The following is a 72,089-nucleotide window of genomic DNA, read 5'->3' as shown; positions in this document are numbered from 1 at the left end:
CCAACCTTTGTGTTAAACTCTGTCTTTTCTTTCACCTACCTTAGGTCAGGCACCGGTGTGCACTTTTAAGACCTTTATGGACTGTCGACCCACGACTTTTAGCGGCACTGAAGGAGCAGTAGGTCTCCTACACTGGTTTGAGAAACTGGAGTCTGTGTTCGAAATGTGCGAATGCCCTGAAGCGCGCAGGGTGAAGTATGCTACTGGTACTCTCGAGGGTTTGGCCCTCACGTGGTGGAATGCTCAGGTGCAGATGTTAGGGTTGGTTGCTGCCAACGCCACCCCATGGGAAACTTTCAAGGAAATGATCAGGGAGGAATACTGCAGTCGTGACGACATTCACAAACTGGAAGATGAGTTCTACAATCTTAAGATGTCGGGGTCAGAAATTGAGGCATACACTAAGAGATCGCATGAGCTTGCTTTGTTGTGTCCTACTATGGTGGATCCTCCCTACAAGCGAATTGAACTCTATCTCAAGGGCTTGGTGCCAGAGATCCAAAGTCATGTGACTTCAGCGAGGTTGACTACTATCCAGCAGGTTGTACAGTTGGCTCACCGTCTCACTGACCAAGCGGTGGAGCAGAACAAGTTACCGAAGCGTATAGGTGCTGCAACTACTTCTGGTACTTCTAGTGGGGATAAACGGAAATGGGATGGAACTTCAAGCAGGGGTTCAACTTCAGTGCAAACTCAGTCTCAGCAGAGAAAGACAGATGATCACAAGAGCCCCGGTCAGCAGTCATCTAGTGGTCAAAGTCATGGTGGATACAAGGGGAATCACCCCAAGTGCAATCGTTGTAGCCTACACCACAGTGGGCCATGCACCAGGGGCAACTGTCATCGATGCAACAAGCCTGGTCATGTTGCAAAGGATTGCAGAAGCGCATACCCCGTCAATCAGAATCGTCAGCAACCTCAGCAGAACCAGCGACAGCAGCAGGGTAACAACAAAGGGTGCTTTCAGTGTGGAGCTGAAGGTCATTTCAAGAAAGATTGTCCCCAACTGAACCAGAACAACAACAACAACCAGGGGAATGGTAACAATGGAAACAACAACAATGGTGCTAGGGGGCGTGTGTTCGTGATTGGTCAAGGTGAAGCAAGGAATGATCCCAACGTGGTGACGGGTAAGTTCCTTCTCGACGACTTTTATGTTACAGTCTTATTTGATTCGGGTGCCGATACTAGTTATGTGTCACTAGAAGTTAGTAAGATGCTTAAGCGTATTCCTACACCCCTGAGCGACAAGCACACTGTAGAGCTAGCTAATGGTAAGAGTTTGGAAGCCTCTCACGTAGTCAAGGGTTGCCAGCTTATTCTCGCTAACCAGACCTTCTCTATCGATCTTATTCCTATTGTCTTGGGTAGTTTCGACGTTGTCATTGGGATGGATTGGTTATCCCAACACCGAGCAGAGATTCTTTGCAACGAGAAGATCGTTCGTATTCCTGGTTTAGGTAGTGAACCTCTCATGATTCGTGGCGACAAGAGAAGTGCTGTTGAGAACATCATCTCTCTTCTTAAGGCTCAGAAATGCTTACGAAAGGGCCACACTGCGATTTTGGCTTTAGTTACTGATACCACAGAAAAGGAGAAGAAGTTAGAAGATTTTCCCGTTGTACGCGACTATCCTGAGGTATTCCCTGAGGAATTACCTGGTCTTCCGCCCCATCGCCAAGTCGAGTTTCAGATTGATTTAGCTCCTGGAGCCGCGCCTGTAGCCCGTGCACCTTATCGTTTAGCGCCATCAGAGTTGGAAGAACTCTCCACGCAACTACAAGAACTCTTGGATAAGGGTTTTATTCGTCCTAGCTCATCGCCTTGGGGAGCTCCAGTACTTTTTGTGAAAAAGAAGGATGGTACCTTCAGAATGTGTATCGACTATCGCGAACTCAACAAGGTGACTGTGAAGAATCGTTATCCTCTACCGCGTATTGACGACTTGTTCGACCAGTTGCAGGGGTCGAGCTACTATTCGAAGATCGATTTGAGATCGGGATATCACCAGCTGAGAGTTCGGGAAGAGGATGTCTCTAAGACGGCTTTTAGGACTCGATATGGGCACTATGAGTTTCTGGTCATGCCGTTTGGGCTGACGAACGCACCGGCAGTTTTTATGGATTTGATGAATCGAGTGTGCAAACCGTACCTGGACAAGTTTGTTATAGTCTTCATCGACGACATCCTGATCTATTCTAAGAGTAAAGAAGAGCACGAACAACATCTACGACTTATTTTGGAACTCCTCCGGAAGGAACAGCTTTACGCAAAGTTCTCGAAATGCGACTTCTGGCTTCGAGAGGTCCATTTCCTAGGGCATGTGGTGAACAAGGATGGGATTCACGTTGATCCATCCAAAGTGGAATCTATTAAGAACTGGCCTGCGCCTCGCACACCAAAGGAAATTCGCCAATTTTTGGGATTGGCAGGATATTACAGGAGATTCATTAAGGATTTTTCTAAGATCGCGCAGCCTCTCACCTTACTAACGCAGAAAGGCGTTGTTTATCATTGGGGAAATGCACAAGAGTTAGCTTTTCAGCATCTAAAGGATAGACTTTGCAGTGCACCTATCCTTTCACTGCCAGAAGGCACAGACGATTTTGTGGTTTACTGTGATGCATCAATTCAAGGTCTTGGTTGTGTATTGATGCAACGAGATAAAGTCATAGCTTACGCCTCACGACAACTTAAAGTTCACGAGAAGAACTACACGACACATGATTTAGAGCTGGGAGCGGTTGTTTTCGCACTTAAGTTATGGCGGCATTACCTTTACGGAACCAAGTGCGCCATCTACACCGACCACAGAAGTTTAGAACACATATTCAAACAGAAGGAACTGAATATGCGGCAGCGACGATGGGTCGAGCTGCTGAATGATTACGAGTGCTCTATCAGGTATCACCCGGGCAAGGCCAATGTAGTGGCGGACGCCCTGAGTCGAAAGGACACTACGCCTAAGCGTGTAAGAGCTTTACAACTCACGATACATTCTAGTCTACCTTCGCAAATACGAGCTGCTCAGATAGAAGCACTGAAACCAGAAAACGTTAGAGCAGAAGCTCTACGCGGGTCAAGGCAACGCTTAGAACAGAAGGAAGACGGTGCTTATTATGTAACAGGACGCATTTGGGTCCCGCACTATGGCGATTTACGGGAACTTGTGATGGATGAAGCGCACAAATCTCGCTACTCGGTACACCCTGGTTCGGACAAGATGTACCACGATATTAAAACTACGTATTGGTGGCCTAGCATGAAGGCCCACATAGCAACTTACGTCAGCAAGTGTTTGACTTGTGCGCGAGTCAAGACAGAATATCAGAAACCTTCAGGCCTACTTCAGCAACCAGAGATACCACAATGGAAATGGGAGCAAATTTCCATGGATTTCGTTACTGGCCTACCTAGATCCCAGCGCGGAAACGATACTATCTGGGTGATCGTGGATCGACTCACGAAATCCGCACATTTCTTGGCAATCAAGGAGACGGATAAGTTCTCCACTCTGGCGGAAATATACCTCAAGGAAGTTGTTTCGAGGCACGGGGTGCCCACTTCTATTATCTCTGATCGAGATGCACGTTTTACTTCGGAACTGTGGCAGGCAATGCACAAGTCTTTTGGCTCACGTCTAGATATGAGCACAGCGTATCACCCACAGACGGACGGGCAGTCCGAGCGAACTATTCAGACCCTAGAAGACATGCTTCGCGCTTGTGTAATCGACTTTGGCAACAGCTGGGAAAAGCATCTGCCACTCGTGGAATTCTCGTATAATAACAGCTACCACACCAGCATTAAAGCTGCTCCGTTTGAGGCATTGTACGGACGTAAATGCCGGTCACCCCTCTGTTGGGCAGAGGTGGGGGATAGTCAGATCACTGGTCCAGAACATGTGGTAGACACTACTGAGCGGATTGCTCAAATACGACAACGCATGGCGGCCGCTCGTGACCGTCAGAAGGCATACGCCGATAAGGGCAGGAAACCACTTGAGCTCCAGGTTGGGGAGCGGGTATTACTCAAAGTTTCACCCTGGAAGGGTGTGGTTCGTTTTGGTAAACGAGGGAAACTCAACCCACGGTACGTTGGACCTTTTGAGATTCTTGAGAAAATAGGCAAGGTGGCCTACCGACTGAAATTACCAACAGAACTCGGTGTAGTTCACAACGTTTTCCATGTGTCGAATTTGAAGAAGTGTCTGTCAGATGAGACGCACGTAGTTCCTCTGAAGGAACTCACGATCGATGAACAGTTGAAATTCGTCGAAGAACCTGTCGAGATCACGGACCGGGATGTTAAGGTCCTCAAGAACACTAGAATACCTCTTGTTCGAGTTCGTTGGAACTCACGTCGCGGCCCAGAGTTTACCTGGGAGCGCGAAGATCGGATGAAACAAAAGTATCCCCAACTGTTTGAGAACAGTACAAACGCTACTGAGGCTGAAGCTACGGAATTTCGGGACGAAATTCCAGATCAACGGGGGGTGGATGTGACACCCCAGGATAACCGGGAAAACCTTGCAACCTAACTAGCTTCCTCAGTGAGTGCCGTCAAATTTCGGGACGAAATTTCTTTCAACTTGGGGATGATGTGACAACCCGAAACCTAGAACCTTCGTTGTGTCTTGATGCGATATACTTGTACGTTATGTGATTAGTTGAATGATTAAACTTAATGATAACGTGAACTTTTATGTGCTTTGTTTTGTGTGCATTGTATGTATATATGTATGTGTGTTATTGTGAACCGAGAACCCGACACGAAACAACAAGGACCCGACTCGAGACCATGTGGTCTCGAGTGAACCATAACCATTAGGCCGGTTTGGGCCTTTGGCCGGTTGGGCCATTGGGCCGAAAACCCTTAGCCGAAACCCATAGGGTGCACACACTTGGAACTTTGACTATAAATACACTACCTTAGTTAGTGTTACCATTTTGTTGAACATTACAACACACACTCTCCTACTTCTCTCTCTCACCTAAACTCTAGAACACAAACACACTCCATCATTCTTGGATCTTTGGACTTGGATCGGCTCACACACACCCGGTTGGAAGCTTTTCACACACCCTCGAAACCCATAACCGGTTAGTGTTCTTAATGCTTTGTTGAATGTTAGTGTGTTCATGTTATGTTTGTAAGATGAGATTATGTGACAATATGTTAAGATGAGTTATACATAATGTTTTGAAAAGAAATCGGTTCATGAATGTTTCTTGTTATTAGTTGAACTATACATAAATATTTGATGATGAAAATGGGTTCATTGTATGTTAAAAAGGGTGAATGATGATATTGGTTGCACTTGGATTAGATCCGAAAAGTTTGGGTGTTTATACTAAGAAAATCGGCTAATGAATATGTTTGTCAAGTAGGATGCATGCTAGTAAAATTGTATCTTGATAGTTGTTCATGATTTTGGGTGAATAAGTGGTTAATATGTTATGAACTTGTTGAATATGTGTTTGAATATGTGAAGAACACTTTGAATGATAGTTAAGAATGTGAAAACCCTTGTGATTTTGATCCATCTTTGACTAGTAACCTGATTAGGAAAACTGTTAGTGGAATGCTATTGGTAGTTTCCTGATTTGGGCCTGATTATAATGTACCATTAATCTGACCATATCTGCATCAACACGTGAACTTGACAACGACAGCTTACCGACTCGCAATCACCTAGTTGCGACTCGCAACCACAGCGTGATGACTCGAGACCACGCGGTTGCGACTCGCAACCATAACAGGACAAGCCGAGACCGCAGGTTACGAGTCCGGTTGCGACTCGAGACCTTAGCATGATGAACCGAGACTACGGTTGCGACACCGGTTGCGACTCGCAACCATCCATGATCAACACACAGCATGACTCGAGACCATGCTTGCGAGTCCGGTTGCGACTCGAGACCACACTTTTTGGGCCTTAGTTAATGGGCCAGACTGATGGGCTTCTGTGTTAACTGCTTTTACGTGTTTGGGCCTAAGTAGTTGGGCTGAACTTGTGAACCGTATGTGCTACGGTTGACTGTTAACTGTTACTGCTAAACGTGCTTGCCAAACGTGTTGAACATTTGTGCACTACTTGGTTCGAATCTGATTATACGTGATATCCGTGTTAGGACGTTATTGACTACTTCCGACTTGATTGACTTTCTGTGTTTGACTGCCGAGCAAACCAAGGTGAGTTCACACCCTTTACAAAGCATGGGATTCCCTGGGTTGGGAATGGGGTTAAGGAACGTGGTTCCTCGTCTACCTTGGGTAGGACGTCAGTGGTTCAGGAATGTGATTCCTCGTCCGGATGGACGGATAAACGTACTAGACTAAAACTCTATCACGAAGTCCCTCCTTTTTGTATCGACTAATCGCCGGGCCAATGGCGAGCGGGTCATTAGTTAGATAGCGCTATTTAGGTCTGACAAGCCTCACACCGTGCCGCAGAGGACGGGCGTGAACTAATGGATCTGGGGCACGTCAATGATGATAGACATTGATGTTTTCAGGGCACATAAACATGACTACAGTCAGCAATCGATACGGTAACGAGTCTAGTATACACATGGGGTAGCCCCCACGGCTGGAGAGCCAGATGATGTACATGGGGTAGCCCCCACGGCCGGAGTGCCGGAGTAACTGGGAATGAACTGGTCACGTTTTTAAAACTATGGGGTAACCCCCACGGCAGGATGCCAGATAAAGTAAACTGTTTTCGAAAACAACTAAAACGAACGCCCACCCGTGAACTCACTCAACTAGTTGTTGACTCGTTACTACATGCTTTGCAGGACCATAGGTACTGAGCTGGAGCTTGCATGGAGGAGGATCGTTGTGGGACAGGGATTGCTACATGTTATGTTAAAACTTGAAAACTTTTGGAACTTATGTTATAACTTTGAACTTATGCTTCCGCTTGCAACTTAAACTTAATTGTTTTTGAATACCAATCGTGATGGTTAAACTTTTATAACTACTTATATGCTTGTTCAGTATGATTGGTGGCTGGATCCTGGTCAGTCACGCCTCCATGCGGTAGTACTCCGCAGGTGGGATTTTGGGGGTGTGACATCCTTAAGTTCCTTACTTTTGGTATTAGCAACTACCAAAACCATATATACTATTCCTTGTTTTCTTGAATAACTGGCCAACTTTATTACTGAAATAAATTTCAGTGGCTTTTGTGGCTTATCACCGGTAATCATTACTAATTCTCCTGTGGGTGTATGAATTTCTATGGAATTTTTATCACAGAGAATTCGAGCATGGTTGGCTACTAACCAATCCATTCCTAACACCACATTGAATCCGGCTAAATTCATAGGTAACATGTTTGCAGAAAATTTATGGCCTAAGAGTTCTATTTTTTCTTCTCGCAGAACCTTATCTATGTTAACAGAATTCCCCTCTGCCGTTTCGCTCGTAAAAATCTGCCTAAGGTTGGTTAAAGGTAAATTAAGGGCTTGGCAGAACTAAGTATTGATAAAACTTTGGTTTGCTCCAGAGTCAAATAATACTTTTGCATAGATGTTATGAACTAAGAACGTACCAGCTATGACGTCAGGAATTAGTTCAGCTTCCTGCGTAGTCAATTGAAAGGCTCTTGCGTTTTTCTTAGTAGTTCCTTCTACAGGTTTGGCCTTATTGTCTGCTGGTTTAACCAATTTAGGGCATTCTGGTCGGAAATGCCCAGCTTCTCCACAGTTGAAGCAAACTTTTGTTTTCTTCCTGCAATTTTCTTCACGATGTCCTACAGCTTTCAAAAGTTGCAGGTTTCATTACACCTTCCAAAATGCTTCTTTTTACATTTCCTGCAAAGTGGCGGAATGGAGGATTGTCCAGTTCCTCTTTTCTTGAAATTACTATTATTACTCTCATGGAACCCCTGGGTAATTTTCTGTGCCAATTCCTTCTTCCTATTTTCCTCCCGCGTACGCACTAGCCCGTTAGTCAGAGTATTAGCTAACTCCACTGCATCATCGATCGTGTGGGGTCTCGCAGCCTTGATAATATCACGGATTTCGCTAATTAAACCCCAAATGTAGCGAGAGATAAGTACCGGTTCTGGCGAAGCCAGAGTTGGTACAATTCGAGTATACTGGAAGAATTTCGCAGTATACCCTCGACAGTCAACATCCACCATCCGATGGCTCAGAAACTTATTCGCCATCTGCTCTTTTTCGTATTCAGGGCAGAATTTCCTTTCCACCAGACGCTTAAATTCCTCCCAACTCATGGCGTAGGCCATGTCACTTCCCTTAGCTTGCAATACCGCATTCCACCATTCTAATGCTTCTTCTTTAAAAAGATGAGAAGCGTACATGACTTTATCCTCCTCGGCACATTTACTTATTTTGATTACTGCCTCGGTTTTCTCTAACCAACGTAGTGCCGCAGTTGCCCCTTCGTTGCCTGCGAACTCAACAGGTTTACAGGCAAGGAACTCTTTATAAGTGCAACCAGGTGTTGCAGCTTTCATTCTTTTGTATGTTGGGGCTTGCATCCCATTGTTATTGTTACCTCCTCCATTAACACTATTACTGGAGGTATCGTCGTGCGTGCGTTAACTAGGGTGAGCTTGTGAAGGCTCAACATGACTTTTTACCGCAACGACGATGGCTGGAATAGCATTAACTATTCCTTGAGCGATGATGTTTTCTATGTCTTGCCGGTTTAGGAAGTGATCCTCGTTATGGTGTTCCGATTAATTAACTTCATTAACTGGTTCATTAACCGCGTGTTCCATCTGAATGTTTATCAATCACAACTATTATTTAGTATGAACATTTTGGTACACTGTACAACCAGACCTTATTTAAAATAGCAAACACAACATTCTTATATATCTATTACAACTTACAACTGAAATACTGTTATATAATTTGGCTATGATGATTATGCTCCGCATTTATTTTATTGCCTCTTATTTATTTGTTTATCTTCCAGGGTTGGTCTAGGTTTGGCAGTTTATCTTAATTAAGGATCAAGATTCACTGCTGTAGTGGCTAACATATAGAGATCTGCCCATTTTTCATCTAATTCGTCTTCCCACGGCGGGTTTTTGCCTATTTCCTGAGTCTCCTTATTAACTATTACTTCTTTTGAATTGGACGTCCCTATTTTCTCGTAGCTTTTTCTAATAATCCAATTTCTTTTCTTGGTAGTAAGTGGGTTCTCATACTATGCCTTACGAATAAATATTCCTTCATTAGTATTTACTGAATATCTTGAGGAATTTGATTGAGATGAGGTTCCTTTATCCTTTTGGGCACTATCTAGTTGACGATAAATATCCGAAAGCTTTTGCTTACCCATTCTGTAAATTAATAAATAGTCAAATAAAACAAAAACACACATAATCAAACTAACACGTATAGCCAAAATTGTCGACCTTGCGACTATTCGGTTTTTATATATATTATATTATGCATCCGTACACACTTGGTATCTTACAACGTTTTATTTTTTAAGCTATTTTACAAGATTTCTATTTTTACTATTATTATTATTATTATTATTATTATTATTATTATTATTATTATTATTATTATTATTATTATTATTATTATTATTATTATTATTATTATTATTATTATACAGTTACAACCAGACAACCCACTACTATCCCTGTTAGCTGGCATTTCAGAAGCGACGTTCCCTCTCCTCGTATTTCCAAGAGATCTGCTCTCCTACCTTCCTAATTCTATTTCCGGCATCCACCAGCTCCTCGCCATAGCGGCGGAGTTCAGCTAAGTTTTCGTTGCTTATTGGTGTGTTCGGTGCAGGTTCCGGGTCGAATTGAGGGAAAACGGTGTTAGGGCTATCCATAAGGTTCTGAAATTGCGAGTCGGTAGTCCACCATTCCTCCAGTGCTCCTGGTAGAGGTCTAGGGTGAACAATGGGATCTGGAATGGCAGGTTCTAGGTTAACAGGAAGTAGGGCTTCAGCTGGGTAGTTAAAGAGAGTTTCATCGGCAGGTCCGATGAAGTCACCAAGTGCCAATTTACGGTCCAACTCTTCTTCCCAAGATAGTATTTCCTGGTTTTGCCTGGAACTCTCCCCAGTCTCTATTCCTTTTCCCTTATCTTTTGGGTCTTCCTTTTTCATAGTTTTCTGTGTTGCTGGCTTTTTCCTGCGTACACGCCTCCAATCTACCCACCTATGCCTCTTTTTCACTACTTTTGGTTTCTCCTGTGGTTGGGCTTTGAACACCATAGGCTCCTCGACATCTGCCTGGTATCCAGTGACAGTACCAGTGGTATCCATATCTGTGCTATGGATAGAAAAATTCTGAAGGGCTTCTGATAGTTCGTTCATGCTGTTAGCACACGAAGACGCACACAATCCTAAGTTAAAATTTTGTAAACTAAAAATTTCACAAAATCACAGAATGGCAATCAGATAAATTAAGTATTTCTAAATATTTAATCGGCTTAAACCAGTGGCTCTGATACCACCTTTTTCTGTCAGGCCCCCGACCCGGTTTGACCCGGTCCTGGAGCCGCGGAACAGAAACCCGTGGTATTGATTATTATGGCAGCGGAAATTTTAACAGGATCTTTTAAAACTTGAAATGCCCGATTATTTTATTTCACAATTCGGGATAAAACCCATAATTTACAATAAGGGAATTTCACCGAGAAACCCTTGGTTTACAAAACATGTTTATTTATTTTATTAAGCCACTACTTCAAGCTTGCTAGTGCTCCACATCACTTTTTCCTTAATTCACAGCAGATCACCTGAAACATGCTTTAAAAAGGTTTTATCAGCAAGAAATACTGGCGAGTCATTCAAGTTGCACAAAATGACACATTGTTATAATCCATAGTATTAAGGGAGATTACAATGCTTCTATCAACCAATTACCCCAAATCGGTATTTGTCACTCGACTGTATCTGTGACTATGGTCAGATCACCCATTGGCTAACTCGTTGTCCAATGGTGACGGGTATCAAGTAATGTATACAAAACCCCACATACCGGCAGTAATTGAAGATTACAAAAACTTAATCCCTGTAATTATAACTGGAAAACATTTAGGGTTTTGTAAAACACTTTGATAAAAAGAGAATAACTCACATTGCAGATTTATACGGGCAGAGTTTAGCCTACTGATAAGCCTGATAACCTAATCTAAACAACAATGCACACGAACTAGGTTAGTAACTAATACAGCATTTACGATAACTCACGAGATACAACCCTCACAACGAATGAGAAAGTGCAATACTAAACATCCATCGAATTCACGACGAATGACAAAGTATAACCCTAATGTGGGCAACACTTAAACATCCATTGGATAGTTTCAATCGATCGGATATTGAATCGTAGCAGCGATCGAGTTATTACCCTGTCGTCGTGGCGGCGTTTTGTGCGGTGTGTGTGTGTGTTTTGAAGTAAACAGCGTATAACTCAGTGTACGAAGCGAGTTTTAACGTCGAAATAGCGCCAAACTTCAAGTCCCAAGCCCCTGTATTTATACCCTAATTTGGACCCGCCCGCGTGTCGCGACAGGTTCCTCTGCACCTGTCGCGTATCGCGGGGGAAGGCCAAATAGGTTAGGCTTGCTTGATCACCAGCCTAGGCCTGCTGAGTCGACGTTTCATGAAAATTCGATTTCGACAGCGAGTTGTGATGATAATCGTCAATTAGGGTTTACCCCCTTGAGTTTTTAGGGGCCCTGATCCTAATTCTGATTATTTTGAAAATTTTAGGGTTTATGCAGGATTACTTGGGGGTCTTAAATAGGGTTTCCTATTAGAAAAATAAAATAATAACTTAATAGTTTTGGTGAGAGTTGTTACAATTGTAGTGCTTCTCGTGAGCTTTGAGTTGCCGAGAGGTGTAAGAAATAACTTTCTCGTGTTGCATCAACACGTAACCGAGTCCTTGAATAGACGCATCGCAGTAGACAATGAAATCTTCGGTGCCTTCAGGTAATGAAAGAATAGGAGCACTATAGAGTTTCTCCTTTAGCTTCTGAAACGCAGACTCCTGAGCATCACCCCACTTGTAGGTGATACCCTTTTGGGTTAGAGTCGTAAAGGGGTTGGGCGATCTTCGAGAAACCTTCGATGAATCTACGACAGTAACCTACCAAACCCAAGAATTGGCGGATTTCCGTTGGAGGTGCAAGCCAGTTCTTAAGGGAGTCGATCTTAGCTAGATCAACGTGAATCCCAGCTTCATTGACCACATGACCGAGGAAATGGACTTCACATAGCCAGAAGTCGCATTTCGAGAACTTGGCATAGAGTTGTTCGTTCCGTAGGAGTTCCAGAATAAGACGCAGATGTTGCTCGTGTTCCACTTGATTCTTCGAGTAGACCAGGATGTCGTCGATGAATACGATTACGAATTTGTCAACGTACGGTTTGCACTCTCGGTTCATGAGATCCATGAAAACCGCAGGTGCATTTGTCATCCCAAAGGGCATAATAAGGAATTCGTAATGACTATAACGAGTTTTGAATGTTGTCTTTGAGATGTCCTTGTCTCAGACTCTTAGTTGATGATAACCCGATCTCAGATCGATCTTGGAATAGAAACTCGATCCTTGCAACTGGTCGAATAGGTCATCGATACATGGGAGTGGGTAATGGTTCTTGATAGTTACTTTGTTCAGTTCGCGGTAGTTGATACACATACGAAATGTTCCATCTTTTTTCTTAACAAAGAGTACGGGGCTCCCAAGAGTGACGAGCTAGGACGGATAAAACCCGTATCTAGTAGCTCCTGCAATTGCATGGATAACTCTTCTAGTTCGGCTGGGGCTAATTTGTAAGGTGCACGAGCTATAGGTGCCGCTCTAGGAGTTAGCTCGATTTGAAATTTGACTTGACGGTGGGGTAGAAGGCCAGGTAATTCTTTGGGAAATACCTCAGGAAAATCGCATACAATAGGAACATCTTCAAACTTCTTCTTCTTCTTCTCTTGGGTGTCAGTGATGAGTTCTATAATAACGGTATGGCCTTTTCGCAAAAATTTCTGGGCTTTTAGGAATGAGATGATGCCTACAACAGATCCACTCTTTTCACCTTGAATAACCAGAGGTTCGCCGACCGAACGAGGAATGCAGAAAATTTTCTCTTGACTGAGTATTTTCACTTAATATTGGGATAGCCAATCCATCCCAATGACAACGTCGAAGCTTCCAAGAACGATGGGAAAGAGATTGATAATAAACGTCTGACCAGATAACACAAGTTTACAATCCTTGATGACATGAGTGGCCTCGATGTTTCTACCATTGGCTAATTCGACAATGTGTTTAAGGTTCAAAGGAGTTAGTGTAAACTTAAGCATCTTACTAACACGCATGGATACATAGCTAGCATCGGCTCCAGAATGAAAAAGTACAGAAACAAAATGATCATCGAATAGGAACTTACCCGTCACAATGTTGGGGTCGTTCCTTGCCTCACCAGCCCCGATCACGAAAGCTCGTCCTCTTGTAGCATTGTCGTTGTTGTTTTTGTTCCCAGCGCCTTGGTTGTTGTTACAGTTTTGATTCAGTTGAGGGCAATTCTTCTTGATGTGCCCTTCAGCTCCGCACTGATAGTATCCTCGATTGTTTCCTTGTTACTGCTGCTACGGTTGTGGCTGGTTCTGCCTTGCTAGGTATGGGCTCTTGCAATCCTTAGCTTCATGCCCTAGCTTGTTGCATCGCTGACAAAAGTTCTTTTCACACTGCCCATTGTGATGCTGACTGCATTTGTTACACTTGGGATGGTTTCCTCGATAACCGCCTTGGTTTTGATTGGCCTGAGCTTGTTGGTTGGGGCTCTTGTTGCCCTCGAATTTCCTCTGCTATCCTGGAGTTTGGGAGGGGATAGAATCCTTGCCCTGGTTACCATCCCATTTGCACTTGTTATCACCAGAAGCATCAGTAATATCACTGATTCGCTTGGGCTACTTGATCGGTAAGACTGTGTACTAAACGGACGACTTGTTGGATTGTGGGAAGATTAGCTGAAGTTACCAAAATCTGGATCTCCGGGACTAAACCCTTGAGGTAAAGTTCAATCCTTTTGTAAGCGGGCTGCGACAGGTTGAGGCATAGAGCAACCAAGTTATTGGACCGTTTAGTGTACGCCCCGATTTCAGATCCGACCATTTTCAGGTCGTAGTACTCCACCTCAAGCTTGTGAATGTCATCCCTGTGGCAATACTCCTCCTTGATCAGATCCTTGAAGTCATTCCAGGAAGTGGCATTGGCATCCGCCAATCCGAGCATCTGAACCTGGGCGTTCCACCAAGAAAGCGCATTTCCGTCGAGAGTACAAGTAGCAAACTTCACCCGATTGTTAGTTGGGCATTCACACATCTCGAATACCGATTCGATCTTCTTGATCCAGTGTAGAAGGCCTACTGCTCCTTCGGTGCCATTGAAGGAGTGAGGTTTGCAATCCATGAAGGCTTTGAAAGTGCAGACTCGAGGTTGAGTGGGTGTAGGTTGACTTGTCGCGTAAAGTGAAGCGAACAAAGTTAAGAGTGATAAGACGACATGAGAACATGATCTGAACATCCAAGAATGGTAGGTTTACCCCCGGGATGGGCTGCCAAAGCCTCCGCAACCCAGGCGTTTATCAGGGCCGTCAGCTGGTCCTGAGTCATGTTAACATTGCCTCTTCCGCGTCCGCTCATTGTCTTTACATCCACAAAACACAAAATGAGATTGACGTCGTAGTGTTGTGAGAAAGAAAATAGAAAGAAGTGTAGCCATGACACACAAGTACGTATCTCATAGCTAACTCTTATATATTAAGCATACCATTACGTACATCATCAAATATGTACCTAGTAAGTAACAAGTAAACACATGCACGAGCGAAGTTGTAACACCCCGTGTTTCGAAAGTTAAAGTCAAAGTCAAGATTGAAGTCAAAGGAAGAAGATTGCTAATTGCGATCTGCCACTCCTTGCTCTAATCCTGTTTTGACATCTTTGACTTATAATTAGTCTATTTTATCGTTTACGTTGGTTGTATTATGTGGAGTATCTATTAATAGGCGAAGTTTATTCGCTAGTTATAGATGTTTATCGCTTTATCGCCTATCGTAATCGTGCTCGCAGCTCGAAATACGCATTTTGGTTACTGTTATATGTGTGTGTGTGTGTGTGTCTTATGTGTTACTTGTGCATGTTTATTTATGTTATGTGTGGAAATCAATCGAAATGCAATCGAAACTCAAATCGCAATCAAATCGCAAAACGCAAGTGAATTAAGATGATTGTATGTTAGATATAGTAGTTGGGATTAAAAGTAATTTGAATAAGAAACTCTATCGCATTCGCATCGCTCGCAATCGCAATCGAAACAGCAAAACTCGTCGAACCAAGTGACTGATCGACCAGGTAGCTAACCGATCGACTAGCAATTCGATCGAACTGCAGTTCGATCGATCAGCCAGTCGGCCGGCCTGCCAATCGATCGACCAGCCAGCCTCACTCCTCTCTTTTCCACTTTGGGAAACCCTATAAATACCCCTTGTCACCATCATTCTTTCTACTTTTGGCAACTGACGTCCGACCAGCGCTTTCACCTTGCTTTTCTTCAGATTTCTCTCAATTCCGGTAAGATCTCGTCCTAAATCTTGTACTTCCTTAATCTACACGCATTCCTACACCTTTCTATCTTTTGAATCTTAACTCTTAACCGTGAAATCATCAAGATTCAAGGTGTTCTAGGATGACGTCATCATGTGTTCTTGAGAACTTCATGTTTTGGCCTCAATCCACCAAGAACAACTTAGATCTAACCGATTTCCACATAAACAAACAAAGATCTTTCATAGATCTAAACATATTCACAATGGAAGGATTGAAAGATGGTTTTGGCCTCAATGCCTTCAAAAACCGATAGAAACGAAGCTTGTGCCGACCTACTACTCATTCTTGTGGTTGTGTGGCCCAAGATCTGGATTCTATCCACGAGGTTCACCGATTTCGGGTTAAACATGGATTTGGGTGATTCCTATCCAATCAGGAGTACCAAGTATTGACGAGGTTTCTGTTGTTTAGCACGTTGTCCCAACACCTCGATAAAAACGACAAACAATCAAAACAACCAAGTGTAAGACGAATAGGTTGACCAGGAAGGAGTGCCGTCCGATCGGACCAGCAGTCTGATCGAACAACCAATCCGAATGACTAGCCAATCCGAACGACTTGCACCTTGGGTCCCACACTTAAACTATTCACCAACATTCGATGTCTGATCGTTGAACGAGTTGTTGTCCGATCGGACTACCATCTGACCGGGTTAACCGCTCGAACATGTGACAATTAAACTTCAACACTTAAACAATTTTCAACATGTTCAATGCACAAAGGATGCCGCCCGATCGAACGACCGTCCGATCGAGTGACAACCTGCTGTGAACTTGTTCTCACTGAAGTACCCAACCAATCGGGTTGCCAGCCGATCGAACGACCGTCCGATCGACCGACCTAAAAGGTAGAGATACTTCTATGTTTTCAAAATGCTACAAAAAAAACTTCAAAAGTCAAGCCATCATACACAAACACATCTTTCCCAAAGGAAGTAACAATCCACTCGAACGGCCATCCGACCGGACAGCCGTCTGAACGGACTGTCACTCGTACGATCAGCTGTCCGATCGGACTACCATCCGATCGAACCACTGATCGACCCACCAACACTTGTTCCATTTTGCGCGTCTCTTATCATTATGCTCTCGTTCTAATCAGGCTAATCTCGCTCTACGCGCTCCCTTCAATCCATTCGACCGCTGTGAGTATACTCGATCCCTTTTTGCTTTACGCACTTTTGGGTGTTACATACGTTACTTATACTAAATCACAATCGAACACACTACGCAATACTTTAAACGCTAACCATTACCACATGTTATACGTGACTTAATGAATGCTTGTTTGTTATGTTTACACATGGAATGTTGTCTACCTGCCTTAGCAACGATAATACTATTAGTTTGGACTCAGCACCTGTTCACTTGAGGGTTGTTAAGGACAATTACCTACATGGCTCACAATGGTGAGAATGTATCGCGAACTGCCTTGGGCAGTCAACCCGCAGTCATTGGTATCGATAGGTTCATGTCGATAACTAACATGCCTCATTTTACAATGTGTACGTGCTGGTTATGCGTAATGCTTTCAAACTCTATATGCTATTATCAAACTTGTATACTCACCTTTACACTATGTGTATTGACTTTTACTTTAACGTATGTGACAGGTGCTTAGGATGCTTATTTTCTTTCTTTGGTGTGAAATCGAGGCTAGGAAAGACCTAGGTCAACAATAAACAGTTGTCTGTAATAAAAATCTGAGTTGTCGGAACAGAACAACTTGACTAGATCTTTTCTGTAATAATTGTATTATCATTTATGACATGGTATGGGACGTGTTGCTTTAAATATCTGGTAAATATAGTTGTTATGGAAACTTTTGGACAATCTGTTTCGCTCAGTGCCGCGCCCCGATGTTTCCGCCATCGGTTGGGGTGTGACAGAAGTAGTCTAGAACGTTGAGCCTTGCACTTAGAGTGTAGTGTCGTTGCGAGTCGCTTAGTTCAAAACAGGTTATAGTCTGGTTTTTCCCAAAAAGACTTTTCTTTTTAAAACCGAGTTCACTATAACCAATGGCTCTGACACCAATCTGTTACACCCTCAATTTCCACATGCGTAGTACTACCGCGAAGCGTTTGACTGACCAGGATCATGCCACCAATCATATTGAACGATAAATATAATAAAGTAAACACATCACTACTAATACGATTAGTGACTTAAGTCTAAAGTTCAAAGTCTAAAAACAGCATTTAAGGTTAACAGCGGAAGCATAAGTTTAACATTTCAAATACTAGTTTAAAAGTCCATGAATATTGTTAAGAAAACTCCATCAAGGGTCAACGCGACCACTACACTCCCCACTGCAAGCTCCTGAGTTGTTACTGAGTACCTACAAAGTATGCAATAGGGTGTCAACATAAAGATGGCGAGTTCACGGTTTATCTAGTTTTATTTCCAAAACCTTATGTTGTTAAATTACTCATTATATCATGCCATGGGGAGCTACCCCATCTGTAAGCTACTAAACTATGCGGTTGCCTATGCCTATTAGTTCACGCCCGTCCTCAAAAGGCACGGTGTGAGGTTAGTGAAACTATTATTGTGCTCTCAATTTATATCCCGTTCGCCAGGCCAGGCGATTAATCAGTATAGTAAGTGGGGACTTTCGTGATAGAGTTTCATTTAGTACGCGAAGTCATGAAATATAAATAGCATTTAACAATATTCCAAACCAGGAATACTAGGCAATCCCAATCCAGGGAAAGTGTTATCCATTCCATTCCCAACCACCGGGAATACATGCTTTTAGTAAACTATGTGAACTCACCTTTGTTTTGCTCGGCAGGTTATTTACTTGTTCTAAGTTGGTCAACCACGTCATATTATGGTTACCGATATCAGTTAGGTTTGCATGCAAGTAATCCGCGTATTCTTACATGTATCTAGTAATCGGTGAAATGGGGAAAGTGTGCCAATATAGAAAGGATCTTCAAATAGGAAAATGAAACTTTAAAGGAAAAAAGTTGCACCGCCGGTTGAAATCTTCAAAAGGGAAATGGATGATTGCTAGGGTTTCCCAAAAAGTAGGATAAATGTTTGCTGAAAAGGGAGAATATTTCTGGCAGGTTTACTGCCGTCAAAGATTTTTGGGGAAAAGGGTACTAGGGTTCGGCAGTGGATGGGCTTTTATACACCATAAAAGATACCACACAATTATGCGCTGGCAGTGTGCGATCCAAGATAAAAGGGGGTGCGGTCCATTAGGGTTTGGGCATAGCTGATTTAGGCCCACAGGGGTGTGCGGCATTTAATGGGTGTGTGCGGCCAGGGGTAAACAATTTCATATTATATTTACAACTCACAATCATTTATACGTCTATACACATATATTCAATCAAACAATTATAATATAAATCTTGTTCATTAAATCCTCATGATTACAATGTAGAATGGAATGTGAAGGGAAAACCCGAATTGTCACATTATCCCCAAGTTGAAATAAATTTCGTCCCGAAATTTAGCGCGCAGCCACTGAATAAGCTAGTGTAGTTTTAAACATTTTCGCGGGTTGTCACAAAGCAATCCCATTATGTCATTTTCTTAACTATCTATTACTCTTAAAAATCATTAGTTTAATTATTTTTAGAGTTAATTACATAGTTAATCCTTGTGGTTTTCTCAAAATAACATATTTAGGTACTAATAGTTTAAAATCACCTTCTAGGGTATTAACTTTTCATTTGTAACGTTTGGAGGTTTTAGCTTCTAGGGTATTAACATAGTTCGTCCATGTGGTTTGCATAAAATAACATACTTAGGTACTAATAGTTTAACAAACAAATAACGTTATTACATCCAAACGTTACAAAATGAAAAGTTAATACCCTAAAAAGTGATTTTAAACTATCAATACCTAAGTATGTTAGTTTGTGCAAACCACAAGGACTAACTATGTAATTAACTCTTTTTTTTATCTCTAAATATTTTATGGGAAGAAAAGTCAAAGACTAATAAAAAAATTAGTCGATGCATTTTTATAGTTCATAATCTAAAATTGTTTTCAAATCATAGTTCACGTATACATGAATGATTATTTTCTTTATACTTTTCAAAATAAGAGCATGTGGCTTGTAATAATTTATAAGTGCATTTTTTTTGCCCGAGTAATGAGTTTGATAGTTAAGTATGAAAATGTGATTCTGAGTAAAGGTTAGGAAGAAGTTAAAGTTTTACTTATTTATCTTACTTTTATTTTCTACCATTCTATTTCCAACATTTGCAACACACCCTTTTCTAAATACTTTTATAAATTATAAAATATATTGATTACTAGATTATTAACCCCGTGTATTACACGGGTTAAGTAAATAAAATATCAAATAGTAATAACGAAGATTTAACAATTATAAAACGATGTTTTGAGACACTTTTCTGATATCCAAACAAAAATTTGTTTTATGTATGGTCAAAACTTGTGGTGTTTGTTAAGTTTATAAATATGAAAGCATTTGAACCATCGATTAGAAGAGAAACTGTAGCATCAACTTTCTCACGACGTAAACCCAAGTTTTATTTAAATAACAGTGGTTTTAATTTATTAGTTCTAAAAATATTGTTGAAAATGAGGCATATAGCAATTAGCCAATTATAAACTTATAGCTACAAAATAATATTTAAATTAATTAGATAAGTATAAATTATCAGTATTTATTAAGTTATATAACTTTAAAATTTAAATATATGGACTTGAGTTGCATCATAAAAGGATGGTTGTTTTTTGGATGAATTTATTAGTATGATAAATGTAGTTATTATTCTTCTTGTATTTTAAAAATATTAAATAAATAAATTATTTGTTAAGCAAGAAAATCGTTCCGTCCACCCTCGTTCTGAAAATGCTCGATATTTGTTTCAATTATTAAGATATAATTTCTAACCTAGTAATTAATATAAATAAGAAAATCGTTCCCTCCACCCTCGTTATGAAAATGCTTGATATTTGTTTCAATTATTAAGATATAATTTCTAACCTACTAATTAATATAAATAAATAATAAGATAATCTATGGAACTTTATTCATAATTTCTTAAATGTTTGAAACAAATATTAAATTTAATAATTTAAATTAAATAATAATTATCTACAATTAAGTAAGAGTAGATGGTCTAAAATAATAACCTAGTAATTAATATAAATAAATAATAAGATAATTTATGGAACTTTATCTGTAATTTCTTAAATGTTTGAAACATATATTAAATTTAATAATTTAAATTAAATAATAATTATCTATAATTAAGTAATAGTAGATGGTCTAGAATAATGACAAGTGTCCTCTTATTGGTTTCTTAAATTATAAAATATATTGATTATTACAAAATATATTCAGGTCGTAGAATTTTCACAAATTAAAAATTCTATGATTTTTGGAGAATTGTTTTGTAATAAGAAAGTTTAAGCAAAATATTAAATATAAATTATTTACAATAGTATAACGTCGGGAAAGCTCCTAACCTTCTACGAGGTGATGTATCTTAGATCTCACCTGGATCTTTCGGGATCTAGGAAACTATGATGACACAAGACGTACCTTGCGATTAATAAAAAATGAATAATAAATTTATCAATATAATTAGTTGTGTTTCCGTATATTATAGTGCTTCGTATTTAATTGATTGCTAGGGCAGTTTCATTCGTTGAAGTTTTCCATTCTCGTTCGTGTGCTTATTACGAAGAACGCAAACGCAACCTGTGAGTGGATCTTTCATTTCCCCCTTTTCATTACAATTTTTGGGTGTCTCATGTGTTACATTTAAGTTATTACTTTATCATAATTCCATACGTGCAAATACCAACTTGTGTGGTTTATGTGTTTTGAGAGACTTGTTTGGTTATCATTTGGTGCATTACATTCATGAGACATTTACATATGGATCCGTTGGCTTGTCCTTTCCCCATTACCATGAGCGGAACCTGACGTTGCCAACACACGAGATCAGCTCCGTTTGATTGAGCTAGAATCTTGCAAAACAAACCAGCACACCATAATACCGTGCACATTTACATACAGTTGAGTTGATTATTGTTTGAGATTGCATATCGTTATCCAGTGCAACATACATACATTCGTTTGAATCATTACATTATTTGCTGATTGGTTTCTTGAGATTTGTTACACTTACATACAACACATTCAATTACATTTGGTTATATGCACATTTTCTATACACCAAAATAAACTTATCCTTTTTCACAAAAACAATAAGATTCACTCACCAACCTTTGTTATTAGGATCGGAGGCTCTCATGATTGTGTTTGTTTGTATAAATCGAAAATTCAGAAAATATGAAACAGTGAAAAGTGCAGCGGAAATGAATACAAACTTTGTAAACACAATCCAAAGAAGAGAATAATTTGATAAACAATTGCTTTTCATCAGTCGAAAGGTTACAAAGCAAATAAAAAGATTACAATGCAAGCTTACAAAACTAAGCTCCCCCTCAGCCTGATACCCCAAGGTTGGTTGCACAAGATGAAAGGATTGGACTGGAGAAGAAGAATCCACTCGGTCAATCAAATGTAACAGTACAGGGTACTGCTCCATTTATAGGCAAACCAAACCACTGAGGCATCTCAGCTGACGTCACCATGATAGTGCCATCTAACAACCTAACAACCTATAAACATTGTTCTATACAAACTACTGATGTTTAACAATTGATTATAAGTAAAATACAAAACAAGAGATAACTACTGCTTCATCGTTCCGCTGTTGTAGCCTGAGCACTGATGTTGAGCATCAGTGCTTTCTTTAAAGGTGATCAGTCTTTGAATGAGCAGTGCTTGTGTCTTCAGCAGTACTTAGGAAACAACAGTAGATAGAGCAACAGTGTTTGTCTTCAGCAGTCTTTAGAGTTTCATCAGTGTTTGGTTCATCAGTTGTTATAGTGAGCAGTACTTAAGATCCATCAGCTGTTAGATTACCACTGTCAAGGGAAAAGCAAAGTGTAAACAGCTGCTTATTCTGAATCCACTGTTGTGATCCGGTTTTGGCTTTCATTATCTGTTCCTCTGGTAGGGTTCAATCCCAACAATCTCCCCCTGGAACAGATAATGCCAAAACCCTTCATTATTCTGGACCTTTTTTCCTCATCAGAAGTTCCTTAGCTAGTCTTTTAAATTCTTCTTCAAAATCCTTGGAACTTGTGTCATCTTCATCCCTACATAATGTAAGTTCAAGGAGATCCGGCAAATCTTCAACACTAAGGCCTAGTGCTTCTTTCCTTGATATGTACTTCACTTCACCATTGGATCTGACCACGGTCAATACGTGGGTCTTTTGATCAGACGTCCACTTTAGTATTTTTAATCCTAATGGGTTTCTTGGGAGAGATTTATTTTTTGATGAGTTTGGAGATGTTGGCCTTGTGAAAACTTGCAGACTTTCAGACATTCTTTTGAAGGCCATCTCAATGACATTGTTTGCTGCAGCTATGTTTTTTGCAGTCTCTCTTTCGATCAACTCTTGCCTCTTAAAGCCTGTCATGCCTGTCGAAGTTTTTGGTGATGCAGGTTTAGTTAATACCTCCTTAATGAGGTTTTGAAGTTTTGCTGAAGTCTCTTCTTTTAGACCCATTTTCATGATGGTATCATTGAAGTACTCAGCTTTCTTTTCTTTGACCTCTTCACTTGACAGTTGTTGTCCTTTTTCTTGGTTTGTCACAAGTATGGGATTATCTGCTGACTTGAACAGTGTTTTGAGGTTTTCAATCTGCTGTTCAAGCTTCATCATTTGTTCACGTTTCTTTGAAGTGCCTGAAACAGTTATCTTCCTTTTCTTCAGCCTTTCATAGGCTTCGTCAGTCTGTTGCTTTGACCATTTTGATATGGCTTCAGCAGTATCCATTTTTGCATCCACCAACTCCTTTTTCTTTCTTTTGTACTCAACAGTTAGGTCAGCGATGAGCTTTTTGTATTTACTCCAATTTGGAGCATTCTTCTTCTTTTTAGGATCATTCTTGATTCTATCAATCCTATCAGCCTCATGCCGTAAAGCCACTATTGGCCATTCTTCAAATTGGTTTTCTTCAGCAGGATAAAATTTTTCTGGCATAATGTATGCAAGAAGTTTTCTTCTCAGCTCTTTTCGTTGATCTGCCTTTTCTTTGCTCAGTTCTTGTGCAAAATCTTTTATCTGTTTGACTTTTGTGAGCAGAAAATCCAATCTTTCAGTAATGGCTTCATCACTTTGACCTCCACATTCAACCTTGGCTCTTATCTTAGCCTATCTTGCTTTGAGCTCTAGGTATTCATCCATGTCTTCTGGGATTATGAAGCCAACGAGTGAAGGAAATCTTCTGTTTGAAGGATCATCATCAGAGTAGAATTGCCTCATCTCATTTTTTATAGCCTCTAATTCTAGTGGATATTTTGCAGCAATGGGATCATATTTGTCCTCATTTGCTTGAGTAAGTTTTCTTTTTCTGGTGTAGAGCTTTGGTGGTTGTGATGTGAGAAAGGTGAGAGCAGTGGTGGATGGCTGACTAACAGTGGTTGAAACAACTGGTGTCTCAAGCGCTGTTGTCATTACAACTACTGATATGTCAGCAGATGTCTTCTGCTTTTGAGCAGGGGTTGTGATGGCAGGGGTTTGAGTGGTGATGAGTGACTGACTAACAGTAGTTGGAACAACTGGTGTTTCAACCACTGTTGTCATTACAGCAGATGTTATAACATCTGCTGTCTTCTGCTTTTTGGCAGGAGGTGATGATGAGGTGGCTGTTTTTGGTGGTAAATTTGTTGTTGGTGATGTGATCATAGATGATGGTAGAGCAGTAGTTGTGGTGGTGTGTGGTGATGTGGTGTGTGTTGATACTGTGGCTTTGGTTTGGCTATTTTCTGGCTCAATGTAAATGCCATCATCAATTCCTTTCTTTTTCCACTTGATCTTCTCCCCCTTTTTGGCATTATCTGGGAAGGATTTGTTCATGAAGAGGATAGTGGGAGGAACTTTTCCAGAGGCACTTTGGATATGAGCCTTGATAGCTTTAATATCTGCCTGAGTATCTTTGAATCTTGATTCCACCATGTTAGTCAGCTTTTGAACATGTATAGCATGTTGCTGATCTGCCAACTACTTTTGTCTTTCCAGCAGTGGTTGGAACATGTTCCATAACTCATTTGCAGCAGGTGCCTGTTGAGCAGGTGCTTGAGCAGGAGGAGCAGTGGTTTGGGCTTTCTGAGCTTTTAACAGCTGCTGTACCATATCCTTTATTTCAGCAACTGAGGTTTCCAGGTTTTCAACCCTGCCCGTCAATTCCTGATATTTTGAATCCTCACCCGAATTAACAGGATCATCTGAATCCCCACCAGTAGTGGTTGTACCAATGTGTGACTTAGGAACAGAGTGCCAAAAGTCATTCATTGATGCCCCTTGTTCTTGGTACTGGGGACTTCTTTCTTCAACACTAGATAACCTTTTGAGGGTACCAGAGGGCAATGCATACTCACTGGTGGTTATCATAGGTGTTATTGTCGGAGAGGTAATTATCATTGTATTTCCCATAAATAGAATTTTCTCAAATCATGATTTTAGAAGTACATCATTTATTATGGCTTGCATCAAGAAATAAGGAAATTAGTATTCTCATAATGGATCATATTCTAAAACGAGTAGTACTAATAAACAAGAAATAACTGTGGCCAAGTGTTATTGCTTATTTATCATACTTGCACTGTTCTAGTCATCATCCTCACGGCATACCAATAACCATCGCACTTTATCCACGCAAGTAATTAGCTTATCTCGAAGCTTTATACTAAGGTATTTTTCTTAAGTTCAAGTTTAAATACTATTCTAGGTGTTATCAGTAATTACCAATATCCTAATTCTTTTGTTTAAGCATAGATATTATTATGGTTGTAACTTTCTTTTGTTTGGAAAACGGAGTTTTGACAAAAAGATCATTGTCTCCATTGACACTATGGCTAGGTTCAATGTGATGAGTATACTTACAGATAACTCTATTCTTAGATTCTGTTGCAAGGAATATTTTATTGAGACATATGGTATTTTTAAAACATAACACGTTTAATGATTATTATTATTATTATTATTATTATTATTATTATTATTATTATTATTATTATTATTATTATTATTATTATTATTATTATATGACTTCATGTTTTCATATGAATCACCAGTGATATTTTCTCTTATGTTTATCTTTAGAAGATATTTGATTATTATATTGTGTATACCACCAAGAAATTCTATTTATTATTTAAAAACATAAAATTTCAAATCTCTTGTTAATATAAAAACTTACATAATATATATATATATATATATATATATATATACACACGCACACATATATATTAAATTATTTTGTAATATTTTTAATTTTGGTACCAATTATCAAGCTTATTTCCCTAGCTTTATTTACCCTTTTATAAAAGTAATATATTGAAATAAACTTCTGTTAAATTTACTGAATATAATATTTTTGGAATTAAAGGATGGATAAATAATTTTTTTAAAGAAATAAATTAATCAAAATATAAACTTTCCGGATTTAGGGGAACAATTTCATTTTTAACTAATGGGTTGAACCGTATTGGGTTAAAATATTAGAACCTTAACTCTTAATTTATGGTATATTATATTATTTATTAAAGAAGTAGTATCGTAAGTGATACAAAGTTTGACGTTTCTAAAATTGATTCTAAGTATATTAGGTAATTAAGTAATATAGATGTATTAGAGTATGTATTTTTATATCTCAAACAATAATAATAGTAATTTGTTTAAAGATATTATAATATTAACATTGTAATTGATCTTTAAATAAAACTATATAAAGGACAAGCCTATCAAACACACATTTGAGTCAATTATTTTTAGGTGGGGTATCCATTTTAAATTTTAATTTGAAAATGAAACAATAACTAGAATGTTCAGGAAAATTTTAACATGCCAAGTAAAAATAAAATATTAAATTATTGATTTAAGCCGAGTAACAAAAGGGGTTTTCATTAATTATTTACTCTCTTTTATACCGATTGTACAAACCATTAGACCCATCTTTTCTCTTCTTTTATCATACATCATAAAAATTATCACCTTTATTAGATATAATATTCTAAATGATAGAGAATAAAACATGATTATAAAAATCTTTTTGAACATACAGTTTCTTTGAATTATGTTATAGTTTTAAATGTATAAAACCTTACTTGTATCCTACGTAAAATAAATTTTAGTTTATATTATATACACGTATAAACATATAAAATATATAAGCATTATTAAAATGTATATATATACTTTCAATTATTAGTACATGTAGCTTGTATATGTATAAAATTTTATATTTCATGATTACTTAAACCATGCCATTTACAAAACTAGTCAGTTTAATATTTTAAAAGACTATAATCTGAATTATCATTACGAGAGTTTATTGTATATTTTAAAATTTTAAATTCTAAGGTAAACGTAAAGTGTTTTAGATTAAAGCACTTAAAACGAACATTTGCTGATTTTAAGAACGGCTTCCGTATTTTTCAACCATAGTAGAGCAACCGAGGCTCCTTCACTTATTATAATATTTTTGGTTACGACATCATTATATAAGACCAAACAAGGTAATAAAACAATATAACACGTATTTAGATAAGCTATAAGATATTATTAACATTTACTATTATAAGTTATATTATAATCATCAATATTGTACTAGGGTCTATATTTCAACAAAAGTTAATAAATATAATAATAATAATAAATATACCAAATATCTTGTTATACATAAATTTGTAATATATGAACTTAGTCAATAGGTTAAAACATTTATTTCATAATGACCCTTTATTTACAAAAATCAGTTTATATCATATAAATAAATTTAGAGTTAACTGCCATTTTCGTCCCTGTGTTTTGGTCATTTTGGCCATTTCAGTCCATTTTTCAAAAATGCGTCATTTTCGTCCCCCACGTTCTGGAAAGGTGCCATTTCAGTCCAAAAATCATAACCCAGTTAAGTCAGTTAGTAAATAAGGACTGATTGTGTAAATTTGTAACATAAAGGACCATTTAAGTAAATATTAAACACCACCACCACTAGCCCTGCCACCACCACCACTACGCTGCCACCACCACCACCGCCACCACAGCCCTGCCACCACCACCACTCCGCTGCCACCACTACCACCACCGCCACCACAGCCCTGCCACCACCACCACTCCGCTGCCACCACCGCCACCGCCACCACAGCCCTGCCACCACCACCACAGCCCTGCCACCACAGCCCTGCCACCACCACCACAGCCCTGCCACCACCGCCACCACAGCCCTGCTACCACCACCACTCCGCTGCCACCACCACTCTCACAGATCGTAAAAAACTCCCCACGCTTTGTAATTGTTCAATAAGCATGCCCGACACCACGTGAAATCAGAGTTTTATAAAAAAATCAAAGTGGAATTAATCCACAGAAGTTTTTCGATTAAGTGTCAAATTGTTGTGTTATTTAGAGTCCCTGAACCCATACGAAACTCTCACACCCTTCAAAATCCTTTACCCCTTCAAAAATACCCTCTGTTCATCGTCTGCAAGTCTCGCCAGAATACCCGTCGCCGGAGACTATCGCCACGCCGTTGCACGCGATACGGATCAGTTTTAATCACCCAATCGGTATGTTTATACTTGTACAATGTTTCTGCAAGTTTAATTTGAATATTATCCGGTATTGATCGAGAATTAGGCCATTTGACTTCTGTTGACCGTTTTGGGGAAGACGATGAACAGTAGCATGGTCACCATCGCCGCCGCCGGAACCACCACCATCAACGTCATCATCGTCATCATCTGGGGAAGGCAGCCCCACCGTCGCCGGTTCTCTCTCCCGCCTCTCCCTCTCTTGTCTGATATGATGATGAACCGGCTGTGGTGGCGGTGGTGGCAGGGCTGTGGTGGTGGTGGCAGGGCTGTGGTGGCGGTGGTAGTGGTGGTGGCAGCGGAGTGGTGGTGGTGGCAGGGCTGTGGTGGCGGTGGTGATGGCAGCGGAGTGGTGGTGGTGGCAGGGCTAGTGGTGGTGGTGTTTAATATTTACTTAAATGGTCCTTTATGTTACAAATTTACACAATCATTCCTTATTTACTAACTGACTTAACTGGGTTATGATTTTTGGACTGAAATGGCACCTTTCCAGAACGTGGGGGCCAAAGTGACCAAACCACAGGGACGAAAATGGCAGTTAACTCATAAATTTATATCTACACAATACTGATGACACAGAACCATATTATTAAATAAATTAGTTTTAAATAATGTTGATAAAAATTAAACTTGTAGTTAAAACTGGAGTTTTTATCAAATAATCTATTATATATAAATATAAAGGCTATTTTATTTATATGATGTAACCAAAAGTAATAATTTAACTTTGCTTTCAACTAGAGTATTTTAGTAAAAAAAAAAATATTTATTTTTTTACCCATTTAATAATATAAGTTTTTATGTTTCGACCCGTTGGTGCAATCATATGCATAGACTAGTTGTTAAGTGTTTTAGACACTTAAAACAATCAAATAACTTACTAATAATTTATTAAAATCAGTAGTTCATGATTCATACAAGTGTGCATAACAATACAACTATTTTTACTTAATATTTATACTAAAAATGTGCAGCAACTTTCTGCGCAGCAGCTGTTCACGACACATTTTAACCCATTTATCTTCTGATTCAGTTCTTCATGTTCAAATATGAAATGATCTACACTCAGAGATCTTTCTAAGCATATAAAGATCGTAAAAATCGGACATTCCTATGATTTTATATGATTTTTACAAAATCAGCACAGAAGCTGAAATGCTTCCAAACAGCTTGCTGTCAAAACGAATTTACTAACTTTTCATGCTGTTTTGACCCACTAAATCTCATAATCAGCCTCTTATGACCAAATATGAAATGTAATATGCGAAACAACCTTTTCAACGATATAAGGCTCGTTGTCTAACTCCTAATAACGAATTAGATACGGCCTTTACAAGATGACTATCTAAGGCTGTCAAAAGTAACTATTTTACACAAACTTTGTAGGCATTTATCAAACACCTTGTAAGCATCATAATCATGGTATTCGGTACAAGACTATAAGGCACATTCTTATTAGTTTATCATCATACAACATTCATATTCATTCGGAAATTACAAATTTATCATTCAAGCATTTAGTCGAACACTTGGTGTGCGTATGACATTTTAAACACTATGTACATGTATGATATGCATAACCTACTAGTCCTTTTCACAATGATCAATTCAACCTAGTTTCACATAGTTTCTTAGTCTACAATCAAGTTCATCTAACAACACTCTACTGTTTATACATTCATGCTTCAATTTCAAATAACTTTCACTATCATAAAATCACTACATACCACCATACCACTAGAACAAAAATGGGTTTCACTCAAGTTCTTCAATTTCATCTAATTCGAGCAAGATTCTCGTTCTACATGATGATACTAATTCACATACAACTCGATTTCATACAATTTTCACAAATTGTTCAACACCCACTAAATCATGAAGCATTAAAACAGAAAATTGAACTCACCTTATGATCAATACACTTAGATTAAAGGGTATCTAGACTCATGCATTCGATCAGCCCTCGATTCCCCTTTCAATTTGATGATTTTAGGTTGTTTAGGGTTTTGGTTCCCTTGGTTCCTTCTCTCGTTCGCACGCCCAGACCAAACACTGACTAATTTTTTTCAAGTGTTTATTTATAGCATATTTCCATTTTAACCCCTCTATCTTTTAAAACATGCCACTTATTTCATTTCACATACTAACTTGGTTAACTTTATGTGCCCATATGCTTTAAACTTTCCATAGTTTATAAAACTTTAATAATAGTAGAAATCTATGTTTATCATTTCTGAAAGTCAAATATTGCGATTAAAACATTGTAATATATCTTACGAAATTTGGCGTGTTACAAGTCTACCCCCCTTAAAGAAGGTTTCGTCCCCGAAACCTTTCTTATTCTTAGTAGACCAATACTACTCTTACCTTTCCATCTATTCATTCACGATGCTTATTACAACATGAATACATTCGGGATCTTGGTCAAAAGTTTGTTTCATACCTAAACATGATTGTACGCATTGTCCTTACGTTCTTAAATTATGTAATTTATTTTCATAATCACATAAAACTCATAATCTGATCCAGAGCTCTTATTAGTGTCGTTTTCACTTTCTATGATTTGTTTCATTCTATCATTATATCATATACATTATTTCATTATGTTCACCACGAGCAAACCCTATCATCCCGTTACCAACGTCCCTTCTTAAACTTACTTATCCATACTTAAATCACGAAGACTAAGCATTATTTCCATGGTTATTATTGTTATTTATGCCATGCGTATCTTTTCTACAATGTCTTGTTCAAATGAACATGGCCAACAAGCCGAGCATCAAAGTTAGCATTTCTTAAGGATACTTATCGTCTCTTATATTCTATCAGAATTTCCACAGTTACGAGCATTCAAGTTCAATACTACCCGACGATCATTACGAACATTTTGAAATTCACTCCACATTTTGCATTACGGTTTGTATATATACATACATTCTATTCTGACACATCCATTTCTAGTCGAGTACTAACCTCTATTAAAGTTACACTTCTTTTTATACATACCTGACGGAAGTAAATTCCATTGATTCGTTATCCATACCTTACGATTATCCTTCCTTTCTGATTAGTAACATTGCGTGTCCATTCATCAAGCTCACCTATGAGTACAAAACTTAACATATCAAAACATTAACTACCGAGTTCAAATGGAGATCGCCATCTGACCCGTATGACCCATTTATCCTTTCGACCATTCTTGTACAAAACGCAATTTACATAAATATATTCATATATATATATATATATAGAAGTTCAAGCATAAACTGAATCACATCACTTAAGGAACATTTATTTGTTTGGTACGTAATTACTTCACATTCGAATATCTTCATTCTTGTCATTTCTTTGTTCATTTGCTTTACATTTACTTATATGACTTGTTTGACGCAATCATGGTCAAACTATTGACTCTTCTTATGTAGACTAGTTTTCGCCTTTTTATACCTTAAGTCCGCTTCGCGGATTTGAACATTGCATTCATGCCTTTCATTTCTTGAATCCGTCTCGCGGATTCAAGCATTGCATCCATATCTTTCATTCTTTGAATCCGTCTCGCAGATTCAAGCATTGCATTCGTATCTTTCATTCCTTGAATCCGTCTCGCGGATTCAAGCATTGCATTCGTATCTTTCATTCCTTGAATCCGTCTCGCGGATTCAAGCATTGCATTCGTATCTTTCATTCCTTGAATCCGTCTCGCGGATTCAAGCATTGCATTCGTATCTTTCATTCCTTGAATCCGTCTCGCGGATTCAAGCATTGCATTCATATCTTTCATTCCTTGAATCCGTCTCGCGGATTCAAGCATTGCATTCATACATTGTTGGTCCGTACTTCTTACGGATTCAACATTTTATTCTTATCACTTGCATTTTGTACTCTTACGTAGTACTCTCAATCTCCTGAGAGTCTTACTACTCATTTCACTCGTACGCCCACCTGCTACCCAATTCTAACGGACATACATGTAACAATTATCGCAGTCTCACGAACGTCATACGTTTCTTGTGTACTGGCCAGGTACGCAATCCACGTACTAGTTTCGTGTCTTCGCGTAATCGCCACATTATGCCCGAAGAATTAAGTTTCGGCACATGTTACATTTTTAAAACTCCTTTACCATGTCGTTGTTATATTCATTTAGATTTTCCTTTCACTTGCCTAATTATACTATTTCATACATCAACGCGTTGAGTATACGTACCAGGGGTCAATTCGTCTTATTACTTGCCTTGATGCCGGTCCTAGACCGCATTCACGGATCATTCCTTCCGAACAATTGCGCTTACCCTTCGCATAACCCGCGTGCTCTTGGCCTTATAAATAGCATATAAATAAATGATTAGCATATTCCGTCTATCTTATCCACTAATCGTGGTCACATACGTCGTACTAGGCCTTATATAGATCTTACACGAACATTCCTTAAGCTTTTAGACAATTTAGAAACTCAAAGTACGAAAACAAGGCCTTTACAAGTTTCTTTCCATCGTAATCACTAATTGTGGTTAGATACATCTTATTAGGCATTATTTGGACCCTACATAAACATTCGAATGGGCCTTCGGACAACCCGGTAACTCGAAACGCGAAAATAATACTAAAGTAAAATTTTTAGCAGATTGTTACTCCACAAGCCGTCGGCGACGGCCTTACACCCGTCGGCGACGGGTCCTGGAATGTGGCTTCGGCCACTTTTGCCCGTCGGCAGACACTTAAGGTGTCGGGACTAAGGGGGCGTCGGCGACGGCCAGGAGCCCGTCGGCGACGGCCCCCCGTTTGCTGAAACGCTGCTGAATTTCTTTTGAGTGTTCCGACCATTTACCGGGTCCGTTTTCAGCTACACGGGTCCCGGGACTTCTTATTTTACACGCCTTATCACCCGTAGCCTACTTGAACCTTAAAACTTATACCGTAACACACTATACATACTTATATCAATCGAAATTTAAAATTTTACCTCATTGGCGATCTCGGAGCGAGCACACTTTTGCACGAGTCATCGGTTTGAGTTCAAGCACTGATACTCTTGCTCGAATCCCTCAAACCTAGGCTCTGATACCAACTTGTTACGCCCAAAATTTCACCTTCCTAAATGTGATATTATCAAACTATAATTTAACAAAAAATCGGGCATGACCCGTCCATAAAACGAGCATACCCCTGTTTTAAACATAAACAAACTAGATACAATTCTACAATTCGTTCAACAAGATACTACTAAAAACCAATACAACAAATTTTGGGTCAAAAACATTTGAACAAACTAGCGGAAGCGTTTGGTATCGCATAACACGAACACGCGCTCGCTCCGATTCTCCAAGTCGCCAAAATTGAGGATTTACCTACATTCAACAACAAAGCTTTAAAAAGTTAGTCATTATACTTGTTTGCTTATAAAACCGTCATTTTAGTTCCATTCGTGTGCGTACTTTCATTTTTCTTACGCATTCGATTACCCAATTAAATGGGTATGACATATACTCTCATACAACGAACCTGTTAGTAGATGGTGACGACCAAACATATAATATTGTATAAACTAAAACGTCCATAGCATATTCTAACCGCATAAGTTACTTCAGTCTGATTATCCTTTCAACATTCAACCGTTTCATTATTATATCAACACTTCGAAAGTCCGACATTCATCACCTGCACTTTCAAACATACTCAATAATAACTTGGTTAGCCAAACCCGTAATCTCAACATATTCATTTACTACATCTTCATAAAAAGGACGTTAACCATTTAAATGCATCCAATCAACTTATATTCCAAACCCAAGGGCATTATTAGTAACGCTAATTCTCAAATGCATCCGAATCATGCATTCGCACATACTTGCACACATACAAACTTACAATCATACACATCTACATACCTAATATACATTTAATCATACCTACAATCATGTATTCATACCTACGTGTTCCGTACGTATTTTTGTATACATTTACATGTAATACATGTCCAACTTCATTACATACATCTATCACACTCTTATATAAATTACATGAGGCTTAGACTTGGGTTTACAACTTATAATCGTCAAGGAAACACTCGAAATCATGTTTGGGAGGCCCGTCGTAGTTCACGGATAATATACCGAAGCCTACGGCGCATAAATCACATAAATTATATTTTGACAGAACCTTCACCCGGCCGTGTCAGTTCACCACCCGGCCGTGTCAACTCTGCACTTTTCCTAGCCATTAATCCTTACTGAAACGGACATAACTCTCTCATTTTTCGTCCGTTTTGCGTCACGTTTCTTCCTATATGATTGTAATTTAATATTCTATCACGTGATCTTGAAGTCCAACATCCGAGTTAAGGAATTCCTTAACTTATACGTATTCGGCTTGTTATTCATCTATGAATTATTCGACCCATTCGTGCATTTATCAAAATAATCCATTGATTTAACCTCAACTTCATATGAACTTAATAATTAAAACATTATACTACTTAAACAACTAAAGAAGTGATTATAGAAATCACTTACCTTGAGTATTCCAATAAGTGTATTTGTCACCTTGCCTTATCTTGACCCGTTATCCTCCTATGCTTGAGCTCTCCTTGACACGTTCCTATTATCTCATTCCATTACATCCATTCAATAGTTAGTATACGTAATCATACGCATCACTAATCACACTTCTATTCACGTGTCAATCGCTTAACGAGTTCAACATGTATCATAATACTACAATGCTAATCAATCTAACAATTTATCATTCCATCATCACAAAAGTCATACATGAGCTTCTAGCATGCATAATTATGTATTTACATCATGTTCATTATTCTTTCAAAATTCCATACTTAGAATGATAACATTCTCTAAGTTAGGCAACTTGTTTCACACATTAAACATTTCGTACCATTTCTTAACACCTTGGTTTTTACACATCCATTCTACTATTTTTCTATCAACAACCCGTTTCGACCCGTTGGTGCAATCATATGCATAGACTAGTTGTTAAGTGTTTTAGACACTTAAAACAATCAAATAACTTACTAATAATTTATTAAAATCAGTAGTTCATGATTCATACAAGTGTGCATAACAATACAACTATTTTTACTTAATATTTATACTAAAAATGTGCAGCAACTTTCTGCGCAGCAGCTGTTCACGACACATTTTAACCCATTTATCTTCTGATTCAGTTCTTCATGTTCAAATATGAAATGATCTACACTCAGAGATCTTTCTAAGCATATAAAGATCGTAAAAATCGGACATTCCTATGATTTTATATGATTTTTACAAAATCAGCACAGAAGCTGAAATGCTTCCAAACAGCTTGCTGTCAAAACGAATTTACTAACTTTTCATGCTGTTTTGACCCACTAAATCTCATAATCAGCCTCTTATGACCAAATATGAAATGTAATATGCGAAACAACCTTTTCAACGATATAAGGCTCGTTGTCTAACTCCTAATAACGAATGAGATACGGCCTTTACAAGATGACTATCTAAGGCTGTCAAAAGTAACTATTTTACACAAACTTTGTAGGCATTTATCAAACACCTTGTAAGCATCATAATCATGGTATTCGGTACAAGACTATAAGGCACATTCTTATTAGTTTATCATCATACAACATTCATATTCATTCGGAAATTACAAATTTATCATTCAAGCATTTAGTCGAACACTTGGTGTGCGTATGACATTTTAAACACTATGTACATGTATGATATGCATAACCTACTAGTCCTTTTCACAATGATCAATTCAACCTAGTTTCACATAGTTTCTTAGTCTACAATCAAGTTCATCTAACAACACTCTACTGTTTATACATTCATGCTTCAATTTCAAATAACTTTCACTATCATAAAATCACTACATACCACCATACCACTAGAACAAAAATGGGTTTCACTCAAGTTCTTCAATTTCATCTAATTCGAGCAAGATTCTCGTTCTACATGATGATACTAATTCACATACAACTCGATTTCATACAATTTTCACAAATTGTTCAACACCCACTAAATCATGAAGCATTAAAACAGAAAATTGAACTCACCTTATGATCAATACACTTAGATTAAAGGGTATCTAGACTCATGCATTCGATCAGCCCTCGATTCCCCTTTCAATTTGATGATTTTAGGTTGTTTAGGGTTTTGGTTCCCTTGGTTCCTTCTCTCGTTCGCACGCCCAGACCAAACACTGACTAATTTTTGTCAAGTGTTTATTTATAGCATATTTCCATTTTAACCCCTCTATCTTTTAAAACATGCCACTTATTTCATTTCACATACTAACTTGGTTAACTTTATGTGCCCATATGCTTTAAACTTTCCATAGTTTATAAAACTTTAATAATAGTAGAAATCTATGTTTATCATTTCTGAAAGTCAAATATTGCGATTAAAACATTGTAATATATCTTACGAAATTTGGCGTGTTACATCTCCCGCGGAAATAAACCCTCTTGAGTCTTCACCCCGTCGCATGTAGGCCAAAAAACTTCAGTTTTTTTAATGTTGAGAAGGAGGCCCAATGAGGGGCCCTCCACTCTAATGATGTCTAAAGCCTTGGCCACCTGAGTAGCATCTCCAATAAGGGTCCCATCATCCAGGTACCAGGCGTGAAAAAGGAGCTTGCAACGATCTCTGATTCGGAGAACAAGAGGGTGTAAAACAAGGGCAAAAAGGAGAGGCCCTAAAGGATCCCCCTGCTGAACCCCCGTGGAAGACCAAATATTATCATTCCCCACATAAAGTCTAGCTGGTTGCCCGTATAAAAAATCAACCCAAGCAGAGATGGATGGACACATTTTCCTTACCTCATTTAAAAGAGCAGTTCTATCCACAAGATTAAAGGCATTCGAGAAATCGACGGTAAGCATAGCCAACGACCCGTCTTGGTGGTGCATATTTAAGAGCCTGTTGGCACTATGAAGAACCGCCTCAGCCCCGTTTGGAACCCCGACCCCAAACTGAAAGTCTCCAAGATATTTGGCCATATCCTTCCCCACTCCCTTCATCGCTATCTTGGAGACCACTCTTCTCCAGATCGAACCCACTGCAATAGGCCTAATCCCATTATCGGGCTTGAGAAGGGGCGTAAAGGGAGCAGATGCAATAAACTCCGCCAAACTCCTCGGGCATCCCCCCCGCAAAAATAAGTTAACCACAGCTGAAATCGCCCTAAGGAGACTAACCGCAATCACGGACCCTTCCCCACAAAGGGCGTCCAAAAGGTGTTGAGGCCTCAAACCACCCCTCCCACATGACGTCCCTTTAGGGAAGGATTTGATACACCCAAGCACATTGTCGGTCTCCGCTACAAGGTGAGGCTCTGACGGAAGGAAAGCGGGCATGGTCGGAGGGGGCATGCACGGGTGTTTATCCACGAGAGCCTTCATAGTTTTCTTATCAAGTGGTGCAACTCCAGAAGAACAAAGGACCTTAACCGCAGCGGTAAAATGACCATCGGCAACCTTACGTAAACACTGCTTGACATTAGAACTCCCATCCTCGCTTTTTTTATTAGACATTTTCTTAAATCCCTCGGGACCCTCCTTCACAGGTTGAGCAAACAAAGACTGAATGAGAATGCCAAACCCCTCACGGTCACCCCATTGGGACAACGCCTGCTGTATACTAAGACATTGACCATTTTTTCTGTTGCCTGACCTCTTATCCTGGCGGCTAACCGGCGTAAATACAGGCAAGGTACAATGAGGTAATAGCAGAAGGCGAATCCATGCATCAACGGAATCAGGCATAACCACCACATTACCCAAAGCTGTGGTTAAGGCTTGGGCAAACGCCATGCGACAACTAAAGGGGATGCTCTTAACAGTTTTAACAGGAAGAGAGAAAACTCGGTCAAGTAAAGCAACATCAACACATACCTCTCCAGACGGGGAACCCTCCGATGCTACACACGGTCTAGGGGCCCCCACAATAAACCCCACTTCACCCACTTCCGATGGCACAAACCGAACAACCCGATCTTCATGGTGACACCCCCGCCGGAAAGAGTGAAGGCACATGCACTCCCAACACAACCATTGTTCAGACAACCTAAGGGCTTCACAAACAGAGGTAAAAAGATTAGGGTCTTCAGCAATGGCACGCCTCAAAGTATCTTTTCTATCATCCGAACTAAAATGGTGACGTTTAATATGAGTCATAAGCCTTGGGATCCCCTTAGACCCAGCAACCCCATCGGGGCAACAATGGAACCCCTTGAAGGGGCAAGGCCAAAAACCATTCGACATGGCCTAAAAAAAACGAAATGAGAACAACCTCAGCCAAGACACTTAGGCAATGTCTCCACCCAAAACTAGAAAAAGAGAACGAAACTAGAGCTAATACCCGACGGTTCAAAGGCTTTTTGAACCGTAGCTCATTGAAAATTTACTCCGAGCATTTCATCGAACACCTTGTGGGCGCAAACCCCACAAGGAAGGAACACCCCACCTCCCTGCCATCCAATGATAGCTACCAAGAAACTTGAGATTTGAAGGTCAAGTGAGAAAATTACAAGAACAGTTGGTGTGTGAAGAAGTAAATCTTTGGAAAAAAAAATAATAAGAATCAACGGAGAAGAAAACAAAAAAGAAGAATGATTCGATCCAATGTTTGGTTAAAATTGCTTAAAACTATTCATAATTAAGAAAATGTCAAAGTTTTTTCTTTGAAATTTAGAGAAAAATATAATTATTTTGAAATAAATTTACACATATTAAAAGGCCAATATATAACAGATAATTATTACTAATTATTATTAAATACATAAGTTAAAACTTATGATTTAAACAACTTTAATTATAAATAATTTGAAATGGACTCGAGCTTTGGGTTTTACTCGCGAGCCGAGCTCGAGCTAAAATAAGAAAACTCAAACCGAGCCGAGCTCGAGCTTCAGAAAAACATGACGAGACGTGCTCGAGCCCAGTCGAGCTCGGGCTCGGCCTAGCTCGTTTACGCCACAACCCTGATTATGCAACATGAATCATATATGGCTTGCATTATGCAACATTCTTGTCTTGTGTTCTAACACTACCCGTTGTGGCTTAAGCCACAACCCTGATTCATCCTCTAATATTGTGACATATGGCGATGACTAGACGTCTACTCATCATCTTGCCCACTCACGCAACCTCACTTGAGCCTGTTGTGGTAACTTTACAAATAGCCCAAGCTCAGTGGCGGAGCTTGACCAAAACTTTCGAGGGGGCGTAAAGTGATGAGACCCAAAATTTTTTTCCTATCGTTATGTTTCGGATCGGGTCGGGTTGGCTATTCGATTCAAGTCGGGTCAAATAATAATCGTTCCAAATAAAACAAAGTGTATATTTACCAAACTACCCATCATTTGTATACAAAGTTTATAAATATTTAAGATATACAATTTAGAAAAAATAATCGGGGGGACGATCCTATATAATTTTAAAATTTTCGGACGAAAAATCGGAACTTATACACTTCTAACCGAAATATTGAGATGGGCGGGTGCACCCCTGGGCACCCACAATACTTCGCCCCTGCCCAAGCTAACACCCTCAAAACACCATTAAACAACTTACTCGCCCAAGCAACCATGGTCATCTCTGCTCGCTCGCACCGGCGTTAACTTCGCCATGTTGTGGTGCTCGCAAGCCACCTGGCTTCGACGTAGCTCACGCCACCGTTAGCGGGTGTCCACAACGGACAGTCTAAGCTTAAAGTGCTCACCACATGGGTAGCCATAGTAGCAATGTTTTATTTTTTATTTTTTTTATATTCATTTCTCGTTTCATTTTTAGATTAACGGATCGTTATTTTGTTAATTAGTATCAAATTCAAAACTTGGTGGTGTTGTTTTACATGTTTCGTTTCGAAATTGTTGAAGTTCATGTAAATTATTTATTTGTTGAACTTAGAAATTATAAAAAAAATTATTTAAAATATTTATATTAGTGAGGATCTCATTTAAAGCAACCTCTCTATTTCTACGGGATAGAGGTAAAACTGTCTACATTTTTCACATACATTTTTAATCATCTACACATTTTTTTTTATATTAATAGAAAATAAAATTACTTTTTTCAGTGTTATTTAAAATATAATTAGTTACAGGCAAAACTATTTGTGGGTAACCTTTTTTTCTAAAAAGAGAACTTCATTAACACAAATCGAACCCGAAGACCGGGACGGCAAAAAACAAACAAAACAATTTACATATTAACAAATTAATTTACACCAATCCTCTCAAGCGAACGAACCCTTCTTAGCCCTATGTTTAAATTAAACCAAAAGAAACTAGATGATCTAACTTCGCTAAAAATATCTTCGACTCCTCTTCTCTTACCACTGAATCTGAGATCATTCCTGGCCTTCCATAATAACCAACAAGAAGCAATGATGATACCTTTTAGCGCCACTTTCTCCGACACCCCTTTAGTACCTTGTTCATGAATTTCTAACAAGTCACGGACCGAAAAAACAAAAAAGTTCCTGACCCGACACCAAAGGGTGATCTTTTCCCACAGCGCCAAAGCCAGCGGGCAGGCCGTAAAAATGTGAGAAACCGAATCCGGGCCTGAACCGCAAAAACTGCACATCTCGTCCGCAACCACCACTCCTCTCCTGGACAAAACTTCCACAGTCGGGATCCTATCAATTTCCGCTCGCCAAACCAAAATATTACATTTGAGCGGAACCCACTTACACCACTCGAGCACATAACGACTGCTATAATCTCTCTTAGAATCGATGTGTTTCTTCACTGCCGCGACTGAGAAAGAATCCGAGCCACTACCAACCCAAACCCACTTATCTACCCCATGAGACAACTTCACCTCCCTAAGCGCCGAAACAAGGGAGACCCATTCTAGCCTTTCAGTTGAAGTTGTAGGGTCGTGTTTCCAAAGCCATAACCCGTGTCCTTCAATTCTGTCACGGACACTACACGCCTTAACCAACTCAAGCTGAAAAAGAGAAGGGAACTTGGATTTTAACGGGACTTCAAATAACCAAGGATCCCTCCAAAACAGAATGTTATCACCTTTTCCAACCATGCCTTTAAAAAGATTGCAAACCGAGAAACCGTCAAAAAGAGGCCGATTGAGAGATGTCACAATATTACTCTAAACCCCACCAAGAGTCTTCTTTAACGGAAACACTTCCCAACCACTCCCTCCCGAGTGCAGGGCATTAATCACTTCCGCCCAAAGATTGTTCTTCTCCGTTTTAAATCTCCATCCCCATTTAGCCAACAGAGTTGTGTTAATATCTTTAAGTTTATGAAGGCCCAGACCTCCCATCTTAATCGGAAAAGTAACTCTATCCCACGCAACCCAGTGGATTTTTTATCACTCGACGAACCAACCCATAAGAATCTTCTAATAATACATTCCAAATCTTCAATCACTTTAATAGGCGTCCGATAGAGAGAAAAATAATACGTGGGAAGACATTCAAGAACAGACCGAATCAACGTGAGCCACCACCAATAGAAAGAAAAGACGCTTTCCATAAAGAAAGACGCTTCTCAAAAAATATCATAAACCGGTCTCTAATTTTTAACCTAATGGTACAATCTGTCACTAAGAGGTCGATGAGAATTTCATCACTAGTCCTTCAGTGAAACCGTCATGTCAAAAATCTCTACCATCCACCACTAATTCGTTGCTAAATATCCCACCAGTAATACCCATCACTAATTTGTTGGAAATCAAAACATCAACACTCTGATTTTCGATAAAGTATCACCAACAGATTGCCTCCCGTATTCACCAATTCACCTTCATCACCATATATTTTCGTCGATAAAAGTCATTCGTTTATATCTCTTATAAATCACTTTCATGTTCTTTTACTCTTCTACAAGGACAAACTTTCACTCAGTTTCTCGTTTATTCCATTTAAAACACTTAGCTTTACGTATGGCATCAACATCCATTCTTTTTTCTCTAAAATTATTATTATTATTCTAAAGCAATAGTTTTTTTTCTTTTTTTTTTCTAAAAACAAAGACGTGATTCGATTTGCATATATGCAAATATAGACCCGAACATATTAGGTTTAATAACTATTAAGTATGGATAAGATAACTGATATGATTTGTAACAACCAGAAAATAAAAAGAAATATAAAATGTAGAAGAAACTAAAAGTAGGATAATGAGGACACTGGATGTCGGCAACTCCGCCGTGTAATCTGGAAGAACCTTCGGTAATATCATAGCTAGGGTTTTTATGGTCTTTGGACATTTTAGGTTTCATAGCCTTCGAATCTTTACCATTTTGTCAACTTAATCAAAGGTAAACATGTTACTTATAACTGAATGAATATATATTCTTTTACAGTAAACAAACTATAGTTAAAACAATCATACAGAGCAAAAGCGAAGTAGAGGCGCTGTCATTAAAAAAATCTTGTTTAATAATCTATCCAGATTGTTCACTTACGTAAATTTATATTAAGAAAGCGTATTTGTTAAAAAAGAAAAACTATGCATATTGGTTGGTTAATCATTTTAAATTTATTTGTCATCGACTTTTTATTTAGTTATTCAAACTATGAAGGCTTGTGATAAAAATTCTCTGAATCAATAATGTTGTTATTTAACTATGCAACTAAATATTCGTTTATGGTTATTTTTGTCTTATATAATGATCTATAGGGTCAAGTTATTCTACAAAGTCTTCTAATTGTAAGAAGTGTAAGAAGAATTTATAAAATGACAAGTGTCTAATAACCTAAAACTAAACCCACTACATCACCACCAAAAACCTAAACACCCCCCCCCCCCCCCCCGCAAAAAAAAACAAAAAAAAAACTATAACTCACAAAAAAACCCCCCAAAAAACCTAACCCCCCCCCCACCCCCCAAAAACCTAAAAAAAAAACTAAACACCCACACCCACCCCCCACCCCCACCCAAAAACCTAAACCCCCACCCCCCACCCCCTCGGCAAAAAAAAAAAAAAAAAATTTTTTTTTTAGGGTGGGTGATGTGTGTGTGTGTGTGGGGGGGGGGGTTTAGGTTTTTGGTGGTGGTGGATGTTTAAGGGTTTTTTTTTTTTTTTTTTTTTTTTTTTTTTTTTTGTAGTGGGTTTTTTTAGGTTATTGGACACTTGTCACTCTATAAATCCTTTTTACACTTCTTACAATTAGGATCCTTTGTATTTGATCATAATCCATGATCTATATGCATAAACAATATATACGTGATTTAAAATGGATTCACAAGTGAGTGACTATTCACATTCATAGTTCCCTTTACGGCGGAAATTCAGTCGTTGTTAGTTTGTTTCGTTACAATATGAAGAGTGGATATAACAATCGAATGAGCAAATCCGGATTACTTAACAAAGAGAATTTATTAGTTTGTTTCATTACAATATAAAGAGTGGATATAACAATCGAATGAGCAAATCCGGATTACTTAACAAACAGAATAAATCATCAAATTTGAGTCGAAAAGAAATTTGTTCTCAACTAATTCTTTGTACTTTGAAGATAATAATCTAATATTATATAGAAGTTGCATATACAGTAACTTGATTTTTAGTTTTTTTTTGTCTTTGTCTTTTTCTTTTTTGCTTTTTAATTTTCTTTTGTTTTTTCTAATACTTTTATCGTTTAACTTTCAACGTTGACGTTTAAAGCCCCTTAACTTTTTAATAAGTTTGTATTGAGTTTTACGTGTTCATTTTTATGTGTGTATTGGTATAAATTCAAATTGATTTACGTTTAGATGAAACTTTTTTTTTTTCTGGAAATGAGTTGGGTAAAATATAATATGTTCTTATGCTTATTATTATGTATGTTTTCAATTGGTTTACGTTTTAGCGTATTTTTTCTAGAAATGAGTCGGGTAAAATATAATACGTTTTCATTAGACGTGTATAAATTCGAGTAACTTTACGTTTCGACACCACACAACGCGTGGTAACTATTTTCTTACATTCATATTTTTATGCACGTATCGGTATAAATTCAAGTTGGTCTATGTTTTGACATAAATTACAATTAGGAAGTTGTGTGAATAGTGTTTTCACCCTATTGGCTTTTTTGTTTCTTTTTTTTTTTGGGACTTTATTATTTTTATTTTTTACTTATATTTATGTTTAGCGTTTTAGTTTTAGGTTCCTTTTTCATTAAAGTTATATTTGAGACAATGTTTACCTTTCCATGTAGTTCCAAAGACTAAATAGAATGGCGTTTGACATGTGGCATTTTTTGAAGTTGTTCTATGAGCACAAAGGACATATGGTAGCTCTTCAGCCCACTTCCCCTTTTGGATTCTAGTTTCTTTTTCAAGTTGTTGATAATAATCTTGTTACTTGATTCTGCTTGGCCATAACTTGTGGATGAATTGGTGTAGAAGTAATCATCTTGATCCCCCAACTGTCACAAAAATTAATTGTTCTTTTGCCAATAAACAGGGATCCATTATCACATATAATTTCAGAGGGAATGCTGAATCTAGTAATAATATTTCTTTTAATAAAGGATATAACCTCCTTTTCCCTAATTTGAACGAATGCTTCTGCCTCGATCCACTTGATGTGGTAGTCAGTCATAGCAAGCATGAAGAATTTTCCATTTAATGTCTTTGGTAACTTGCCACCTATATCAATCCCCCATTTCATAAATGGCCAAGGAGAGATAATAGGGTATAGAGGCTCCGCTAGCAGGTGTAGGATATTACTGTGCCTTTGACAAGTATTACATTCCTTGCATTTAAGGATCCTCGATGCATCGTAAATAGGGACATGCAAGAGACACTTTATATAGACTGTCATGTAATATAACAAATTGAGATACCTTGCCTCTGAAGGCTCTAGGATTCTCTCCTGTAGGGATTTCTTCATTTTGGATGATTTCCATGATTGGGAGGATCCATGATCCTGAATCCAATTGCGGATCTTTGGATGCTATTGTAGTATCCTTTACCACCTCCATTATGTCATGTTCCCCAATTGCAGGGAAGAGAATGTGAATGATAGGTATATTTATATCTTCTAGGATTTTCAGGGCTAATCCTAAATTTACTAAAGCATCTGCCCCTGCTTCTCCTCTCTGGGTACCTATATTATGCTAAAGGAATCGAAATATTTTGCAAGTTCTTTTACTATTTATATGTATTTGATTAGTTTTTCACCTTTTACAGCATATGAACCTTTAAAATGGTTAGTAGTTAGCAATGAATCTATATAAACCTGAAGATACCTGATCCTCATTTATGTGGCTAATTGCAAACCTGCTATTAATGCTTCATACTCTGCCTCCTTATTAGTGGCTTGAAATTCACTAGCTATAGTTGTGATTTTAATAGTATTCCTAATCCAGTTCCTTTGGCATTTGAGGCTCCCTCAGTGAAGGGTACACAAGGATCCTTGGTTTCTTCAAGTTGTTGAACCTCCAATTTAGCTTCTTTCTGCAAGTCACTATCAAAATCTGCCACAAAATTGACACAAACCCTCCACTTTACATTTTTCTTTTGTAATACCACAACATTGGCTAACCATCTTAGATATTTTACCTCCCTAATCATACCTACTTTTATGAGTTTATTTACCTCTTCTTGGATAATAGCATTTCTTTCAGGTACAAATTTTCTTCTCTTTTGATGGATGGGCCTGAAAGATTTGTCTATACCTAATTTATGTGTAATAATATCTTTAGAAATACATGTCATGTCTTCATGTTTCCATGCAAAGGTTGATTTTCTTCTTCTAAGGAAGGATATGAGATGTTGTTCTATAGTAACAAAGATCCCTGATCCTACAAATACCTTAATTTCAGGGTCCTCAGGTTCTAGAATTACTTCTTAGTAACATGTTCTCTTACCTCTATGACATCTCTTGGAGGTTTCAGTAATTGCTATGTTGCCCTTGTTCTTGAAGCTGGCTTCACCAACGAAGTGTAGCAGTTTTTAGCTTCCTGCTGGTCACTGTTTATCTTTTACCACCCCCAAGGGGTTGGAAGATTCACACACTGGTGATAGGTTGAAGGAACAACCTTCATCTCATGTATCCAAGGCCTGCCAAGAATCACATTACAACAAGATAAACCATCAATAACACAAAATGTTTGGATAGAATAACTTCCTCTATGTATATTGGAAGTTTGATGTCCCCCAGCATGTTCTTGGTTTCACCACTGAACCGACAAGGATTGAGGATCTTGGTATAATCTTATACTCTGGAAAGGTTCCCACAAACCGAAACCGAAACAGAAATTAGAAACCAACGGGCTAGTATTCAAAATTTGGAAAAACAATTTAGTCAACTAGCCCAACATTTCGCCGAAAGACCACAAGGAGCCTTACCAAGTAACACCGAAATAAACCCAAAAGCCCAAGTATATGTAATCAATCTAAGAAGCCGGAAGGTAGGACCCGAGAGTGAGTCAACCCCACAACAAACCAACCCAATCCAAGCTTAAACACCCACCCAAGATAACCACGAAAATACTCAACCCCAAAACACTGACACCGACACAACTAAATCACCTCCGGTCCCTTACTCCGATCGTTTACTCTGGCAAAAGACCGGCAAACAATTTACTAAGTTCGTGAGCTTACTTAAACAACTCCACATCAATCTTCCTTTTGTAGAGGTCCTCACTCAAATGCCAAAATATTCCAAATTTATGAGAGACTTCCTCACTTACAAAAGAAAGATTGAAACCATCCAACAAGTCACCCTTAGTAAAGAATTCTCGACGACACTCCTCAACAAGCTCCCCCAAAAGAAGATTGATCCCATAAGCTTCACCATTCCTTGCTCTATTGGTGGATCGCCAATAAGCAATGCACTAGCCGACTTGGGGGCTAGCAGTAATTTAATGCCGGCCTCTATGTTCAACCGAATAGGATTGGGAAAACCACATCCTATGAAAATGAGCATCCAACTTGCGGACTGGTCGGTAAAATACACTCAAGGTGTCATAGAAAACTTATTGATAAAGGTAGGAGAATTTGTTTTTCCTGCCGACTTTGTTATTCTAGAAATGGAAGAAGACACCGAAATTCCGCTCATACTAGAACGACCTTTCCTTCCCACCGCACGAGTTATGGTAGATATGAGCGAAGCACAACTGACATTGAGGGTTGGTGAAAAAGAGATCAAGTTTGAAGTTGGGCAACGAGCAGAGGATGATCTGGTCAAATACCTCAACGTGATTGACTCAAGCTTAAACGATGCACTGCAACGCTACAACTCGGGGTATGAGTCATCCCGCGCGGATAACATTTGACCGACTTTAGGTCTAGCCAAGGACCCTTATAAACGTGGCGCACCATAGAGGGATTCCATGGACTATCCATTAGTTTAGTAGTTTAATGTTAGTTTAAATTTAGTTTAATTTAATATCTAGTTTAATGTTTTTTTATTAGAGTAAAATGCACGGATAGTCCCTGTGGTTTGGTGAAATTTCACCTTTAGTCCCCAACTTTTGGAAATTACACCGGTGCTCCCTGTGGTTTGACAGTTTGTTACTCGGATAGTCCCTAGAGTGGATGTCTGTTAGTTTTCTCCGTTAACTCCATGTAAAATGACCAACATGCCCTTAGTATTAAATTAAAACACTAAAATAGATATATTAAAATTAAAGATGGGACCCACCCACCAACATTCTTACCACCAGCTGCCACCACCTGCCTCCACCCCCTTCCACCAGCCGCCACCACCTGCAACTCCACCAACATCAACATCTCCGCCACCTAAACTCCCTCCTCCATCCCAGTTCACTTCATCCACCGCATTTAGAGAGAGAAATGACTAGAGACAGATAGATCGATCAAAGAGAGAGAGAGAGAGAGAGAGAGAGAGACAACCATCGATCCCTCCCGTTCTCGCACCGAAAACAACCCATACACCCTTGGTTTCCCCAAATCGACTCAGTTTATGAAGATAACAGAGGATGTTTCTGTAACACCTCGAAAAAAAATTCCTGTCCAATAAAATAAAGACACGTGTCATGGAGGACACATGTCAGGAACCCGGATCAAATAAAGAGATGTATGGTAGGATTTTAAAGAGGGCGTCATGTTATTTAAAATACCTCTGAACGACCCAAGGGCGACATGTTATTAAAGCACCTCTGAGCGACCCGAATTATAAATCCCAAGATCCATAAATCATTTGATAAACATCTTATGTTCTAACCGGTTGATTTCCGAATAAATAAAATTTCCATCTTTATATGGAAAATGGACTATTGATAATATTATTACAAGAAAAATCTGATTATAATCTTAATCTTTAAGATTTAGGAGATATTTATTAACCTTGTTCAATTATTACAAAAACCAAAACTTCCTTGGTTTTTCCGTCAAATTACTCCCACAAGAATCCAATATGGAAAAGGGGACATGTAAGAGCCTTCCTTCCATGCAATGGCTGTGCAAGAGGTCCCACAAACTGAAAAGAGAAGGCATGTTTCGGATATTGTTGGTTGCATGGTCAAGACTTAAAAGTTCCCAAACTTTTATCTCTGGTCATCGGATACGGACCGCAAGGCCTTTGGCTTACGGTCCGTAAGCAGGGTACCTGGGCATGTTCCGCAAGGGTCGGTTACGGACCGTAAAGGTTTAAGCTTACGGTCCGTAAGAGGAGCATACGGACCGCAAGACCTTGTGCTTACGGTCCGTAAAGATGTCGCTGGCAGCAGAAAATGGACAGCTGCCTGTCCAGCCCGTTTAACCGACTTAAAACGTAAAATTTTGAAACCATGGGCTTGCTAGGCAGTAATTAGCCCTCTAGGGACACCTGGGATGATCCCCCAACCATTGTAGACTTGTTTGTCACAATCTTGGACCTCTTGGTTCATTATATAAGGACTTGGATTGTAACCATTTGAGCTTGCTCACTTGGGACTTTGATTCAAGGCACCTCTGGAACTTCTCTGGTCTACACCAAGTTTTCTTAGGCTCCATAATCCTTCTTAGGACTCTTGTAAGTGTCCTTAACCTCCTTTAATCCATTCTAGCTTAACTAATTAAGTAAAAGTCAAACCATCGTAATTAAGGTTTGACTTCGTGATTAATCATAATGTGCTCTGTCAAATCACGAATTAAAGATACCTTTAAGTAGGTAATTAAGTGGGTAACAAACCCTTAAAAGGGTATTTCCAGATTCCCACTCTAAGCATGTCAATTGTCGAGTCAATGCTAACTATAAAAAGTCAACAGGATGCTTAATTTCAAATTAATACATAATTATCAATGTAGGTTGCATGTAACCTGTTTGAACATTAATATAATTTGGTAAATGATGTAAGAACATGTTCCAACATGTTCAACTCGACAATTTTCTGTTTAGACCCGGTTCGGAACCGAAAGTCGCATAGTTTGACTTTCGCTTTGACTTTCAGTTCTGACCCGTTTTAGTCAAGATTAAGATTGCCTTAGAGCTTCTTTTGGACCTAATAACATGTTAGTATATCCTCCTGTGATTATACAACTTGGTTCATTAGATATCTTGTTCACATGCATGTTTCCGTTAAATGTCCATATGTTGACTATTATGCCCGAATGTCCATAAATCATGATTTTTGAAAATGTATAAGGGTAGACACCTTAGTTACTGAATTATAAACTTGTCCCCAAAATTTGACATCAGTTTGAAGTCTAGATTAAGAGTTATGCTCATTAGCGTAATTAGAAGCTTTCTTAGTAAATAATTAGCGTAATTAACGCATAGCCTATTTAAACTTAGATTTTATACCAAAACCTTATACCCACTGTTATGTAATAATATTTTGGGAATTTTAAAGATTTTTATTTATTTTTAGGCTGAGCATAACTTAAGGTTTTAAACTTAATTCGGCTTATGCCGGTTTTGCCCTTTTCGGCCATAAAATGAGTTTTTCAAGACCTTTTGACCCCAAACCTTTTCCTACTGATTTATTATGATAAATATATTATTTTGAGCCTTCTGGAATTATAAAAATATCAGCTTTTCTTTTAAAACCCGGAAATGGCTCCAAATCGCCTTTTTAGGCATTTTTACGACATAGTATATGTCAAAACTAGTCTATATGCATAAGGTCTAATACCTACTGATATATTTAGTAGAATTTCATATTATAACAGTAAACTAGAGATGAAAACTCAGATTGCCCGTTTTTATCTTTTTAGCTTATGTAAAATTACCAAAATGCCCTTATGAGGCGTAATTGGTGTTTAAAATCATTTGGGGCATAATTGGACATACCTTACTGATATTATAACATATTTGGTGCATATAATCTCAGGAAACTTGCATATGACTTATATGGTTACTCGTTACGCACTTTCGCGTTCGGATCGGCTTATGTGACTAGTTCACGCATATTAGCCGAAACGGGTCAAATCATATCATCTTAGTCTCTAAAACCAGAATGTGTTTAGTTTACCCATATTATACAAGCATCCAAGCTTGTAGGGTCTAAGTCACATTCCTTTTCGGTTGTTCGCCTTCCTCGCGATTAAACCATATTTATTCTTCGAAAACTAACCGGTCTAAGCTTAGGCTATGTTAAAAGACCCGTTAGGATTCTAATAGGTTATATTAAACCTTCGTTCCAGAATAGGAGCCCAGTAAAAGACACTTGCATTTTGCTTTTGTGGTTTATACTTGCTCAGGTAAATACTTTTAACTTATTTTCCCTATACGGGCTTGGGGGTACGGTATATAAAATACCGCTTGGTCGGGCAATTGACCCCAACTCATTAGTAGTTGGGTACTATCAATGTGACCCGTTTGAAAACTTGGTTTTGTTTGTTTTTACGCCTTTGGGAGCTTATTGACCATGTCCCGGATATCCTTGGCATCATTTTTGGCCACGACCTTGACACCCGGGTGTAGGCGTACACCCGGTATTATGTCCATTAGTAAGGTATAAACGTTGGCTTCCCGCCGCGGACTTGTACTAAGTGGTGTGTCAATTAACCTTAAACCCGACACGACTCGGGCGACTGAACGCACAACAAACATGTAAATCTTTTACAAGTTTAACTTTGATTAATTATTCCCAAGTTATAAAATGTTTTGTGCCTTGAGCATTTAAATCAATTTTTAAAACCTTTTCAAAATGAGTCAGTTAAATTGTATTTACCAATGTAAACTGACGTATTTTTCCCCAAAAGGATTAAGTGCAGGTGCTATACGTAATAGGATGGTCTCTCCTTAGCATCATAGAGTCTCACAAGCTTTGGGATGCATTATCTGTTGAACAATTTTCTCCTTTTATTCTGATCCGCCTGTGGATCTATTTCGACTACTTGTGATACTTTAATATTACATTTGATGGTTGAAATAAATCTATTTCTTTTGTTTCCGCTGTGCATTATAATTTGTGTTGTTTGACTATGATGATATCAACTACGTCACGATACTCCCCCACCGGGCCCACCGGTGACACGTGGAAATTCGGGGTGTGACAGGTTGGTATCAGAGCCAACACTGAGTGAATTAAACACTAGCCTTTTGTGTTTAATCTCAGTGCACAAATTGCACATTCTTCGAGTTCCGAGTCTAGACATCGAACATAGGACAAACTCTGTTTTGTTTCGTTTTGAGTCTTTTATAATTATATTGTGGTTGTTATTTAAATCATGTATGCAGGTCATCATGCCACCAAGATTTCTCCGCGGTCGAGGCAAGGGACCCGTCACGGGTCATGATCACGAAGCCGGGCCTTCGCACCGGCGAACCCCATCCATTACTATGAGCACCAGCCCGCAAGAGCCATGGAGGCTCTATGTTGAACCCGGGAGACGGTCAGTTTCCCTCAGCTCTTCACCTTCTTACCAACACTCCTTTGGGCCCCAATCGGAGAATGAGCCCAACGAACAACCACCAGCCTTTATACCTCTGCAGAGATCCAACACTCACCACTCCTTTGGTGACCCAACCCCAACCTTCCAGAGCCGGTTTAACCCGGCCAACATTTTTCCAGAACCCGTGGGTTTTAACCCACTTGGACCGGAAGACCACTTCTCTGGGGATAACGATATGGACGAGGATACTGACCCTATGGAGCCTGCTATGGGGACGCCCAACCACCCGATAGAGATCTCTGACGGATCATCTTTCCACGGATCGCCTTATCGCGGTCCAGACAGCTACGAGGAGAGGTTCCGAAACATCGACTGGTATTTTACCCCCTCACACCACTCGTCCCCCTACCAGCAGCAACAACAGCAGCAGCAACAGCAACAGGATCCTTCTCAGGATTCTCGTTTCGTGGCAGTTACCCCGCCACCACCACCACCAGTGGAGCAGCAGCCGCCTCCGGAGCCACCGAGGCGGAGGAGGTCGAACGCACGAATGTCCGTGCGAGGGGGTGTCCGCATCAGCACACCCCAACCATCAAGTGGCAGCCATTATCCGCCACTTCAGGAGGAAGAAGAAGAACCGCAATTGGGGGGTCCATCAAGCCCCATTCCAGAAATCAACTCAGTACCTGTGGCACCACCGTTGGGTTTCGATAACCCAATCCCTGCTTACGCCGGTTCAGCGGCGTATAATCCTTTTGAGCAACCGGCGCATACCCACTACAACTACAACTACGCTAGTGTGGATCCATATCAAGAAGCATGGGATTACAACGCTAGTCACGCAGAGGGGCCTTATGGTGGCCTATGGACTACTGGCTACCCGACTTTTGGGTACCAGCATCCGCCGCCTCCTCTACCGGTGTACCAGCCGCCACAGCCACAGATAATTCCTCCAGAACGCCAGCAAGAAGTCCTTGAGAGACTAGACCGTTGTGAACGGGAAATTCAGACTGAGCGCAGACACAACAGAGGATTCTTCAAAGGACTATCAGATCTGATCAAGGGAAAGTCCAAAAGGAGGGACTATTGAAGATCCTTTTTATTTTTATTTAGTTGAAATTCAGTCCCTGCGTGGACTTTTTGCTTCAGTATTCAGCTCCTGCGTGGGTTTGTTCTTGAATTCGCCCCTGCGTGGGCATTTGTTTTTGTAGAAGTCCGGTTGGGGCAAATGTTGTACTTGTTTAAGACAATTTATGGGATGGTTTAATTAAGTTTTCATTTTGATTAATTATCTGCATGAAATATGAAAATTAATGAAAATTTAAAAAGATCTGCCATTATATTAAATTTGGTAAAATCTAAAGAGAACCAAGACCTAGCCTTTTGGTCATAAAACAAGGCCAAGATGGTAGTTCCATAATTAGGTTAAGATCCATAAATTAACATCTCAATTTAGGACTGTTCTGCGTTGATTATTAAAGAATCTTGGAGGTAAAACCTAGCCTTTGTGTTATTGCAAACCTGGCCAAGATGGTACAACCCACACAATAGATTCCAATTATTAACATCTGTTAGTATGTTAATGATTTTGGCAAACTGTGAATCAGTAAAGTCACACAGGCCATCTCTCATAAAGGGTTAATTTTAAATTCCCTTAAATATTTAACCACTTCTTTGAAGTGAAGTGCCTGTGGGCAATAATTAAATGTCCTTCGTGACTAAGGACAGTGGTAGCTTATTACTGCCTGTTATTAAATGGAAATGAACTATGATTCAACCTAACACACCTAGATACTATCAAATCTTAATTATTTATTTTAACTGTCCTTGTGACTAGGCCTTATGTGCCAATAATAAAGTATCATAGGATAATAGTAAAATCCTAATGTTTTAACGAATTAACCTAAAATGGCAATTTAAAACCGTGGTTAATAAAACATAAAATACTATAAGAGCCTTTGAGTTAAAAACCTTGACCATCATTTATATGTAGCAATTGAAGCTACATGGCTGGATCAGAGGAAGTCAATAGCCATCCGGTAGGGAACCGTGATGATGCAAAATTCCTAGTAACTGGTGCTGAGTTAAAAGCAATTGTGAATGATGCGGTTGCAAAAGCCTTAGAACGACAGTACAGTGAGTACAGTGAGACCCGTAGTAGAACTTTACCTACACCGCATGCTAAACCCAAGAATCAGTCTGAGGCTCACAACAAACCACCACCTACTCCACCCAAATCTAAGAAAGATGATGACCGACACTTCTCGAATGAAAACAGTGTTCACCCCAAGAAGATCGTGTTTGATGAAGCCCCACGTGCTAAGGGTTGCACGTATAAGTATTTTGTATCATGTAAACCTCGGGAGTTTACTGGAGAAAAAGGGGCAGTAGACTGCAAGACATGGCTTGATGAGATAAAGACAGTGGTAGACATCAGTGGTTGTGCTGAAAGGGATATGGTTAAGTTTGCATCCCAGTCTTTCAAGGGTGAGGCTCTAGCTTGGTGGGGAGCGTTGATCCAGGCTTCTGGAAAGGTTGCCTTGTACAATATGTCTTGGAAGCAATTTGTTGCTCTTGTCAAGGATAACTACTGCCCTCAGCATGAGGTTGAACGAATAGAATCTGAATTCCTATCTCTGGTTATGAAAAACCTAGACTGCCAGGCATACCTCACCAGTTTCAACACCTTGTCCAGAATGGTTCCTTACCTGGTAACCCCTGAACCCAAGAGAATCACGCGTTTTATTGGGGGTTTAGCCCCCGAAATCAAGGCTAGTGTGAAGGCCTCTAGACCTATCACATTCAGATCTGTAACCGATTTATCTCTGTCCCTCACTCAAGATGCAGTGAGACTAAGAACCTTGAAGAATGCGGATTCTGACAAGAGGAAACGTGAAGATGATAATTCACGTCGATCGAGCAAGAAACATAGGGGAAACCGTGACAGTAAGAAGGGATCTGAGGCCAGGAGGAGCGAGCAACAGTCGGGCGATAGGCCCAAGTGCAAGGTTTGTAGGAAGCACCATTTTGGGAGGTGCAGGTTCGAACAGAAATCCCAACCCAAGATGTGTGGGATATGTAAGTCTTCTGAGCACAGAACTCTTGAGTGCAAGAAGTTGAAAGATGCAACTTGTTACAGTTGCAATGAAAAGGGGCACATCAAGACCAACTGCCCAAAGAATGTCAAGAAGACTGAAGATGGGAAGAAGACCAATGCCAGGGTCTTCCAGATGAATGTGCAGGAGGCCATCCAAAACGATAACGTCATAACTGGTACGTTTCTCATTAATGACGTTTACGCAAGAGTATTGTTTGATTCTGGAGCAGATAAATCGTTTGTGGATAGTAAATTCTGTGAGCTATTAGGATTGCCTGTTAAAGCCTTAAGTGCAAATTATGAGGTAGAGTTGGCAGATGGAACTTTAGAAACCGTCTCAACTGTGTTAGATGGATGTGCTATATCCATTAGGAACCACTCTTTTCCTCTTCCCTGCTACCTTTTAAGTTAGCCGGTTTCGATGTAGTATTGGGCATGGATTGGTTATCGCATAACCAAGCCCAGATTGTATGCAATAGGAAGCAAGTAGTAATCAAGACTCCATCCGGTGAGTCTCTCACCATTCAGGGAGATACACATCATGGATTGCCTGAGCAAGTGTCTATGCTCAAAGCATCCAAATGTTTGAAGAATGGTTGTGTTATCTATATGGCACAAGTGACCATTGTTGAAAAGAAGCCCAAGATTGAGGACATTCCCGTTATCTCGGAGTACCCTGAAGTTTTTCCAGAAGAACTGCCTGGTTTGCAGCCAGACAGGCAAGTGGAATTCAGGATCGATATCATTCCTGGAGCTGCACCTATCGCTAGAGCGCCTTATAGACTAGCACCAAAGGAGATGAAGGAATTAAGAACACAGCTAGACGATTTATTAGCCAAAGGTTTCATTAGACCTAGTTCGTCTCCTTGGGGAGCGCCGATCTTATTTGTCAAGAAGAAAGACGGTTCGATGCGATTATGTATCGATTACCGAGAACTTAACAAGGTTACTATCAAGAATAGGTATCCTTTGCCCAGGATCAACGATTTGTTTGATCAACTTCAAGGGGCAAGCTATTTCTCCAAGATAGATCTGAGGTCGGGATATCATCAGTTGAAGGTTAAGGATGAAGATGTGCACAAGACTGCGTTTAGGACTCGTTATGGTCACTACGAGTTCCTAGTGATGCCTTTCGGGCTCACTAACGCGCCTGCCGCATTCATGGATCTCATGAATCGCGTTTGCAAGCCATATTTGGACAAATTTGTTATTGTCTTCATTGATGACATCCTCATCTATTCCAAAAATCAAGCTGACCACGAGAAGCACCTCCGTTGCATTTTGAAATTGCTTCATCAAGAAAAGCTATATGCAAAATTTTCAAAATGTGAATTTTGGTTGAGAGAAGTCCAATTTCTTGGACATGTAGTCAGTGAGCGCAATATTCAGGTGGATCCCGCTAAAGTTGAAGCTATCATGAATTGGCAGGAGCCAAAGACGCCTACGGAAATCCGCAGTTTCCTAGGTTTAGCAGGCTACTACAGGAGATTCATCGAGAATTTCTCAAGAATTGCAGCACCCCTAACTTTGCTGACTCGCAAGAATAGCAAGTTCAATTGGGGACCTAAGCAGCAAGAGTCATTCGACACTTTGAAGCAGAAATTGAGTAACGCTCCCGTGTTGACCTTACCTGATGGGATTGATGAATTTGTAGTCTACTGTGACGCATCACACACCGGGATGGGTTGTGTGTTAATGCAGAAAGGCAAGGTCATTGCCTACGCTTCACGACAGTTGAAGGTGCATGAGAAGAATTACACCACCCATGATCTGGAATTGGGTGCCGTTGTATTTGCACTAAAGTTGTGGAGACACTATTTATATGGTACCAAATGTGTAATCTATTCCGATCACAAAAGCCTCCAACACCTGTTCAACCAGAAAGAATTGAACATGAGACAGCGACGTTGGATGGAAACTCTGAACGATTATGATTGTGAAATCAGAAACCATCCAGGCAAGGCTAATGTAGTCGCAGATGCCTTGAGCAGAAAGGAGAGGGTAAAACCAATCAGGATCAATGCCAAAAGCATTGAGGTCAGGAACAGTCTAAATGAAAGGTTGTTAGCCGCACAGAAAGAGGCAGTATTAGAAGCTAACTACCCTAATGAAAAGCTAGGAGTAACTGAAGAACAGTTATCCTATGGTAAAGACGGAATCCTGAGACTAAATGGAAGAATATGGGTTCCTGTTTATGGAGGACTTCGAGACGTCATCCTTAAGGAAGCCCACAGTTCCAGATATTCCGTCCATCCTGGAGCGGATAAGATGTACCAGGATGTAAAGGCAAATTATTGGTGGATAGGCTTGAAAAAGTCTATAGCCACCCATGTGGCTAAATGTCTGACGTGCGCTCAAGTTAAGGCTGAGCATCAGAAACCGTCAGGTTTGCTACAACAGCCTGAAATTCCCACTTGGAAATGGGAAATGCTAACAATGGACTTCATCACCAAGTTGCCTAAGACGCAGAAAGGAAATGACACTATTTGGGTGATAGTTGATTGACTGACCAAGTCAGCACATTTCCTACCCATTAGAGAAACTTTCAGTTCCGACATGCTAGCCCAACTATACGTGGATAAGATTGTATCCCTGCATGGCGTACCAGTATCTATCATCTCCGATAGGGATGCCAGATACACATCTCATTTCTGGGAGAGTTTCCAAAAGTCCCTGGGTACGCAATTGAATTTTAGTACAGCTTATCATCCCCAGACAGATGGGCAAAGTGAGCGTACTATTCAAACCTTGGAGGACATGCTTCGGGCATGCGTGATTGACCTAGGAGGAAGTTGGGATAGGCACCTACCTCTGATCGAATTTTTCTACAATAATAGCTACCACACCAGCATTAAGGCTGCGCCTTTTGAGGCATTATATGGTAGAAAGTGCAGAACACCCATTTGTTGGGCAGAGGTAGGAGACGTTCAGTTATCAGGATCAGAATTAGTCCTGGAGACCACGGACAAGATTACCCAGATTAGTGAGCACCTAAAAGTTGCCCGTGATAGGCAAAAGAGCTATGCTGATGGTAAGCGAAAATCCCTCAAGTTCGAGGTTGGTGATAAAGTTTTACTCAAAGTATCACCATGGAAAGGGGTAATGAGATTTGGCAAGAAAGGTAAGTTAAGCCTGAGGTATATCGGACCATTCGAGATCATCGAATGTGTAGGATCGGTGGCTTATAAGTTGAACTTACCAGAGGAGCTTAGTGGTATTCATAACGTGTTCCACATCTGCAATCTGAAGAAATGTCTAGCTGATGAATCGCTAGTCATACCGCATACGGATGTGTATATAGACGAAAGCTTAAAGTTTATAGAAAAACCCGTGTCGATTGAGGACCGGCAGGTAAAGAAGCTTCGAAGGAAGTATGTACCCGTTGTCAAGGTCAAATGGGAGGGCCGCAGAGGTCCTGATTATACGTGGGAATTAGAATCCACGATGAAAGAAAAATACCCTCAATTGTTTCAGTAAATCTCGAGGTCGAGATTTCTTTTAAGGGGGTGAGGATGTAACACCTCGAAAAAAAATTCCTGTCCAATAAAATAAAGACACGTGTCATGGAGGACACGTGTCAGGAACCCAGATCAAATAAAGAGATGTATGGTAGGATTTTAAAGAGGGCGTCATGTTATTTAAAATACCTCTGAACGACCCAAGGGCGACATGTTATTAAAGCACCTCTGAGCGACCCGAATTATAAATCCCAAGATCCATAAATCATTTGATAAACATCTTATGTTCTAACCGGTTGATTTCCGAATAAATAAAATTTCCATCTTTATATGGAAAATGGACTACTGATAATATTATTACAAGAAAAATCTGATTATAATCTTAATCTTTAAGATTTAGGAGATATTTATTAACCTTGTTCAATTATTACAAAAACCAAAACTTCCTTGGTTTTTCCGTCAAATTACTCCCACAAGAATCCAATATGGAAAAGGGGACATGTAAGAGCCTTCCTTCCATGCAATGGCTGTGCAAGAGGTCCCACAAACTGAAAAGAGAAGGCATGTTTCGGATATTGTTGGTTGCATGGTCAAGACTTAAAAGTTCCCAAACTTTTGTCTCTGGTCATCGGATACGGACCGCAAGGCCTTTGGCTTACGGTCCGTAAGCAGGGTACCTGGGCATGTTCCGCAAGGGTCGGTTACGGACCGTAAAGGTTTAAGCTTACGGTCCGTAAGAGGAGCATACGGACCGCAAGACCTTGTGCTTACGGTCCGTAAGGATGTCGCTGGCAGCAGAAAATGGACAGCTGCCTGTCCAGCCCGTTTAACCGACTTAAAACGTAAAATTTTGAAACCATGGGCTAGCTAGGCAGTAATTAGCCCTCTAGGGACACCTGGGATGATCCCCCAACCATTGTAGACTTGTTTGTCACAATCTTGGACCTCTTGGTTCATTATATAAGGACTTGGATTGTAACCATTTGAGCTTGCTCACTTGGGACTTTGATTCAAGGCACCTCTGGAACTTCTCTGGTCTACACCAAGTTTTCTTAGGCTCCATAATCCTTCTTAGGACTCTTGTAAGTGTCCTTAACCTCCTTTAATCCATTCTAGCTTAACTAATTAAGTAAAAGTCAAACCATCGTAATTAAGGTTTGACTTCGTGATTAATCATAATGTGCTCTGTCAAATCACGAATTAAAGATACCTTTAAGTAGGTAATTAAGTGGGTAACAGACCCTTAAAAGGGTATTTCCAGATTCCCACTCTAAGCATGTCAATTGTCGAGTCAATGCTAACTATAAAAAGTCAACAGGATGCTTAATTTCAAATTAATACATAATTATCAATGTAGGTTGCATGTAACCTGTTTGAACATTAATATAATTTGGTAAATGATGTAAGAACATGTTCCAACATGTTCAACTCGACAATTTTCTGTTTAGACCCGGTTCGGAACCGAAAGTCGCATAGTTTGACTTTCGCTTTGACTTTCAGTTCTGACCCGTTTTAGTCAAGATTAAGATTGCCTTAGAGCTTCTTTTGGACCTAATAACATGTTAGTATATCCTCCTGTGATTATACAACTTGGTTCATTAGATATCTTGTTCACATGCATGTTTCCGTTAAATGTCCATATGTTGACTATTATGCCCGAATGTCCATAAATCATGATTTTTGAAAATGTATAAGGGTAGACACCTTAGTTACTGAATTATAAACTTGTCCCCAAAATTTGACATCAGTTTGAAGTCTAGATTAAGAGTTATGCTCATTAGCGTAATTAGAAGCTTTCTTAGTAAATAATTAGCGTAATTAACGCATAGCCTATTTAAACTTAGATTTTATACCAAAACCTTATACCCACTGTTATGTAATAATATTTTGGGAATTTTAAAGATTTTTATTTATTTTTAGGCTGAGCATAACTTAAGGTTTTAAACTTAATTCGGCTTATGCCGGTTTTGCCCTTTTCGGCCATAAAATGAGTTTTTCAAGACCTTTTGACCCCAAACCTTTTCCTACTGATTTATTATGATAAATATATTCTTTTGAGCCTTCTGGAATTATAAAAATATCAGCTTTTCTTTTAAAACCCGGAAATGGCTCCAAATCGCCTTTTTAGGCATTTTTACGACATAGTATATGTCAAAACTAGTCTATATGCATAAGGTCTAATACCTACTGATATATTTAGTAGAATTTCATATTATAACAGTAAACTAGAGATGAAAACTCAGATTGCCCGTTTTTATCCTTTTAGCTTATGTAAAATTACCAAAATGCCCTTATGAGGCGTAATTGGTGTTTAAAATCATTTGGGGCATAATTGGACATACCTTACTGATATTATAACATATTTGGTACATATAATCTCAGGAAACTTGCATATGACTTATATGGTTACTCGTTACGCACTTTCGCGTTCGGATCGGCTTATGTGACTAGTTCACGCATATTAGCCGAAACGGGTCAAATCATATCATCTTAGTCTCTAAAACCAGAATGTTTTTAGTTTACCCATATTATACAAGCATCCAAGCTTGTAGGGTCTAAGTCACATTCCTTTTCGGTTGTTCGCCTTCCTCGCGATTAAACCATATTTATTCTTCGAAAACTAACCGGTCTAAGCTTAGGCTATGTTAAAAGACCCGTTAGGATTCTAATAGGTTATATTAAACCTTCGTTCCAGAATAGGAGCCCAGTAAAAGACACTTGCATTTTGCTTTTGTGGTTTATACTTGCTCAGGTGAATACTTTTAACTTATTTTCCCTATACGGGCTTGGGGGTACGGTATATAAAATACCGCTTGGTCGGGCAATTGACCCCAACTCATTAGTAGTTGGGTACTATCAATGTGACCCGTTTGAAAACTTGGTTTTGTTTGTTTTTACGCCTTTGGGAGCTTATTGACCATGTCCCGGATATCCTTGGCATCATTTTTGGCCACGACCTTGACACCCGGGTGTAGGCGTACACCCGGTATTATGTCCATTAGTAAGGTATAAACGTTGGCTTCCCGCCGCGGACTTGTACTAAGTGGTGTGTCAATTAACCTTAAACCCGACACGACTCGGGCGACTGAACGCACAACAAACATGTAAATCTTTTACAAGTTTAACTTTGATTAATTATTCCCAAGTTATAAAATGTTTTGTGCCTTGAGCATTTAAATCAATTTTTAAAACCTTTTCAAAATGAGTCAGTTAAATTGTATTTACCAGTGTAAACTGACGTATTTTCCCCAAAAAGATTAAGTGCAGGTGCTATACGTAATAGGCTGGTCTCTCCTTAGCATCATAGAGTCTCGCAAGCTTTGGGATGCATTATCTGTTGAACAATTTTCTCCTTTTATTCCGATCCGCCTGTGGATCTATTTCGACTACTTGTGATACTTTAATATTACATTTGATGGTTGAAATAAATCTATTTCTTTTGTTTCCGCTGTGCATTATAATTTGTGTTGTTTGACTATGATGATATCAACTACGTCACGATACTCCCCCACCGGGCCCACCGGTGACACGTGGAAATTCGGGGTGTGACAGTTTCAAGCGCCGCTAAAACCCAACACTTGCTTAATCCGAATTTGGGCTTCAATGAGGCCCCCCATACTAACCATACAGTGTTTGAGGCCCCAAGCAGCATTCCATTTTCTCCAACAACAACAAATCGGAAAATCAGCGCTTCCACAAGCTCAGGGGATGAAGAATTAGACAGAATCAGGGCCGAAAAGATAGCTCATGATCATGCTCCGATGCGTGAAGCTGTGACAACTCGTACTTCGAACCTGTATTTGTATTGGGTGTAACGTATGTGAACGTGCTATGATTTTATGAGCTCTGAGTTATTAAATGATATTATGTGCAACGTGTGTTACATGTATGAATATAATGGCCCGATCGCACAATGTATAGATATTGTTAAACCGAACCGCACAACACCCACACTCGCACAAGCCCTTTGGGCCGTTTTACTTGTGTTCGGACTTCAAGGGCTGCCCAAGTAAGGGCCGGCCCATTGCTTTTCTTTTGCACGTACAAACATACACACATGAGGGGATTTCACCTCATTTGTTACAAAATACTTTACACACACAAAACCCTAGCATCTCTTCCTTCTCTCTCGAACTCGAAGGCAGCCGCAAAACTCATAGTGTTTCGGATCAACTCTTGACCCCATTCTATTCGGGTAGTATGATTAATTGTTTGTGCTTAATGTTTTGATGTGTGCATGATGATATAGGAGTTTTGATTAATATGATTGTTCATGTTGTATGATAGTATTCTTGTTGATCGGTTACATGATGATGCTAATCCACTGTTATGTTCCAATTCCGGATTGTTAACTTGTTGGTGTTCATTAAATCGGCTCTCATGTATATTAACACAAATCGGGTTGCATGATAGAAGTCTAATGGTAATCTATGATGTTTGATAAATCAGCCGATATGCTATATGTTCCGGATTGTCATGTGTGATAATGAAAGATTTGAATGAATGTAATCGGACCAAATCATTGTGTTGTTAGTTGTTGTTATGCCTTGAATCAAGATTAGGGTTCATAAGATTTGATACTTGTTATCCCTGTTTGATCGATTTTAGAGTAACTGAATGTTTGGAGTTTTGTTAATTGGTAATCATGTTAAACTTGGAAACTTGATAAATGCTTGTAACCGAATCTGCTTGATTATTGGTATGTTAAAACAAATCGCACAAGGCCTCTCGATCGTACAAGAGGCCCACACGTACAAGACTTGGATCGCACACGGCTGCCTATCGCACAAGATCCCTCTGGATCGCACAAGGAATACGACATCGCACAAGCTGCATGTTGTTAGACGGTTTGGGCCAGGTACTGTTGGGCCTCAAAGTCCAAAGACCAATTGGACAGCCCAAGTGTCCATTCGCACAAGCTTATCCGGGCCGCACAAGAGTTCTGTGTATTTGTTGTTTGGACTATATGTTTTGGGCTTCTTATGTTGGGCCGGGTACATTTATGGAGCCGAACAGGCTATTGATTACTGATGCTATTTGGGCCGGGTTAGTGACCAATCGCACAACCCATTGTGGATCGCACAAGCCTTGCAGATCGCACAAGGGGTTGGGCCGATTGTTAATGAGCCCAATTGTTCAGTCGCACATGTTGAATATGTTAAACACCTGATTAACTGGAAAATGTTGCCATGATCTATACGTGCTCGAGACGTGTTACTTATGTGAAACAAACGTATATTACTTAAAGTCAAAACCTAACTTGTTTGGTAACCCTGTTAGGACGAGGTTGACCATTTTAATTCAAGAACCTTTTATTGTGTATCTGCCGAGCAACCCAAGGTGAGTTCACACAGCCAAGGCACGGGGTTCCCAGGGTGGGAATGGGATTGAATGAATTTTACGTACATACTTAGTTAATGGAACTTAATGATACAAGTCCTCAGGGTGAGGATGGTGAATGATAAGATACGGCTAGACTAGTATACCTACTTGAACAGATCTTCGCACACACGCCAAGGGTTGGCTGCGATAATTATGACTGATCTTCGCACACATGCCTCGGGAAGGCTGTGAACTATACATATTAGAACTTCGCACACATGCCAGGGTGGCCAGCGATACAAATATACATAGTCTAGGATATTTGGGAGTATTAACCCAAATCTTCGCATACACGCCGAAAGGGCCCGCGATGGAAACCAATACTATACATGAACAACGAACGTACTAATACGATACATGATTAGATGAACGAACGCAATGCTTGCTATACCATCTCTATTACTGAACTTACTTTCTGTGAACTCGCTCAACTAGTTGTTGACTCTCTGCTGCATGCCTTGCAGGACCTTAGGTACATATTGGAGCTTGCACAGGGAGGAACAAGTCGTTGTGGGCAAAGGATCGTGAATGCTATTTGAACACTTATGATGTTTCACACATTAATATTTATGTTTGGGTTTACTTAAATGCTTCCGCTATACTTAACTATATTACATGTTCAATATGATTGGTGGTTAAGATCCTGGTCAGTCACGCTCCCAAGCGGTGATACTCCGCACGTGGATTTTGGGGGTGTGACAGATTGGTATCGGAGCCATTGGTTATAGAGAACTTGGTTTTAATAAGGGAAAACGTTTTTATTAAAACCAGACTATAACCAGAACAGTGCTCTCAACGATCCACAACGACGCTTCGCTCCACGTGCAAGACTCAACATCCTAGGTAATAAGGTTTATGTTTATTGCTTGTTTGCTAGAATTACGAAGAACTTTGCTCGTAGTATGCATAGATACACATGATACTATTACATGAGAATACCTACGTGCGTACAATTTTCTGTCATCGCCCTACTCGCGAACCACTCTCACATACGCTACTTTTACTATGAAGATCATGTCTGGACGAATTAACATGACACAAGCCCAGCTAGAGGCTCTCGTTCAAGCTCAAGTTGCTGCGGCACTTGCAGCTGCTCAAGCAGGTAGTATATCCTGTAGTCATAACTTACGCTAGGATCTTTAGATCCTACACTCCTAAACTAGCCCTTGTATTTAAACTTTGCCCTATTCGTACACAGTAGGTCAACCAGCGCAACAGCAAGTTTGCACCTTTAAGAACTTCATGGACTGTCGTCCAAGTACTTTCAGCGGCACAGAGGGGGCAGTGGGACTCCTCCACTGGTTTGAGAAGTTGGAGTCAGTGTTCGAGATGTGTGAATGCCCTGAGGCTCGCAGGTTGAAATACGCCACTGGCACGCTAGAAGGAATAGCACTAACTTGGTGGAACGCCCAAGTTCAAATCTTAGGGTTGGCAGCTGCTAACGCCACACCCTGGAACGACTTCAAGGAACTCATTAAGAGGGAATACTGCACGCGTGATGACATCCACAAGCTGGAGAACGAGCTTTATCACTTGAAAATGATGGGGTCAGAGATTGAAGCCTATACGAAACGGTCAAACGAACTGGCTATTCTGTGTCCAACTATGGTGGACCCTCCAGTGAAGCGCATTGAGTTGTATCTCCAGGGACTTGCGCCAGAGATCCAGAGCTATGTTACATCGGCAAACCTCGACAACATCCAAGACATCCAGCGTCTTGCCCATCGACTCACAGATCAGGCAGTAGAACAGAACAAGCTGCCCAAACGCGTCAGTGCAACTACTACTCCAGCTGCTACTTCTGCTACACCCAATGACAACAAACGGAAATGGGATGGGGATTCCAGCAGGGGATCAGTTTCCATTCAGTCTCAAGCACAGCAGCGCAGGACGAATGACTACCAGAATCCGAGTCAGCAATCATCTGGCAGTCAGGAACAGGGTGGATACCGGGGAGTACACCCACTATGTAACAAGTGTAACAGGCACCACAGTGGAAGGTGTCGCAAAGAACGTTGCCAGAGATGTCTCAAGTTAGGGCACGAAGCCAAAGATTGTAGAAGCTCACGGCCAACTAATCAGAACCAGCAACTTCCACCACCAGCTCCTCAGAACCCACAGCAGCAGCAGCCACAGCGTGGAAACCGGGGATGTTTCCAGTGTGGGGCTGAAGGTCACTACAAACGCGATTGCCCTCAGTTGAACCAGAACCACAACAATAACCAGGGCAATGGGAACAACAACAACAACAATGGCAACGAGGCAAGAGGTCGAGCTTTCGTGTTAGGACGAGGAGACGCAATGAACGATATTTGAACTTATAACTTATTTTGGGTTTTCATTTTTATGTTTCCGCTACTTAAACAAAGTTTGGTTTGAACATCAATCGTATTGGGTTTTATGAATTATTTTAACTACTATACTTTATGTTTGATATGATGGATGTTTTGATATTATTGAACGCACCTGCCGTATTTAAGGACCTTATGAACAGGGTGTGCAAACCCTATCTTGACAAGTTCGTCATTGTTTTCATCGACGACATTCTGATCTACTCCAAGAGTCAGGAGGAGCACGAGCAGCACCTACGCCTTATTTTGGAACTCCTTCGGAAGGAACAGCTATACGCTAAGTTCTCGAAATGCGACTTCTGGCTTCGTGAAGTCCACTTTCTAGGCCACGTAGTGAACAAGGATGGGATCCATGTCGATCCATCCAAGGTAGACTCGATCAGGAATTGGCATGCACCACGTACGCCAACGGAAATACGCCAATTCTTGGGTTTGGCGGGTTACTACAGACGGTTTATCAAGGAATTTCTCAAAGATTGCTCAGCCGCTTACGCTACTGACACAGAAGGGTGTCACTTATCGCTGGGGAGAACCCCAGGAGACTGCTTTTCAGCATCTAAAGGATAGGCTTTGCAGCGCACCTATCCTCTCTTTGCCAGAGGGCACAGACGATTTCGTAGTATATTGTGATGCATCCATCCAGGGTCTTGGGTGTGTATTGATGCAGCGGGACAAGGTTATTGCTTACGCTTCGCGCCAACTTAAGGTTCATGAACGGAACTACACGACGCACGATTTAGAGCTGGGAGCTGTTGTTTTCGCGCTTAAGATATGGCGACACTACCTGTACGGTACCAGGTGCACGATTTACACCGATCACAGGAGTCTCGAGCATATCCTTAAGAAGAAGGATTTAAACATGTGTCAACGACGATGGGTTGAATTACTGAACGATTACGAATGCGCTATCAAGTATCATCCAGGCAAAGCCAACGTTGTGGCTGATGCCCTCAGTCGGAAAGACACTTTACCTCGGCGCGTGCGAGCGCTACAGCTTACGATTCAGTCTAGCCTTCCTGCACAGATACGAGATGCTCAGGCAGAAGCATTGAAGCCCGAAAACGTCAAGGCTGAAGCCTTACGCGGCTCACGACAACGAATGGAATAGAAGGCAGACGGCGCCTACTATGTAACGGGGCGTATTTGGGTTCCACTTTATGGCGGTCTACGCGAACTTGTAATGGATGAAGCTCACAAGTCTCGCTACTCGGTACATCCAGGGTCGGACAAAATGTACACGACATCGAAACTACTTATTGGTGGCCTAGCATGAAGGCCCACATCGCTACGTACGTTGGAAAATGCTTGACCTGTACGAGAGTCAAGGTTGAATACCAGAAACCAGCGGGCCTACTTCAGCAGCCTAAGATACCTCAATGGAAATGGGAAGAAATTTCCATGGATTTTGTTACAGGCCTGCCTAGATCCCAGCGGGGGAATGATACCATATGGGTGATCGTGGATCGACTCACCAAGTCTGCACACTTCCTAGCTATAAAGGAAACGGATAAGTTCTCCACTCTCGCAGACATCTACCTTAAGGAAGTTGTTTCGAGGCACGGAGTGCCCACTTCCATCATTTCGGATCGGGATGCACGATTCACGTCAGAGCTATGGCAAGCGATGCATAAATCTTTCGGCTCACGGTTAGACATGAGCACAGCATATCATCCTCAGACGGATGGGCAGTCTGAGCGAACGATTCAAACACTTGAAGACATGCTTGGGGCATGCGTTATAGACTTCGGCAACGGCTGGGAAAAGCACCTCCCTTTGGTGGAGTTCTCGTATAATAATAGTTATCACACCAGCATACAAGCCGCTCCATTCGAGGCATTGTACGGGCGTAAATGCCGGTCACCTCTCTGTTGGGCAGAGGTGGGGGATAGTCAGATTACGGGTCCAGAGATTGTAGTGGACGCCACAGAAAAGATAGCACAGATACGACAACGCATGGCGGCAGCACGCGACCGTCAGAAAGCCTACGCGGACAAGCATAGAAAGCCATTGGAATTTCAGGTCGGGGACCGGGTTTTATTAAAAGTTTCACCCTGGAAGGGTGTAGTTCGTTTTGGCAAACGGGGCAAACTGAATCCGCGGTATGTCGGACCATTCGAGATCGTAGAGAAAATCGGCAAGGTAGCCTACCGATTGAACCTACCAGCTGAACTCGGGGCAGTTCACAATGTCTTTCATGTGTCGAACCTAAAGAAGTGCCTATCCGATGAAACCCTCATCATTCCTTTTAAGGAACTCACTATCGACGAGCGGTTGCAGTTCGTCGAAGAACTAGTTGAAATCACGGACCGGGATGTGAAGGTCCTCAAAAACAAGAGAATCCCTCTTGTTCGAGTTCGTTGGAACTCCAAACGTGGTCCAGAGTACACCTGGGAACGCGAAGACAGGATGACAGAAAAGTACCCCCAGTTATTCAGAACCAATGCAACCACTACTGAGACTGAAGCTACTACCTCGGAATTTCGGGACGAAATTCCAGATCAACGGGGGGAGGATGTGACACCCCAGGAAAATCAGTGAATGAACGATTGAACTTACCTAGCTTCCTCAGTGAGTGCATACCAAATTTCGGGACGAAATTTCTTTTTAGTTGGGGATAATGTGACAACTCGTACTTCGAACCTGTATTTGTATTGGGTGTAACGTATGTGAACGTGCTATGATTTTATGAGCTCTGAGTTATTAAATGATATTATGTGCAACGTGTGTTACATGTATGAATATAATGGCCCGATCGCACAATGTATAGATATTGTTAAACCGAACCGCACAACACCCACACTCGCACAAGCCCTTTGGGTTGTTTTACTTGTGTTCGGACTTCAAGGGCTGCCCAAGTAAGGGCCGGCCCATTGCTTTTCTTTTGCACGTACAAACATACACACATGAGGGGATTTCACCTCATTTGTTACAAAATACTTTACACACACAAAACCCTAGCATCTCTTCCTTCTCTCTCGAACTCAAAGGCAGCCGCAAAACTCATAGTGTTTCGGATCAACTCTTGACCCCATTCTATTCGGGTAGTATGATTAATTGTTTGTGCTTAATGTTTTGATGTGTGCATGATGATATAGGAGTTTTGATTAATATGATTGTTCATGTTGTATGATAGTATTCTTGTTGATCGGTTACATGATGATGCTAATCCACTGTTATGTTCCAATTCCGGATTGTTAACTTGTTGGTGTTCATTAAATCGGCTCTCATGTATATTCACACAAATCGGGTTGCATGATAGAAGTCTAATGGTAATCTATGATGTTTGATAAATCAGCCGATATGCTATATGTTCCGGATTGTCATGTGTGATAATGAAAGATTTGAATGAATGTAATCGGACCAAATCATTGTGTTGTTAGTTGTTGTTATGCCTTGAATCAAGATTAGGGTTCATAAGATTTGATACTTGTTATCCCTGTTTGATCGATTTTAGAGTAACTGAATGTTTGGAGTTTTGTTAATTGGTAATCATGTTAAACTTGGAAACTTGATAAATGCTTGTAACCGAATCTGCTTGATTATTGGTATGTTAAAACAAATCGCACAAGGCCTCTCGATCGTACAAGAGGCCCACACGTACAAGACTTGGATCGCACACGGCTGCCTATCGCACAAGATCCCTCTGGATCGCACAAGGAATACGACATCGCACAAGCTGCATGTTGTTAGACGGTTTGGGCCAGGTACTGTTGGTCCTCAAAGTCCAAAGACCAATCGGACAGCCCAAGTGTCCATTCGCACAAGCTTATCCGGGCCGCACAAGAGTTCTGTGTATTTGTTGTTTGGACTATATGTTTTGGGCTTCTTATGTTGGGCCGGGTACATTTATGGAGCCGAACAAGCTATTGATTACTGATGCTATTTGGGCCGGGTTAGTGACCAATCGCACAACCCATTGTGGATCGCACAAGCCTTGCAGATCGCACAAGGGGTTGGGCCGATTGTTAATGAGCCCAATTGTTTAGTCGCACATGTTGAATATGTTAAACACCTGATTAACTGGAAAATGTTGCCATGATCTATACGTGCTCGAGACGTGTTACTTATGTGAAACAAACGTGTATTACTTAAAGTCAAAACCTAACTTGTGTGGTAACCCTGTTAGGACGAGGTTGACCATTTTAATTCAAGAACCTTTTATTGTGTATCTGCCGAGCAACCCAAGGTGAGTTCACACAGCCAAGGCATGGGGTTCCCAGGGTGGGAATGGGATTGAATGAATTATACGTACATACTTAGTTAATGGAACTTAATGATACGAGTCCTCAGGGTGAGGATGGTGAATGATAAGATACGGCTAGACTAGTATACCTACTTGAACAGATCTTCGCACACACGCCAAGGGTTGGCTGCGATAATTATGACTGATCTTCGCACACATGCCTCGGGAAGGCTGCGAACTATACATATTAGAACTTCGCACACATGCCAGGGTGGCCAGCGATACAAATATACATAGTCTAGGATATTTGGGAGTATTAACCCAAATCTTCGCATACACGCCGAAAGGGCCCGCGATGGAAACCAATACTATACATGAACAACGAACGTACTAATACGATACATGATTAGATGAACGAACGCAATGCTTGCTATACCATCTCTATTACTGAACTTACTTTCTGTGAACTCGCTCAACTAGTTGTTGACTCTCTGCTGCATGCCTTGCAGGACCTTAGGTACATATTGGAGCTTGCACAGGGAGGAGCAGGTCGTTGTGGGCAAAGGATCGTGAATGCTATTTGAACACTTATGATGTTTCACACATTAATATTTATGTTTGGGTTTACTTAAATGCTTCCGCTATACTTAACTATATTACATGTTCAATATGATTGGTGGTTAAGATCCTGGTCAGTCACGCTCCCAAGCGGTGATACTCCGCACGTGGATTTTGGGGGTGTGACAGAAGCCACCGTCATTCCCTCCGTTAATCACTGTCGGAACCTGTCACCGCCGTTCACTTTCGTTTTAACCCCCAACTGCTACCATCGCCGCACTACAATCCGATTCCACCACCGTCTGCAACCCGTTACAACCCACCACAACCACAAACCTCCGTCTGCAATCCGATTCAATTTCCGACAGGAGAGAAGGAGAGAGCGAGAGAAGAAACTGGGATTTGCAAGTGGGGGGTTTGTTTGTTATTGCTTTTATAATAAGTGGGCCCCAAACATATATATATATATTTATTTAATTTATTGTGTTTTATCATATAAAAAGGGTAATTTTGTCATTTCACAGCCACTTAACTACATAAACTAACGGACATCCATCATAGGGACTATCCGAGTAACAAATCGTCAAACCACAGGGACTACCGGTGTAATTTCCAAAAGTTGGGGACTAAAGGTGAAATTTCACCAAACCTTAGGGACTATCCGTGCATTTTACTCTTTTGATTATTTAGCTTTGTAGTAGTAAAACACACTCAACAGAGGAAAATGGATGATGGAATCGAACCCATGCACACAAAATAGAAGCCCCCCGACTCATTTTATGCAAAACAGTGGTTGCAGCACGGGGCCGTGCTCACTCAGCACGCCCCTGTGCCCGTCTTACTGTTGTCAAACATTCCTTGTCCAGAAGGTGGCACGGGGCGCGCTCACACAGCACGCCCCTGTGGCCATCCCACTGTAAGTATTCTGTTTTCATTTGTTACTGGAACTTCGGACACGGGATCATGTCCCCATAGTACGGGGCCTAGCTGCAAGTACCAGTAACCAAATTT

General features: G+C 40.1%; 1 protein-coding gene and 1 long non-coding RNA gene across 2 annotated transcripts; one reads left to right on the top strand and one right to left on the bottom strand.

Annotated features, from left to right (window-relative positions):
• Positions 1–30,486: 30,486 nt before the first annotated feature.
• On the bottom strand, positions 30,487–36,594 carry LOC110877948. Its single transcript, XR_002557433.2, has 4 exons — positions 36,358–36,594; positions 33,268–34,901; positions 32,512–32,623; positions 30,487–31,405 (listed from the first exon to the last, which is right to left on the bottom strand). It is a non-coding gene; the product is annotated as an uncharacterized LOC110877948 (long non-coding RNA).
• A 10,321-nt stretch (positions 36,595–46,915) lies between these two features.
• LOC110875904 lies at positions 46,916–47,542 on the top strand. Its single transcript, XM_022124099.1, has one exon. It carries the CDS (start codon positions 46,916–46,918, stop codon positions 47,540–47,542), a length of 627 nt encoding a protein of 208 aa, XP_021979791.1.
• The last annotated feature ends 24,547 nt before the right edge of the window (positions 47,543–72,089 follow it).

Source organism: Helianthus annuus, chromosome 9 (genome assembly GCF_002127325.2).
Source record: "Helianthus annuus cultivar XRQ/B chromosome 9, HanXRQr2.0-SUNRISE, whole genome shotgun sequence".
NCBI classification, from domain to species: Eukaryota; Viridiplantae; Streptophyta; class Magnoliopsida; order Asterales; family Asteraceae; genus Helianthus; species Helianthus annuus.
Note: the sequence above shows the minus strand (reverse complement) of the source record. Positions and strands in the feature narration are given on the sequence as shown.

Bases quoted from the DNA above. Each gene is read 5' to 3' on its own strand.
- LOC110875904 (XM_022124099.1), top strand. From the start codon at position 46,916: ATGCCAAAATATTCCAAATTTATGAGAGACTTCCTCACTTACAAAAGA.